Here is a 72,089-nt window from a genome sequence, read left to right as displayed (position 1 = left end):
AAATATTCACGTTATCATACTTTCTGAATTTAATACTCCCAATGACACTTGACATTGGTCCAGTTTTGGTCTCACTTTCGATATTCGACAGTTCTTCTTTGTCATCCTACTTCTATGAGTATGACACAAACTAGAGTCAGGCAACGATTTTGATAGTCCTGCCTATACGAACTAAGCTGTGCATAAGATCCGAGTTGCACAGAGAGCCATGGAGCGCGCCATGCTCGGTATCAAGATTCGAGATCGGGTAAGGAATGTCGAGATCCGTCGTCGCACCAAGGTGCAAGACGTTGGTTTCGTCATTACCAAATTAAAATGGAGTTGGGCGGGACATGTTGCTAGGCAGAGTGATGGTAGGTGGACTAAAATGTTAACGGAATGGTGGCCGCTTACAGACGTAAGAAGCGCTTGGCATCCGTTAGCTCGTTGGGTGGACGACATCCGCAAGGTTGCGGGTCACAACTGGATGAGACTAGCTCAGGACCGGGATACATGGCGTACTAGAAGAGAGGCCTATGCTCAGCAGTGGGCGATAAAGGGCTGACATGATGATACGAACTAAGTCATCATCATCCTCCTTTCATTATCCAGGCATTCGCCACAGCTTGTGAGAGCCTGGGGTCCGCCTTGACAGAGAATCCCAAGATTTGGCGTAGACACTAGTTTTACGAAAACGACTGCCATCATCTGACCTTCCAACCCGAAGGGCGAATATTTTGAATGCAAAAGCCAAGCAAACTTAATTTACATACATACATACATACAATCACGCCTGTATCCCACAAAGGGGTAGGCAGAACATATGAAAGTACTAAAGCTTCAGTGCCACTCCTGGCAAATAAGGGGTTGAAAGAAAACGAAACTGTGACATTGCAACTCATGCGCGGATCCAGGGGGGGGGGGGGGTCATGGGGGTCACGACCCCCCCCTGGAGCCTAGGTTGGCCATACAAATAGACCACGTGACCCCCCCTCTGGGGCCTGGGCCTTTACCACGTGACCCCCCCCCCTGGGCACAAAGCTGGATCCGCGCTTGTTGCAACTTAATTAATTCATCGAATTTTTCAAAATAATATTTGCACCTTCGAGGCTGTCAAATTCGTTTACAACTTATTTTGGACTGACTTTGACATGTAGTTTTTTAACCCCCGACGCAAAAATGACGGGGTGTTATAAGTTTGACGTGTCTGTCTGTGTGTGTGTGTGTGTGTGTCTGTCTGTTTGTCTGTCTGTGTGTGTGTCTGTCTGTTTGTCTGTCTATCTGTCTGTCTGTCTGTGTGTGTGTCTGTCTGTGGCATAGTAGCTCCCGAACGGATGAACCGATTTAGATTTAGTTTTTTTTGTTTGAAAGCTGAGTTAGTCGGTAAGGTCCGACCGAGATCTCGGTCTCGGTCTCGGTCTCGGCATTCTCGGCCGAAAATCGGGCCGAGATCTCGGTCTCGGTTCTCGGCCAAAATGGGCCGAGATTCTCGGCAAAACCGAGACTGCGGTTTTTAGCTTTCAGTTTGTTACATCGCCCGTTTGGTATCCCGATTTTAGTGATTTTGGTAGGGTCTTTATCGATATTTTAAGCCAAAAACAAACAAATATGTACCTAGGTATAATTCATAAAAGAGTGTAAAATATTTACGACAACTTGATGTGTGTGGAAGACAACGACGACGCGAAAAATCAAAGCAGCAGGTTAGAATAATACCTACCTTACATGATAGAAATGGCGAATTACGGAATATCGGACGAAATTTTGAGCTTTGTGGATGCTGTTTTGAGTTGTTTTAGTAAGTATGGGTTTTCCATAGTCATGTTTTTGATATACATACATACAATTTTGGAAATAATCGCTATAAAAAAAATAGTTCGTGTCCTTAACTTTGAATCATGTGCCTAAAAATACGTCAAAATCAATGTAAAGCTTAGTAAAGACTTTCAAGGAAAACCTGGAAAACTACCCGTAGAAAACACGATTCGACAACCTGTTTTATGATTTCTTGCAAAAAGTCACAAAAAATCAAGGTATTATACGCGCGTGTAAAACCTCTGAAATTGCATGCCTCTATAGGCTATGGCGACTGCTTACCACCGGACGAGCCGTATAGTTGTTTTTGTCACTGACGTAGTCTATTTTGCTACGGTAGATAGGTAAGGAGTGCGATAGGTTTGGGTAGTTACGGAACCAAACACTAAGCAGGACCCAACATACTCTTAGTTTCCTGGTTAATAGGCGAATTTCGATTATGAAAACATTTTTTTGTAAAAATGCCATATTTTTTTACTGTTTTACAAATTCTCGGTCTCGGTCTCGGTCTCGGCCGAGAATCAAATTGAATCTCGGTCTCGGTCTCGTTCTCGGCCGAGACAAAAATATCGTTCTCGGTCGGACCTTATTAGTCGGGAGTGTTCTTAGCCATGTTTTATGAAAATCGGTCCACTATGTCGCGGTCGGGGGTTTTTTCAATTTTTTTATGTTTATGACGTACCGATAGCTTTGGGCCGGCGCTACCGCAGTCTAAAATTATTCATCTTTTATTGTTTACTAGCGTTAAGTACATTTTAGTCATTCTGTAATTTTTTTATCCAGGAATATGCCATTTAATTATCTCACGGAAACGACATAATTGACTGGCTCGTCATCGGCTCCTAGATGTGATGTCAGTGTCAAAAATTATAATAAATAATAAATAAATAAATATTATAGGACATTCTTACACAGATTGACTGAGGCACACGGTAAGCTCAAGAAGGCTTGTGTTGTGGGTACTCAGACAACGATATATATAATATATAAATACTTATATACGTAGAAAACATCCATGACTCAGGAACAAATATCTGTGCTCATCACACAAATAAATGCCCATATAATTATGTTTCATTAATTAAAAACGTCATTTTTCACAATAACCGTTTCATATGTATATAGTGCTAAGACTATCGGGTTAATTCTATGGTTACAGTCGAGTTCATGAACATGTTTTTTTTACACCACTTCGGTGGCAAATAGACGACCGGTCTGGCCAAGCGCGTAGTGACCCTGCCTGCTAACCCTCCGATATACACCTCAACTAGTGTTGTGGGGCGAATCAACTTTTTGACCGACATTTTTGGTGTCTCTGGCGTTACTCAAAATGTCTCTGGAGTTACCAAGAAATCGAACTTCTAATAAACAAGGTTTCAGTTTATTGGATTTAACAGTTAGGGTTATGTTTTAATATACAGGGTAAAGTGAAAAATACCAATAAAATTCATTATTTAAGGGTGAAATTTCACAACTATGTTAAGAAAGTGCGAGCAGATTTGAGTCGGTCAAAAAGTTGATTCGCCCGTGTACCAGTGCTGGTAGGTAGGTAAGTGATCTGTGGATTGATACAAAGATCAAATAGATTAATTAATTAATAATTTATACAGAAACACGAATCAAATTTATATCAGAATTCAGTTACTCATTGTTAATAAACTATTGTATCGTATCATATGGTATATAATTATTATGAAAGAAGATGCTTATCCATAAAAATAAATAATTATTTTGTCCGCGGCTTTGCTTGCGTTAAATCCGAAAGTTGCGGAATACTCCATACAAACTTCCACCCCCCATTTCAGGGACATAGGGGGGGGGGGTTAAAAAGAGAACGAAAGTAGCCTAGGTATGTCACTTTCCATCCCTTCAATTACTTAAAAAATCACGCCAATTCGTCGCTCCTTTTTGTCGTGAAAGATGGTCAAAAAAACAGACACACACTTTTCCTTCTATAATATTACTAGCTTTTTCCGGCGGCTTCGCTCACGTTAAATTCGAAAATGGCCGAATGCTCCTTGCAAACTTCCACCCCCCATTTTGTGGAAGTAGGGGGTCAGAGAGAGACAAAAGCAAGCCTATGTCACTCTACATCCCTTCAACTATCTCCACTTAAAAAATCACATCAATACATCGCTCCGTTTTGCGATGAAAGACGGACAAAAAAACAGACACACAATTTCCCTTTTATCCATACTAATATTATAAATGGGAAAGTGTGTGTGTCTGTTTGTTTGTCCGTCCTTCACGGCAAAACGGAGCGACGAATTGTCGTGATTTTTTAAGTGGAGATAGTTGAAGGGGTGGAGAGTGACATAGGCTACTTTTTAGGGTTCCGTAGTCAACTAGGAACCCTTATAGTTTCGCCATGTCTGTCTGTCCGTCCGTCCGTCCGTCCGTCCGTCCGTCCGTCCGTCCGTCCGTCCGCGGATAATCTCAGTAACCGTTAGCACTAGAAAGCTGAAATTTGGTACCAATATGTACATCAATCACGCCAACAAAGTGCAAAAATAAAAAATGGAAAAAAATGTTTTTTTAGGGTACCTACCCTATATGTAAAGTGGGGGCTGATATTTTTTTTCAAACCAACCCCAACGTGTGATATATTGTTGGATAGGTATTTAAAAATGAGTAAGGGTTTACTAGGATCGTTTTTTGATAATATTAATATTTTCGGAAATAATCGCTCCTGAAGGAAAAAAAAGTGCGTCCCCCCCCCCCCCTCTAACTTTTGAACCATATGGTTAAATAACCTAACCACAAAAATAAAATTTTGAAAAAACCCCCGACCGCGACCTAGTGGACCGATTTTCATGAAACATGGCTAAGAACACTCCCGACTAACACAGCTTTCAAATAAAAAAAACTAAATCGAAATCGGTTCATCCGTTCAAGAGCTACGATGCCACAGACAGACACACACACAGACAGACAAACAGACAGACAGACAGACGGACAGACTGACAGACACGTCAAACTTATAACACCCCGTCGTTTTTGCGTCGGGGGTTAAAAATATGAAAAAAATCACAAAAGTAGAACTTTATAAAGAATTTCTAGGAAAATTGTTTTGAACTTGATAGGTTCAGTAGTTTTTGAGGAAAATACGGAAAACTACGGAACCCTACACTGAGCGTGGCCCGACACGCTCTTGGCCGGTTTTTTGTCTGTTTCTAACGCGAGCGAAGCCGCGGGCAAAAGCTAGTAATATTATATATTAAAGTAAAATATGTACATTCGTATGTATTAATCATGTGAATAGGTCAGACACTCGTAGAATAATATAATAAATTAATGTGTTTGTTTTGTTAGGAATATAAACATGCCAAGAAATATTGAGGCGCGCGGCACCAAAAATAAGAAATGTTTTTCTTACTGAAGTTTGCAAGAAAATACCTAAAGTATACTATTATTGTACCATAATAAAAAACATAAAAAATACATAAACAACGTACCTAAATAAAGTTATTCATAATAAGGCGTTTTTTAGGTCATATATCTTATTGTATGTTTTCCAAAAATATTCTACCGCAGAATATGCGAGTAGGTACAGTAGGTATAGACAAAAACTCGAGTACAGAAAAAATAAATAATAGTTATTTGTTATACAGGGTGTAACAAAAATGGTAGTGATCCGTTTAAGGGCGTATTCAGTATCGTATTCTCATCAGGAAAAAGAAGGATAAAAATTTTTTTCGCAAAAATTTTTTTTATCTTTTTATGGAGATTCGACCGATTCGCGCGGCCCGGCTCATACAAAAGTGAAAATTTTTTTAGCGAAAAAAAAATTTTCTTCTACTTTTTCCTGATAACAATACGATACTGAGTTGAGTACGCCCTTAAACGGATCACCACCATTTTTGTTATACTCTGTACAAGGGGGGAAAGTTGTATTTTAACGCCGAGTGTGCCGAGAGTTAAAAACAGGCGACAAGTTTGGTAAATGAAGGGCTCATCGGCCAATAACCAATAAATTGTATTCATAATAAAAAGCTCGTGCCTTCAGAAACCTTGACGCTGGCGGAATCATCGACGAGTCATAATCATAACACTTAGTAAAACCGCCTTCAAAAATAAGCGCGTTACAAAACACGGAGAAACTAAAAAGCCAAAAATAATAAACCTTTCAATTCAGATTTCTTATCGTATTGCAATAAACTTTTAAACATCCAAATTATAAACAATTCAATTATTTTTGTAGTCGGTACCAGACCTGTTCGTCGCCTTGCTATTGCCTGTTTGCCCCACCCAACCATACACAGGCTGGTACCGACTCCAAAAATAATTGAATTGTTTATAATTTGGATGTTTAGCTTATTGCAATACGATAAGAAATCTGAATTGAAAGGTTTATTATTTTTGGCTTTTTAGTTTCTCCGTGTTTTGTAACGCGCTTATTTTTGAAGGCGGTTTTATTTTTTGTTAAAAAGTTTATTTATTTGTTGATTTTTAGTGGTTCCTAGTGATATTATATGTATCAGTCCGAATACATGTACAGTAATGAAAAATTATCCTTTAACTCCTAACCATTGAGGAGTTGACCTTCCATCATCAGCTCAGTTGATTTTTAGTGGTTCCTAGTGATATTATATGTATCAGTCCGAATACATGTACAGTAGTGAAATAATTATCCTTAAACTCCTAACCATTGAGGAGTTGACCTTCCATCATCAGCTCAGCCACATAAAATTATTACCATCAGACGTAAATACTGGTGTACCTTTGAAAAATATACTAAAAACATTACATGTGCCTATAACATTTGAAGAGTTCCCTCGATTTCTCCAGGATCCCATCATCAGACCCTGACTTGGTGCCAATGGTTCGATCAAAAAAAAAATTTTGAAAATCGGTCCACGATTCTCGGAGATATCGAGTAACATACATACAAAAAAAAAAAAAAATAAATAAAAAAAAAAAAACATTCAGTCGAATTGAGAACCTCCTCCTTTTTTGAAGTCGGTTAAAAATGAAATCTATCGTCCAGGATAGATAATTTGGATTTCATGCGTTTTTAGGGTTCAACAACCGCACATGCACATACACTACATACACTTTACACACGCACACGCACACGCACACACACTCACACACATTACATTATGCAAGCCATACCTACATTAATGTACTTTAGTATTGCCTAAGTGCCTACTTCGTAAGCAGCACCGCTTTTTGTTTTTGTTTTTTTTTTGTCTTCATTCCTTATACCTACTAAAGGCCATGCCAGGATAAGCTAAGTGAATCTGCCCCCAGCGAGTTTTGGCTTGAATTTTTTTTTATTGATTCGTCTTTGTATTAGTATCGAGTATGCCAAATTTCAGCTCCCAAAACTTTATAGTTTAGTAATTAAAAAAAAAAAAAACGAAATTTGAACTTTCTTCGATATTTTTTTCTGGGCAGCCGATTTCGACGTGCGTCACGTATATTATGCATGTAAGTAGGACAATTATATGATATTAATTTTGTGTTATGTTTCCATACAAAAACTCAAAAAAAAAATTAAAAAAAAAAACATTTTTTTTTAAGTATTATCATGCAAGCGACACCTCCAGATTTTTCATCAAAGTAAGCCTCTTTAATAAGCTACCAAATGAATATAAATACTTAATTTTATCTGTGGTAGAACAAGGTGTTTTTTTTAATTGAATACATCACAATACATTTTACTCCCATACACGCTCGTTAAAATTGCTGACAAACTCCAGAGAAACGTGTACGTTGGTCATAAACACTGGCCACTAATAAAAATTTAAAAAAAATATATATATATGAATGTTTTTTTATAAAAAAATTGCGAAAAAAAATTCTTATACAATTTCTATGAAAAAAAAAATTTTTTACATGGTGTTTTTCTGATGCTAATCGATTTCATTCCTATTCAGTATCAATAGTTTCTTAGGGCTCAACTTCCGGTAATGTACTAAAAGCCGAAAATTGTAGGAAACTTTCCACATTTACCCCATAGTGTGTATATGTAGATATCTACAAAAATGAAACTATTTTTTACAAACAGTTTTTTTGTTGCCAATCGATTCCATTCTTATCCAGTATCAATACTTGGTTTGCATTAAAAACCCACAAATCAATGGATACATTTTCCATACATTTTGTTATGGGGTAAATGTGGAAAAAGTTTTCTTCAATATGTGGCTCTTTAGTACATTACCGCAAGTTAAGCTCAAAGAAACTTTCGATACTGAATAGGAATGGAATCGATTGGCATCGGAAAAACACCATGTGAAAAAAAAAATGTTTTTCATAGAAATTGTATATGAAAAGTTTTTTGCAATTTGTGACTTTTTTTTATAAAAAAAAACATATTCATATATATTTTTTTTTAATTTTTATTAGTGGTCAGTGTTTATGACCAACGCGCACGTTTCTCTGGAGTTTGTCAGCGATTCGTTTTAACCTTTTAACGAGCGTGTATGGGAGTAAATGTATTGTGATGTATTCAATTAAAAAAAACACCTTGTTCTACCACAGATAAAATTAAGTATTTATATTCATTTGGTAGCTTATTAAAGAGGCTTACTTTGATGAAAAATCTGGAGGTGTCGCTTGCATGATAATACTTAAAAAAAAAAATTTTTTTTTTTAAATTTTTTTTTTGAGTTTTTGTATGGAAACATAACACAAAATTAATATCATATAATTGTCCTACTTACATGCATAATATACGTGACGCACGTCGAAATCGGCTGCCCAGAAAAAAAAAATATCGAAGAAAGTTCAAATTTCGTTTTTTTTTTTTTTAATTACTAAACTATAAAGTTTTGGGAGCTGAAATTTGGCATACTCGATACTAATACAAAGACGAATCAATAAAAAAAAATTCAAGCCAAAACTCGCTGGGGGCAGATTCACTTAGCTTATCCTGGCATGGCCTTTGTATTTTTCTTTTGTTACCACTTAGCTTTTGCATGTTTTTTGTATAGTACTTGTGGACATCTGTTATTGGCTATGTTAATGGTTCCTTGTGTCTTAAATTTATCTTTTGTATTGCTGTTGATGACCCAAATAAATAAAATAAAAATAAAATAAAAAAAGTGGGGTATCGTTAGAAAGAGCTCAAATTGTACATATCAAAACTAACTAACTATTTTGGCTCAGTGATCCAAAGTGAATCTTGGCCTCCGAAACGAGAGATCGCCACCTGTCCCGATCCTGCGCAGCCTCTTGCCAGTCACTGACTTGAAGCCGACGCAGATCCGCCACCACACTGTCCTCCCAGCGGTACCTGGGTCGACCCGCCGGATGGCCACCAGCGGATCGACCCAAGAACATATCAAAACTAATATATATGTATATTATAATATATTTGTAGTGAAGAAAAAAATAATTATGAAAACATATTTTTTTTTTCTTCACTACAAAAAAAATGAAAAAAAATACGGTCCCGTCCCGTCCCCCCCTTATCTCCGAAGTTTATGAACGAAAAATTATGAAAATTTTACAAAACATTGGTTTTATGCCAAATATTACAGGAAAAATAAAATTTTGTCTGTAATTTGGAAACTTTTTTTTAATCACTCTTGATATACATCCATATCATACTTCAAATTAATACCATAGTTTACAATCTCAATACCAGACAAAATCTCTTTCAAATAAAGTAAAAATTGTCGAAATCGGTTAACGTCATAAAGAATTATCCATGAAAAACCAACATACTATACAGATCGCGCAAATTAGTGAATTCACCGAGAGATGGCGTTACACCTATACTTCTAGTCAAGTATTTAAAGTTATATGAGAAACATGGTTATTTTAATTATTGAAAGTTTGTACGGATACGGAACCCTCGGTGGACTAGTTCGCCTCGCACTTGGCCGGTATTTTTTATTATCAATCGACCGAGGTGTGTAATGTGTGGGTAGGGTCTACCAATTTCAATCCTAGGCCTCTGTAGAACCGTGTCTTATTTACAGCGTGCACTATTGGCCATAACGGTCACTTTTGACGTGGACTGTGACAAGGTTCTCCAGTGGCCTAGGATACAAATTAGTTTACAATATGACAGTTCTTTTCTATTCGACTGAGCTGGTAAGCAACGTTTAAATTAGTTTACCATAATATGAATTTCCTATTAGATTTAAAAGAAACCGCCCTAGCAGCATTTCTGCTGCAGTGCAGAGCGACATTTGATGCTGACAGCATTTCTTCTGCATAACTTATACTTAAAAGCTCCAAAAATCTACATAGATTTTGGCGTTCACGACAGCAATGAAGTCGGCAACACTGCTGCAGTACTGTCGACTGCAATAGTGCAGAAAATTATGGTAGATGGTATACCCAAACAGTATTAGGCAAAAGAATATTTTTAGCGCCTTAATATTTCCGGTATCATTAATGACATTCCTAACATCAAAAAGGTGTATTTTCCGCCGAGCCCAACCATGACAACCATCGTTTACATGCAAACTTAATGAAAAAAGCTCCATCGACATAAACACATACCGAACCACCGCCGTTGACATCCTCAGCCATCGGTCACACATTCCACAACACACACACACAAACCCGCGTCCATACCACGTAATACGTCTTTGATCGAATCACATTCGAATTTCGAAAACTACCGTTAAAACGATGTGTTTTTGTTTATATTTGGAACACGAGACGTCTGGTCTCTCTTTAAGTTGGGTATAGACTGATGCGCGCGCCGGTCGGTTGCCATGGCAACGCGGTACGGTGTTATATGGCATTGCCTTCTTTTTTAAGCTTCGGGCGATAAGACTGAAAAAGTCGCGGGAGTTATGTAAACGACATTGAAGGTATTTCAATTTGTGAGGGATTTTTATTGAAACAAGAGACATGTGTAAGTATAGTCATCTACAATGATATTAGGTTACTCTTCGAAAACCGTTCTTATGACTCTACCAGTAAGGTTGTGTGATATTTTTTGGTCTTCACTTTGTAACACAGTTGACATTTCGTAACATGTTTGTAACACAGTTGACATCTCGTAACATGTTTGTAACACAGTTGACATGTTGTTTCTAATATGACAAAACTTATTCTTCATTATTACTTGAGTTTGAATAAACTTTTGTATAGTTTATTGAGTCAAATACATGACAAAATGTTGCATATTATATTTATGATATGACACCCTAAGCATATTTAAATTAAGTAGGGAGTGGTTCTAAAAGTCGAAACCTGAGCATTGCGAATGTTTCAAGATAAACGTTAATCAACTTCAAACTTCAAATTTCATCAAACGAAAAATTGAAGTTATTTCCGGGTCCATTTTCATTCGTTCGGAGGAGAGTAAATAATTTCATTCGTTTCCGGTTTCCATTTTAAGTCAAACTTTTGATTAGGATTAAGAAAATGATTATTTTTACTCTCCATGATGATTAAGATTACAGGAGCGAAAATGCTAAAACGGAAAGGAGTTCCCCTTTCAATTTGGGAATTTTAGTTAAATATAGTAGTGTTAATAAATAAGATTTATCGAAAAAAAAATTGTCCATTGAGAACAACTCAGTTAAAAGATATCGCGAAAAAATCTTTAAAATCGAGGTTCCGCTCTCGACTGTTTCCTCCTTCGCAACTTAATCTTATAATTTGAGAATCTGAATAAAAATGGAATAAGCTGTGTCGGACCGTTTAGTTTTTTGGCTAATTGTTATCAATCTTGAGCATCACACATTTTTTGCGCCATAATGAAAAAGACCGTTTTTGGAAATGTTTAATGGGCTCTAGCATCTTTAGAAATAAGAATATCAAAGAAAATCAAAACGGTGCGACACAGATGTCAACCAATTTAAAAAAACTGATTTTAAAAAGCCTAAATTATATACCCGTAGCTTAAGAGATACGACTATTCAAAAGTATGATGGACCTTCGGCTAGTAACTATTACGGGAAGAGAACGCGCAGTTACCTGACACCCCGAATTTTTAACAATGTTTTCCTTGAAGAATCATGTAGCAATAGTAGTAGTAAAGTAGTCTTTAAAAACAGAGTGAAAAAGTTCCTATTAGATACTCTCATTTAGTTCATTTCAATGTTAAAGTACATAGATACATTTATTGATAAGTAGCCGTAGTATACTATGCTTCTTGGGAGGCGGCGTAAGATGTAAACAACCTACGTGCATACATACCTAATGTAGATTGTAGCATAGTTATATGATTGGATCTGTTAACATGTTACTTGTCCTCCAAATTCAAGTGTTAGTGGTTAGTTTTGTATAACTGATGGTGCATGTTAATAAATAGTTATAAGTTCTTAATATAAAGTGCATAACCTCTCCGTTAAACTTTGGTTTGGCGAAATTGTAGTAGTAAGCATCTTTGTAGTGTTATTAGAAAAAAAAAAAAAAGATAAAAATAATTGTAATCTGTGATGAAGAAATCATTGCTCTATCTTCAAAAAATAGGAGGCAATTAGTCGAGAGCGTGCGGCGTGAGCGTGACGGCAGAACGCGAAGGAGATGGCGGCACGATCTTGACGTCTTTCGAAAAGATTGGCCAAACATTGCTTTAATCCGAAACGCGTGGAAGAAAGGGAGGGAGGCCTTTTCCCAGCAGCGGGATATTATGCTAACAAATAACAAATAAATAATAAATCGTATACAGTACTAACAACGAAATAGTTATTTGTTATACAACGGGGCAAAGTTGTATTTTAACGCCGAGTGTGGAATTGAAAAACGAGCAAGTGAAAGGATTCTATAGTTGAACCACGAGCGAAGCGAGTGGTTCGAGAATAGAATCCTGAACTTGCGAGTTTTTTAACACACGAGAAGTAAAATACATTTGCACCCGAGTGTAACACAAAACTTTTCTCCTCACTATAGCGAGGAAACTACAACGCAAAAAATGCGTTTATCACTGCTTCCAGTAGTTCCACAGGTGGTAAATCATCTTTATTACTAGATTCACCTACTTTTATCAATTTTAAAGCAGTTAATTTGACTTTATTCAAGGTCAAATTACTTTACCCACTAGTGGATAAAATGCGTTTTACCCGCTGGTATTAAAGGACAAAACACGTGTTTCCGAGCTAGTGAGGGGAAAAATTATTGCTTTGACAAATCTGCCACAAATTACTGACAGTTAACCTTTTCCAGATAAACTTAACCTCCGCCTGCTTTTCCCACTCATGTGTATTTGAAACAAATTGGTGGGTTCACTTTATTCAATAAGATTTGTATTGGCTTAAATAGCTGCAAATTAACTGTAACTATATTTTTTAAGTATCCGTATTCAGAAATAGTTATTTGTTATACAAGGGGGCAAAATTGTATTTTAACGCCGAGTGTGGAATTGAAAAACGAGCAAGTGAAAGGATTCTATAGTTGAACCACGAGCGAAGCGAGTGTTTCGAGAATAGAATCCTGAACTTGCGAGTTTTTTAACCCACGAGAAGTAAAATACATTTGCACCCGAGTGTAACACAAAACTTTTCCCCTCACTATAGCGAGGAAACTATAACGCAAAAAATGCGTTTATCACTGCTTCCAGCAGTTCCACAGGTGGTAAATCATCTTTATTACTAGATTCACCTACTTTTATCAATTTTAAAGCAGTTAATTTGACTTTATTCAAGGTCAAATTACTTTACCCACTAGTGGATAAAATGTGTTTTTACCCGCTGGTATTAAAGGACAAAACACGTGTTTCCGAGCTAGTGAGGGGAAAAATTTCAAATGTGTACCTATACTTACGTGATTTTTGAGCTTTAGTCCGATTTCTACAATATAAGTACAGTCAACCGGGGTGGCTTTGAAACGCAGGGGTGACTTTGAAAATTTAGTTTTAAAGTCATACTGTAAGTAAATTGGCGATGTTCTATTATATGGTAGATTTACAAGAATATTTATTGATCGAACTATGTTACATGAACAGTTTCAGTAAATAATGAGTAATGTTAATTTTAAAGCCGTTCAAATACCATCAAAGTAACCCCAAATTTTCCTAAATCCACCCCGGTCGACGGTAAATAAGATTTGTATTGGCTTAAATAGCTGCAAATTAACTGTAACTATATTTTTTAAGTATCCGTATTCAGAAAAATTTCAAATATATATACTTACGTGATTTTTGAGCTTTAGTCCGATTTCTATAAGTACAGTCAACCGGGGTGGCTTTGAAACGCAGGGGTGACTTTGAAAATTTAGTTGTAAATTCATACTGTAAATTGGCGATGTTCTATGGTAGATTTACGAGAATATTTATTGATCGAACTAGTTACATGAACAGTTTCAGTAAATAATGAGTAATGTTAATTTTAAAGCCGTTCAAATACCATCAAAGTAACCCCAAATTTTCCTAAAGCCACCCCGGTCGACGGTAACTGTAATATAATTTCTTGGTATCGCAAAAAAGATCTACTGTGAAGTATAAGCTTGAAAAACGCAAATCTTCTCGCATGTTTTAGATAAACAGGGAAACAGTAAAAACATCGACAAAATCCTGGATGCAAATAAAATGTCAAAGGAATTTATTTTCGTATCTAAGTATTGTCAAACTGTCATTCGTTCGCGAGCATGTTGATAATTTCATTCACTTCCGACTTCCATTATGTCAAAGTTTTCATTAGAATGCAGAGAGAAGGAGGTAAGGCATAGCGAATGTTATTCCGCTTTGTGTGGTAGGGCACAGCACAGCGGATATCATCTCGCTCGAATCTAGAGCAGAGCCCAACTGGGAAAGTACCTCCGCCTTACAGACCGCATCCAAATAGCACTTGACCCTACTCATAATGTTATGTTCCTGCCGGTGAGTAAGGCTGCCACAGCTCAACGTGGGTGCGGTGTGCTGGTGATGAAAGGACCTACGTAACTAATTTGTTCCGCTATTGTCCTTTGGGTCGTCGGCATCCCGAACCTCCTGAAACTTGTACACTCCTTTTTGCTGTGTACTTATACAACACAGCAAAAGGGAGTGTACAAGTTTCCAATGGGTTGGCAACGCGCATGTGACACTCCTTGAGTTGCACGCGTCCATAGGTTACGGTGACCGCTTTCCGTCAGGCGGACCGTATGCTTGTTTGCCACCAAGAAAAAGAAAAAGAAGGGTAAAATAGACGTGGCAACCAGGCAGGCAAGCACGGTCGCGTGATAACGATATAACGTCAGGCCGTCCTTTTCGCATTATTTGTAAGTGCGATAGGGACGCACCCATGCGATAAAGTTTATCCAACTAGTGTGATTTTTTTTGCATTACATTCCCATAAAATGAATGTCGTTTTCAAATCTCAAATAAAATTGTGCAGTAAATTGTATCAGTAAGTTTTTTTTTAAACAACTAATTTCAATAACAGTACCTACAGTAAAAATTAAAACACTAGTTACTCACAAAAAAATAAATTGCGTTTACCTTAATGAAGCCTTTCTGAAATAGTATAGAAACAAAAAACAAAACACGATGTATGTAGGTATTATCTTTTTTTTAAATTGGTGTTCGCTCCAAATTTTAACAACCTCCAAAAAAAAAACAACTTAGATACAGCTATGCGTAAAATACATCAATTTGTACAATAAACATTTCCAATAATGTCATTTTACTCGGATATGAAAAACCAATTTTCTGGTGCTCGTGCTTTTTCATCCTATCAAATATGTCAATAACACGTCGTTGTCAAAATTTTCTTGATAAAATGAAACGATGAGTGAAACGATATATGTCAATGTCAAACCTCTGTGTTTTCGCGATTCGAGCTTCCAAATCCCACTCTTATTTTGATCAATATGATAGACAGCTCTAGTACAGTTAACGTCAAAAGGAAAAGCAGATAGAGAAGGTGGTTAGGTTTTATTTAACCCTTAAATGCATAGTGATGTATAATGTATATATCGACGACCGGTCTGGCTCAGTCGGTAGTGACCCTGCCTGCTGAGCCGCGGTCCTGGGTTCTAATCCCGGTAAGGGCATTTATTTGTGTGATGAGCACAGATATTTGTTCCTGAGTCATGGATATTTTCTATGTATATAAGTATGTATTTATCTATTTAAGTATGTATATCGTCGCTTAGCACCTATAGTACAAGCTTTGCTTAGTTTGGGGCTAAGTTGATCTGTGTAAGGTGTCCCCAATATTAAAAAAAAAAAATTTATTCCTTGAGTCATGGATGTTTTCTATGTACATACATAAGTGTGTACTTATTTATCTATTATACTATGAGTCCACTCCTCCGCTTTAAGGACTGTGTAAAGCGCGATATGGTAGCTTTTAACATAGATTTTAACTCGTGGGAAGACCTAGCAGCAAACCGCGTCGAGTGGAGGGCCAGCCTTTTAAGAGGTCGTGAAACCCATGACAGGTCCTGGTTTCAAAACTTAGCCCGAAAACGGGCAATAAGGTATAACGAGGATCGTGCTCGTGTAGAGATAGAGACTAATTCTAGTTTTATTTGTGACAGATGTGGTAGGTTATGCCGATCACGAATCGGGTTATATAGCCACAAGCGCCGCTGTCTCTAGATCTATTATATATTTAATATATTTGATCCTTATTTCTTTACACAGGCAATACTTACTCATCAAAACAGTTACATTTAGGCGGCGATATACATACCTACTTATAGTATCATCATCATCAACAGGCCTTGTACATCTTTACAGATGATTTAAGCAGCGTCTCCTTAAATCATCTGTAAAGATGTACAAGGCCTGTTGATGATGATGATACTATAAGTAGGTATGTATATCGCCGCCTAAATGTAACTGTTTTGATGAGTAAGTATTGCCTGTGTAAAGAAATAAGGATCAAATATATTTTTGTGACAAAGACTTAATGTAATTTAATAAAATGTCGAGGAAATGTCGCCAGTATCCTTGGTACAAAGCCTCAAGGGCCTATTTTAGACATTAGCTAGCTTTTAAGTTTAGTCTTAGTTTCTTATATAATTATGTAAATATGTTCATGTAAATAAAGTTTAACCCTTAGAGTCACTTTGTATATCATGCTATACAAAACAAATAAAAAAATAAATAGGGTACTGCGCCAATGTTTAAAGAGGAATGAATTTTGTAGTACAATTTATAAAGGTGGGTAGAATTTGCATTAAAATACCTTGACGTGTATTAGTGCTCGATAATAACACAATTAGACGAATTGTGCGACCATGAGAAAATCTTTGCGGAGTCATAAGGTAAATTAACATAATTTAATAAAATTTCTTAGAATTCAACCAAAGAAAGCAGTGCCCTGTATGGGAATGATAATAACCTATCTTTCAATGCAATATTTTTGTGTCGGATACATTGTAGTTACGTTTTATTGTCATATTTCCAACACGGTTTAGTATACTATACGTTGCCAACACTCCTGTGAATGAAGTCTGATTTGTTCCGTATGGCATACTATACGTTGCGACTACGACTCTAAATAACTTTAAAACTGTTTAGAGTAATAAAGACTTATTAATACCTATTTTAATTACAAATCCAGGCAAAACTGCATTTTAATGGCCTCAATACAAAGAGCCCATCATTTTATGGGAATTTGCCTATTCTCGTAGGCTACAAAATGGAAATCAAAATTCCCGGTTTGTAGCCGGTTACGAACTGGGCCAGCGTGGTACCGTTTGGTTACTAATTTTTATAACTGGCTACAGAACGGGAATATAGAATTCCCTGTTTGTAGCTGGTAACGTATTGGGCCCGAGTTAGGTACTGATCGGACTTTCTACCAAATAAAAGCTAAGACGGATACGGTAGATACGGACAGACGAACAGAGCGAAACTATAAGGGTTCCTATAGTCAACCTAGTTGACTACGAAACCCTAAAAAATTACTCAATGTCAGCATTATTTGAATAAATCATGTAGGTATTCATGACGGTAAAAAAAGTCCCATTTTGTAACCATTTTTTTCCGTTTGGAAGCTGGTTACCAACAATGGCTATACGAATCGGTAATGATTTAGTCTCATTTTGTAACCAGTTTCAACACGGGATGCTTTTTCCCGTTTCGAAGCTGGTTACCAAACGTGGTTACAAATAGGTAACGGGAAAGTCCTAATTTGAAGCCAGTTACGATTTGGGATTCTTTTCCCGTTTCCCGGTTACCAATTTTTAGTCACGAAACGGTACTAAAGGACAAACTGTTCGTCATTCATTACAATCGCCACGGGAGGGGTGGATCTCGCAGCTATGCTGATAGCATTGTATAGTACCGAAATTAATTTCCATGCGTTGGTTGTACTTAAATATTTTTTTTTCAAATTATTGATATAGTTACGTGTATCAATAACGCATGGCTTCTGAGACGACGTCACTATAAACTGGCTAATATAAAGAAACAAAATGACCGCCTGAAAAAAATCCGTTATGAACGGTCAGGCAAGTACAAAATGCACGAAATTTGATGTGCATTTGTGCTACGTGAAGACAAGAAACTGCTTTGTTACTTACCATCGCATTGCATAGGAAGTATAGTATTGCTTAGAATAGTATACATATACCCAGGATCGTTTTTTGTTGAGTTGTTGACAACGTATATTATTCTATACGTAGATTATTTAGGTATTTACAAGTTATAGAATTTTTTTTGTATTTTTTACACTTACTTTGTCACTATAATAAATCTAAAAAAAACATTTAAAAACTGCTTTACATAAAAAAAAATGTTGCGACTCTAAGGGTTAAATAAAATAAAATATTATAAACGGAAAAAAATACAGTATCAAACGTAAATATACAAATAAATTAAAATTAAAATTTTGAAATAACCCCAAACCGGGACATAGTGGACCGATTTTCATAAAACATGGCGAAGAACACTCCCGACTAATTCAAACAAAAAAAAAACTAAACCTAAATCGGTTCATCCGTTTGTGAGCTACGATGCCTCCGACAGACACAACATAGCAACAGCAATGTAGCTGTCGCGATCCGAACGTAACCTTAAGCTATTCGCTAAAACAGATTCAATTCAATTCAAAGATAATCAATTAATTTGATGGAATGACACTCTGATTAATTGTCTCAATTCTCAAACAAAAGACTGTCGCCAGGTGACCTACTTCGCACTACTACTAAAAATTACAAAATGCCGTAAATGGGTAGGTACTCAAGTCTCATATAACACAGTCACATAAGCTATTTTTCAAATTACGACACAGAGATCCTTACTTCCCAAACGTCGTAAGAGTATACTAAATGCTTTGTCACATAAGATGCTTTGAAATTCACGACACGTTGTACTAACTTGTTTTAAAAATGTCTTAAGTGTATTTATTGCTTTTTAATTTAAGATCTTTTTTAATTCCTGTAAGATTTGAGTACTTACTTCCTTTAGATCGTATATTGCCATTATAAAAACAGTTCTAATAGTGAGAACTAGAGTAATAAATGGAAACTTATTTTAGTAGAAAATATGATGTTTTGGTATTACAATGAGGTGATTTAGAATTTCATATGTGATAATTAATTAATGAGAATAAACACTTTGCTTATTATGCTACCGGTTATTATTGATTTTGTGTGAGACAGTAGGGAAGCCTTGGTGCTTAATAATCCGTTATTATAATATAATTATATTTCAAATAAGGCACAGTGGGGTAATTTCGACTTTGGGGCAAAATACCCAATAGTAAATTTCCTAATAGTAAAAGTTGAACGCCTAATCTTTTACACGGGCAATTTTTCCGTTTGACGAGAACAATATTTTATTTTTATTTTTCTTTATTGGAGAAAAAAAAACAGATCCAGACCAGATATTTACAGACAAGTTATAAAATCTTACTTATAGCCTACATCCTAACACAATTCCCACTAGGAGGTATGGCAGTAGTTCTAGGGACAGCATTGTGATCGGAACTAATTAACAAACTTATACTAAGACTTAAACTTAACCTTATATTTAACAAAAGCGACATAGATTGTTACCAAAGTATTAATACATCGAAAACGCTCATGCACTAACTAACCAGTGGTCATCAAGGTACAAATATGATAGGAAATAGTATTTTATGCAACTGGTGGTTAAAAGAGGTCAAAAAAGGTGAGTGGCGTGGGTAACAATTTGAGGCGAAGCCGAAAATTGTTAATAAAGACGCCACGAGCATTTTGTTGTCTTAAACACCGTTGCATACAATGTTTTTCTGACCAAGCACTTATTTTGAAAGAAAATTATAAATCAACAAATATCTACTTTCAGTCATCTTAGTTATCTAGTGGACCGCCTACCATTTTGAATATGCAGTTTGAGTGCAAACATTTAAAACTGTCTATGGTATGGTTCTTTGAAGCCTGGCCACTAAGACGAATCGAGCCGAGTTGAATCGAGTTCTCATACATTTGAATGCGATTCGACGCGTCGCCAATGAACGCAGCAGAAAACGAAGGAGTCTCGACTCTGCGAATTGGTTTGTTAAGTTGGTAGCAATGTATTTACTGAACTGTAACAGCTATATCGTGCTACTTCTACTAAATGTTTTCAGGGTATAGACTAGATAGACTTGTCCTGACATCTTTTATGTAGGGTTTTTAAGTTCTATGCACGACCTTGTAACTCACGAATAACAGTACGGGAGTAGAAAAAACAGATTAAAAAGTTAGTTACAAAATATTTTGGAGGCTTAAAACTATAATAATGAGCTTACTAAAGACTGCAGCTCTGTACACAATACTGCTGTAAACTATAATACTATAAAAAAAGAATTAGACAAAAATCAAAACTGGGTAATCACGGTCTACATACACCGTGTTTTTTTTGTTTTCCATTAAATTCGACATGTCGTTAGGTTCGTTATCAAGAACCACACTGTAACACTGTATATTACTTTTAGTTAAATTCGCAAAAAAGTGGCTTCCGCTGTGACAGGGTGGCCTAGGGGTCCATGCCGTTAGCCCGGATTGCTAAAGAGCCGGTTCGAATCCGGCCTTCGCCACTGGTGGTGTCCGTCATTCTTTTCTTTAATACATGACATCTTATTTCGATTTTTAATTTATATATAGTAGTGTGACTACAAAAACATTGATTTATTCCCATAGTTGCGTACCTAGACCTAGTAACTAGTAAATATTTGCGAAAACCCCTACTTTCAATATTAATACTATGACGACGCTAGCAAATTCAGGGAATAGTTGGGTAAATAATCTAACTAATGCGATCAAAGGGAGTATTGATAATAGATAACCGATGGGACAACCTTAACCGCCGCCACACAAACACAAGAACATAGATCATTTGTCTACTAGAATATGTATATTATTTATCTATGAGGAAGTACAGACAATTTTAAAAATATAGGTGTAATAATAATGTAGGAATAGATCTTTGTTCCTGAGTCATGGGTCAGTACTAGCTTATGCCCGCGGCTTCGCTCGCGTTAGAAAGAGACAAAAAGTAGCCTATATCACTCTCCATCCCTTCAACTATCTCCACTTAAAAATTTACGTCAATTCGTCGCTCCGTTTTGCCGTGAAAGACGGACAAACAAACAGGCACACACACTTTCCCATTTATAATACATGTATTAGTCTGGATTTGTATATTATATACATCGCATCGTTGTCTGAGTACCCACAGCACAAGCCTTCATGAGCTTACCGTGGGACTCAGTCAATCTGTGTAAGGATATCCTATAACATTTAATTATTTATTTGTAGGTGTACAAAAGTTACTCAGTAATATATCCCATCAGGCCTCGTAGCCGAATGGCATTTTTGCGAAACAAAACGCAATCGTAACGCCATCGAAATATAGTCGGGCTCTGTCGCGCCAATATCCAAGAGCGATATAGATAGATACCAAAATATATTATCGTGAGCGTTTGTTAATAAAATTCGGCTACGCACACAGCTGTTTTTACGCGGTCCAGAGCACTAGAATAGAAACTGTCATTCAGTTTGCTACAGCGCTGTAGCAAACTGAACGGCGACTGACATCGTGGTTATGTACGCCAATAAAAGCGCGTGTGAGTGAAATGTAAATCTTTTATAAGAAATAAAGACAAACGGAGTCTAGAGGTGGCACTCTATGAAATAAAGCGATTGCTTGGTAAAGTGATATAGATGAGATGGGTTGCGATCACTTGGATGGAGAGCGGGTATCTACATAATGTTAGACGGAAAACGGCAAACACCGGTACGCTTAACACGAGCTTGACCTGACTGACTAACCTGACGTTTCAAAACACTTTAAGGTACAGCTGATCCATTTGTTTTACAATATTTGCATTATTAATTAGAGTGTCCACTGGGCATTTATTTAGGTCCCCCCAATAAGCGTAAGTTAGATAGCACTTTCAACCTAAAACTTTTAGCGTAAACTATTTTACCTTAACCAATCTACCAGACTCTTGGCTTCTCTATTTATAGTTTTTTTTTTGTTTATTAACTATCGTCACATAACTGACAGCGAGTTCATTTTTGTTAACGACTTACACTAAAGTAAAATTCATAATCCTACGGACTAAATTGACAAATGACTGACAGGTAAAATGATACCAGGAACAGCAAAATTAAAATAGGGAAGGGTATATGTCGATAACAATATATCGACAAGTTGTAAAGTACATACAACAGACAAGTTTAAATAAATAATAAAGTGTTTAAATGAAAGAATAGACCTTTAGTCTTGTAGCAGACTACTGTCAGTAAAATCAAGAATAAGTATTGTATATGAGTTTCAAATAAGAGGTACACATTTTGGTTTGTTCTATGTATCTTCGAGGTAGTGGATGGATACCATGCATTTTTACCCACTAGTTTTAAAACATAAAAAGGTTTCCGAGCCTGTAGGTAAAAAATAAAATACCATGTCCGACGATAATAAATTATCTGTCACGCTATGGCAAGTATATCATAGATATCTATATAATTTTCGAATAATATTATTGCTGCTTCGAAATAAAAAAATATCTCTAATTAGCGGTCTACAGACCTTTTGATCTGTCGAAATCACAGAAAAAGTTGGTATATTGATTAGCCGATCAAATTGCCAATTTCATTGTACTGTCTGGGTACACCTTAAATCTACGATATAATAATAATTTTAATATCGATAAGAACGACACTGGCCAAATTGTGGCAAGATTCGTTCACACTTACTTGTCAATTTGGTCCGTAGGATTATGGATTTTAGTTTAATTGGGGGGAAGGGGGGTCCCAAATTCTGAAAATGCCCATATATGGCACGCGTGTTCAGGGGATACATTTGAAACTCAATAGTGTAATGGTAATAATCAAATAATGGATCAGTTACAATTGTCCCCCAGTCAGGATTTTCCCCACTGTACCTTAGATGTCTTAGAATGTCATTAATATTATCATAGAAACCTACCTTCTTAAATTAAGTACTTTACCTATAAAAACACATCAAAATCCGTTGCGCAGTCACTGAACGGAGGCCGATTTTTACTTATTTCCCTAGCGTTACTGGTGGTCTAGCCGAAGTGACAATCGTTAATGCTCCGTAGCAGAGATTTCATAAGGGCTTCCGATTTTGATGCAAAATCGTATGTAGCTAATTGTAAATTGGACCTGACTTGCCTTAATACTCGTATTCCCTTATGCGAAGGCCCTTTTGACTCATGCATTTTACACTGGGCTCGCGATCCATTAATTGTGACTGCAAGTTAAATTACAACAAGACAGTAGGTAGCGTAACTCTGGAAACTTCTTTGCAACACCCTGCTTTACAATTAATCCCGACGTTTCGAACACTTTACAACATTCGTGCTGGTCAACGGGTGACTGAGAAAAAATTACAATTTGTAAAGCTACCCACATACAAGAAATATGAATAAACCATAAATAATACAATAGATTTCAAAGGCTGGTTTACAGTGTTCACATACTGTTAATAAAGCTAGTTATATAATATTAAAAAAAGCAATCAATTAATTAATCTACACAAATTTGACAAACCCAAACTGCGAATGTCCAACATCATAGAACACAAATGCCTCACAGTCTTCGTCGTGCTTGTTTCGTTATCAGATGTAGGTACTACTGGATCCAAAGCCGGTGGTAAAGTAAAGTCATCTTCTCTATTCAGATTCAGATTCAGATTCAATAATTTATTCAATGGTAAACACAGTTAATATACATAAGTATTAAAGTTCAGATACTTCTTGATCTCAATATTCTCAAGGATCTTGATTTATTTATAATGTTTAGTAACAACTTTTTACCGAGGTTCAAAAAACGATGTTATAACAGTGACAATGATAATATTTCCACTTTTAATTAAAAAGGAAAGTTTGAAACAACGTCCTCTTCCCTCTCGGACACCGTGGTATACGGACGTGTCCCCAAACCCGCGCTCGTTTATTTCGCTAGTAAAATAAAATTACAAAATTATCATTGGTTTAAGTTAGCCGTAAAGTGTGCTAACCCTTTTCACAGACCTTAAAATTGCATAAGTGCAAGTGCGACGAGTATATTATTCGTGTGTTTTTACCTGTTACATTGCTGTGTTCAAATATCGGCTACGACAACATCTGTCAGTGCTACGAAAGTGCTACGTGCAGTGCCGCTGTCAAACTAGCGGGCAAGGTCACCGTGCTACTACGAGTCTAGCTACATAATAATTATAACTCCAGTGTATTCGACTAAATACCTATTCCAACTTCTTATCAACACGGCATAATGGAACCAGATAAAATATTCCCATCTCCGAGACCACTGGGAGAAAGTACAAACCGTGACTTGAGTGCAAGCACAGGCAATATTGTCGAGTCCAACAACGCTGCCCTGTTCCGAAAACGTAAGCATTCCGACGATAACCTTTCTAGTCAGATGTCCTCGCTTATGGATATGTTTAGGGAACTTAAATCAGATCAGTCACTCAATTTCAATAAAATAGATGACAATATACATAGCTTGAAGGAGCAGAGCAATCACATTGAAGCTATGCTGACAAATGTGTCCGAAAAATATACCCAGTTAGAATCGAGAGTCGGGACACTTGAAAAAAACGAAGCCGCGACTCAATCCTCTATTTCCGATTTAAATACACAAGTTGAAAACTTACAAAGGAGACTGCTGGAGACTAGCGTGGAAATTCGCAACATTCCCACCGATAACAACGGGCAAGCGGCAGACTACCTAAAAAAAATGCACTCGGCCCTGAATTTGGACTTTGAATCCCACTTTATACGTTCTATTTATCGGGCCAGAGGCAAACCTAACACTCCGAGACCAATAGTAGTTGAGTTTTCAAGTGTGAACCAAAAAATATCATTATTGCAAGCAGTGCGCAGCTATAATAAGGAAAATGCAACAGACAACTTTAATACGTCTTTGATTGGGCTAACTATAAAAAGCACTATCTTTATAGGAGAAAGGCTTACTCCAAATTGCAAAAAGCTACAATACCTAGCGAGGATGGCAGTGCGAAACGGACAGTATAAGGCCTCGTGGACGTCGGCGGGGCGTTTATACGTGCGGAAAGAAGAGGGCCAGCCAGCCATCGAGATAACGGACTCGAATCAACTGGTTAACGAATCCTTATGAATTACCGGGTCTGTGTTGTTATTTGTAGCGTTCGGCTTGAAATACCTACGTCTCAAATGTCATACTCATACGATAGTATTACTAATTATAGATTTGTGTCAGTATATTAGCATTATTTTTGTAATTCTTAACTTAAGTTACTTATTTTTAACACACATTCAAAACTATAACATCATACACTACTACACTTACACACACCTGTTCACAATCAGACAAATTTTAAAGCAAAAATCCCTATATCAAAATAAAGTAAGAAAGCAAAATAAAACAGAAATATTCCGTCAGGGATTAACAGCGTTATTATGGTCAAACCGTGACAATACTCTTATCATATCCGTTATATTTAAACCAATATTGCACCTTATTACCTCCACATTAAGTAGAAAATAGTATGTCCTTGGATGTTTTATCTGCGGATATCGATGAGAGTGTTGTTATTGGTGACTCACATTTACTAAATGACCCTACGCAGTGCACTACATTTTTGAACGGACAAACAAACCAAGGCCGCCTTACGGTCATTACACAGAATATAAGGAGCATAAATTATAACTTCAATAGCTTAGAAATACTATTATCTAGATTTCACTTTAAATTTGACATTATTATATTAACAGAATGTTGGTTGTCTGCGGATTCTGTTATACCTATTATGCCTCATTATCAAAGTTATTCTACACAAAAGTGCCTTAATCAAAATGGTGGGGTTGTGGCCTACATTAGAGAAGGACTCGACGCGCAGGTATCAGAACCGGACCTAGACGAGGCTAACTGTCTTCTCATCATGCTTAGACAGTTTTTGATTCTAGGGATATATAGACCGCCCTGTTTTAGGAATACTAATCCTTTTATCACTAGCCTAGATCTCTTGTTACAGACAGTACCCAGGTACCCAAATATAATAGCCATAGGTGACCTCAACATTGATATAAAACCACGGACAAACGACCAAAGAAGTTGTGACTACTTGAATACTGCGGCGGTCCATGGTCTTATACCACAGAATATATAATAGTACAAGTACAGAAGGCCCACTGCTTTGATGTTCACGAAATGCCGCCTTTTAAATGCCTACAAAATCCTAACAAAGAAACGAGCCGCACGTGCGCAGCGTCGGACGATAGGGTTGCCTATGGATTAAAACTAATTAATACTCAGATAAAATGTTATACTATTATATTCCAGTCTTGGGTACTTTCTGGGTATATATACAGTATTTATATATTTTTGTGTAAGCCCCAACATCACAAGCCTTATTGAACTTTTCTGTGGGACTTAATCAATAGTAAATCTGTGTAAGATTGTCCTATTTTAATCATGATGTCTATTTAACTAAGCATTATTAACCATTCACACGTGGACATCGCATATAAAACTTTAAAAAAAACTTGCGACGTAAACTAACAATAGAAAGTGTGAACGTGCGTTCTATGAAATCGCGCGCCACCCCTGATTAGGCCGCGAACTCGCGGCCTCCAGCATGTACTTGTAGCGCGGCGATAGAAACGCGGAGTGAGCCGCCCTTGCTTATACCAAGTCACTACCTACCGACGCGCCTTGACAATTGTTTAGATCATTGTCTCATTAAATCTCGGCTCAACGTACTAACCTTTGTTTGTGAAACCACAGTCACCGATCACTCATGTGTATTCACAGCTATTTCGGATGCAGGGGCTCCTACACTTAACACTCATAGGATAAAATCTAAAATAATGTATAAAACCGCTTCGGAAAAAATATTAACCATGGACTGGGATCAAGTCATGGCGTGCTCCGATGCTAACATAGCAACTGATTTATTTCTGTCATCGATAAAAACTGTTTTGGATGAACATACGGTTACTCACATTGTGTCCAATAGAAGAAAGACCCATAAGCCATGGATTACTCCTGGTCTCCTCCGTTGCATTAAGTTTCGAGATCGACTTCATACTAAACTTAGAAAACAACCTCACAATCAAATCTTACTACTCTCATATAAAAGGTATCGTAATACGTGCAATCGTATTCTAGACAATGTTAAACGTAGTTATGAACGGGACCAAATAAACAAAAATAAAAATAACTTAAAGAAAACTTGGGAAGTAATAAAAGATATATGCCACATAAGTAAACAAAAATCTCAACCTCTTGATATCTTGAAAATACAACGCAATGCTCAGGAATCAGTTAATTTTATTAATAATTATTTCGTTACTGTCGGAAAAAATCTTGCTGAGAAAATGCTGTCAAACCTTAATAATTCACCGTCTACCAATAATTACTATATGAGCCCCATGAACTCAATTGTCTTGCTTCCAACTGATGCGACGGAAATCAAAGCACTTATATTATCCCTAAAGAATAGCAATTCTACAGGATGGGACGGAATTTCGTCTTCGTTCCTTAAGCTCTGCGTGGATTCCATATCTCAGCCCATAGCTCATATCTGCAACCTGGCTCTGACAACTGGTGTCTTCCCTGATGCACTTAAGAGTTCTATTGTGATTCCCATTTACAAATCGGGTGACAAGAGCAGTATTAATAATTATCGCCCAATTTCTCTTCTCCCTACGCTAGCAAAGATTCTAGAAAAGGTTATGAACAAACGTCTGTTGCACTATCTAGAATCAAACAGGTTTATTTCACAAAATCAGTATGGCTTCCGGAAGCACATCTCCACTACAGATGCTATAAATCACGTTGTTGGTCTAATATCCCGTAAACTAGACTCTAATACTAAATGCTTGGGAGTCTTCTTAGACTTAGCCAAAGCATTTGATACTGTCCATATCCCAACACTTCTAAACAAAATGGAACATCTTGGTGTCAGAGGAATTCCTTTACGATTATTTAATAGTTACCTCAGCGGAAGAACACAGACTGTCAGGGTGGGTGAATATATGAGTGATGTGCAACCTCTAACTTTTGGAGTGCCGCAAGGAAGCGTGCTAGGTCCTACCCTCTTTCTTATCTTTATCGACGGGTTGTGCCAACTACAATTACACAATGCGGACATTATCACTTTTGCCGATGACACTGTTCTAATCTTTCATGGATCTTCATGGGACGAGGTTAAAATCAATACAGAATTAGGCTTAGCTAAAGTGATGGAGTGGCTCAAATTCAATACTCTATCTCTGAACCTTGATAAAACTAAATATATTACTTTTAGTATAAGGAATTCCACTCAACCAGATAATACTTTCGGTATCAAGGCGCACTCGTGTGCTTACCCTTTCACATCGCCTTGTGGTTGCTATAGATTAGAATCAGCAAGTGAAACAAAGTACCTAGGACTTATTATTGATCAAAACCTAAATTGGATATCTCAGATCAACTTACTCTCAACACGAGTAATAAAACTAATATACATTTTTAAAAATATTAAGCACCTAGGAGAACCGTTGGTAAAAAGTGTTTATTTCGCTTTGTGTCAATCCATACTTACATATGGCATTGAAGCGTGGGGTGCAGCCAAGAAATCTCATCTGATAAAAGTTGAGCGCGCCCAGCGTGCGATTATCAAGGTTTCCACTTCTAAAAAAGAAGTTATCCTACAGCTCTTATTTATAAGGAATTTAATGCACTTACTGTCAGACAGCTATTCATTGCGGCGCTGGTTTGTAGACAGCACAGGGATATTTCTGGTGTAAGAACTCTCCAAAGACGACGAGATCGAGTTTTTAGTATTCCACCTTGTAAAACGAAGTTCGGACACAACTTTCAATTCTTCTTGGGGCCCTTCTTGTATAACCGCTTAGCTAAACATATTGACCTGCAGAAGTACACCAGCAGAGGTTGCAAAAATGCTGTAACTACGTATCTCAAACAACTGAATTATGATGATACTGAATTATTACTCCAGATTTTATCATGACTTCATGACTGGCAACGCTTAATTGTTCAAAAAACCGACTGTTATTTAGCTGGTGAAGTTTGTTCCTGTTGTGCACTGTTTTATACTGTTAACTGTTTATGCTTTTTCTTACTGTTTATTCTGTCGACTGTCGGGATTTCCATGTGCTTTTATACATATACACTCTCTCTCACACACACACACACACACACACACACGCGCGCGCACGCGCGCACGCACGCACGCACGGACACACACACACAAACACACACACACACACACACACACACACACACACACACACACACACACACACACACACACACACACACACGCGCGCGCGCACTTTTTTTTTTTCTGCAAGTAAAACTATTTTTGTTTTTCCTTTTAATAACTATGCAGCTAGCCTGCTTTCATTCCTTATAAGGGTTTTGGTACTGTATAAAATCAATTTCTTACACGAAGTCACTAAAACTGACATAATGGACCGCGGGCAGAAAGGGAGGAGGTACCTTGCCGTAATACAGTATTATACTAGTACGGAGGGTAGCTTGCTTTCGCTATACTTTCTACGTCCATTCATAGAAATAAGTAGTTATATCTATATAAATATAGCGATGTAATATACCAATTTTCATGTCATACGTTATACTTTTATGTAAAAGTAAGCAATAAAGATATTGATTGATTGATTGATTGAACGTCAACTTTGCAGTATTGACAATCTTCTTTAGGCTGAGTAACATATTGATCGATCTACCTTCAAGGGACATTTGACCACTACTTGACATATCCAGACCTTTATACTCATCATCTATAAATTCATGGAATGTTTATAATTTAATAGACAACCTAGATTTGATGGATGTGGGAGGAAGTTGATTGATTTCAATGAAAATTATATTGAACGCTGGGAAAAGGCTTCCTGGCCCCGTAGCCGAATGGCATGTCTCCGACGCCAAACGAAAGCGATACGCCGCTGGCTCTGTCGCGCCAATACGCAAGCGCGATAGAGATAGATATCTACTAGCGCTTCGTTTCGTGAGCGTTTCGTGAGCGATTGTGCCATTCGGCTAGCCACCCTGGAATACATATTTACTAGGAATTTCTTACATTTTTATCTTCATTGACAGAAGAAGATACAAGTTTTTTCAAGGTAGTGACGATATATTGATTTGAGAGAGACCACAATGTTGCCATTTTTTTAGTTTTTTTTTTTTGTGACACTTTCCGTCTTTATCATTATAAAGTCTATTAAAAAGTGCACTTCACAAAGAAGTTATAACGTTCCACCGTTTAATACGGAACATTCAGTTTTTAGAGTTCTGTACGCAAAATATCAAAAACAGTAGAATAATTTGTCAATAAATTAATTGATAATTTTAAATTAATTGATAATTTTTGACGACCGGTCTGGCCTAGGGCGTAGTGCCTGCTAAGCCGCGGTCCTGGGTGGATTCGAATCCCGGTAAGGGCATTTATTTTTGTGATGAGCACAGATATTTGTTCCTGAGTCATGGATGTTTTCTATGTATATAAGTATTAGTATATTATATATATCGTTGTCTGAGTACTCGCAACACAGGCCTTCTTGAGCTTACCGTGGGACTCAGTCAATCTGTGTAAGAATGTCCTATAATATTTATTTATTTATTTTATTTTATTTATTTACTTTATTTTATATATTTATTTCTCCGTGCAATTTCGCAGTTTATTGTACTTATGTAGTTTTCGCTCACTTGAATAAAGAGCAGTTCCCGGCAACTTTGTACATAGCCACGTCAGCAAATTTTAATTGATCCTATTTTGTTACCAACATTTAGTAATATAAGTCGACTTTCGTAAAATATAGATTAATTGTTATAATTAAGAAAATATAAATACTAGAGAACCTTAATGACGAAATAAATCTTACTAAAATCTCAATTCATCAAAAAAATCTTGGTAACAAAATAGGAATAATAAAAACAAATTTAACTTTTTCCTTAATATTTGTACAAACTTTTCGAGAACTGCTGTAATACGAAGTTGGTTTAATTTAGATGTCTCTCAAGATTTGCAACGGACATTTGATGTAGATTGGTATAGCCGACCAAGAGTTAGCTGGCTGGCCAATATTTTACTCAACGCAATTTACATTGAAATCCAAGGTGGCAATACGGCCAGCCTTCTGGGCACACTGCCCAGTGGCAGCGACTTGGGAAAAGTTTTTTATTTATAATTTACTTTCATCTAATTTATTTATACTTATTTCTAAGTTTATAGTTGCACAATACTATTAGATTTTTAACAAAATATATCGCAACCAACGGACATTCAAACATTACATTACTCAAGTTAAATATAACCTTACAAAAAGTATTTATAAGTACCGAACCGTAAAAGATCGGTGCCTACTCCCACTTGACAACTTTTTTGTCACTCGTCATTGCCACTGCGCAGCCTCAGTCACGGGGTGACGTCAATTCGTCACGGCTCGTCGTTAAAAAACTATTAATACTGTTGGACATTATCTGTCAATTAGGTGATTTAGGTATAACTGACAGAATTGTGACAGTTAAAACAAGTAGATGAAACAGCAATTTCTTATTAAAAATACGGGCTTTTCTATCATGATTCATAAAAGGAAATACCTTAGTGATTTCCAAGTAGCAGTCGCATTTTACGTCGCAATTTTTTAGGGTTCCGTACCTCAATACAAAACAAATACAAATAAAGACAAAATGAACCCTTGTAGGATCACTCGTTGACGTTTGACATTATATATTTTACTAGTAAGCCCTAGTATTATACATACTTATGTTTTATACAAACATTATTATTCTCAGTATTTATTTTCTATCTTAGGCTAGGCTGTTTATAATATGGATATAAAAGTAAAATACAAAAACACATACAAAACAATATAAAAAAACATATAAACACATTATAAAAAACCTAACCTAGGGTGCCGCCAGCAGCGGGGCAGGGCCCAAGCTGCCGGTGGTTAGGGCTGCAGAGAGAGGAACCGTCGGAATATCCGCGCCGTGTCCAAGATCACCGCCTTCTGCATCTGGCCCTTGATCCAGCCACCTAGCGAGAGTCTCTTAAGATGTTGGTCGAGACTCTTCGCTATGAGACCGTTCGCTGAAACGACTATCGGAACAATGATCGTTGAATCAACATCCCACATGGCGGTTATCTCGTGAGCCAAGTCTAGGTACATAACATTATTGATGTAATTTTTATTTTATAACTTATGTATTTTCGTTTTATTGTTTTGTTATGAATGACATATTATTGATATCCTTATGTGATGATTATTGTTATTTTTATTAATTATTTTCTTATTATTATGTTGTGACGATATTTTGTGAATTTGTGCTATTTTAAAATAACATTTAATTTTCATTAAGAATTAAATATAATCTAATCTTATCTAATCAACCAACCATCCGGTTGTTTGCCAGTCTCAGTGGTCAACATTTTTGATCGTATTTTAATATTGAGTTGAAAGTATCGATAATAGGTCTACTCAAGTCTGTAAGATAATTTAATGATAATGATGAAGACAAATACATTTAGAAAATAAGTATGTATGAAAAGAACTGAATCTGTAATCGCATAAATCATTTTATAAAGGGGAGATATGCTCAGAAGTGGGACTCCCAAAAAGTTTAAAGCAAACTTTTTTCCTAAGTATTTAAAGGGGCCCATTGCCGATCACTCCATCGAGTGACAACCGCCTGTCAGGAGTAATATAATGTAGGAAACCCCCGATTTGGACCGATTTCCATAAAACATGGCTAAGAACACTAATTCAGCTTTCAAAGAAAAAAGAAACTAAATCTAAATCGGCCCATCCGTTCAGGAGCTACGATGACACAGACGGGTACACATACAGATAGAGAGACACGTCAAACTTAGAACACCCCGTCGTTCTTGCGTCGGGGGTTAAAAAGTGATACAAGCACCGAAGAACAGACAGGATCTTCGGTAGACACTTTATTTGCCAAGACATAGGCTTCATAGACCTTGAACTTATTAAGGATATAACGAACTCAGACAAAGAATTAAAAGGACATCCTGCAAGCCTCAAACCTTACTCACGTTTCTGACTCATTCATATTATATAGCCCACACAGTAAATGTGCCAAATAGTAACATTCGCGCCGCGAAGAGAAACAGCCTAATTTATTGTGTTATTGATAAAAAGTGCGGGTTTTTACTTTTTATCGCAATTGTACGTAATTGGTTTTAGTCAAATCGGTGGCTTTGTGGTCAGTGCACGTGAACATGTTTTTTAAATTGTTTTTGTTGGTGGTGAGTTCTTGTTTAATTTATTTTGGGTGATAGTTTTCATGCGGTGATTTTTTGGTGGATGATAATTCCTGTGCTTTTTACCCTTTTAAAAAACTGTTATATTTTATGAAATTACGTTTTGTGCACTGTGAAATAAGTTCATAGAATTAGATTGATGAATTATCGATGGTATCGCTAGATTTAGTGATTAAATTGATTTTTATGTAGCCATAAACAAAATGCGTCATGTCACTCATGTCCGTATACGCGAAGTTCTGCCTTGCTTGCTGCGTATTTCTATCAAGAAACAAAACGAGATTCCATAATATTTTGTATGTTGTCCAAAATATACAAATCCATAGAATTGTTGGTCGTTTAAAAATACGCTGTTTACATTTTTTCATTTCTCATTACCTACTATTTTACTGGGATTGTGTATGTGTAGGTTATTGCCTAAATGTGTTATTTTCCAAATAAACGCGCGACACTGTATAAAGCCATAAGCCATTAGCGTAGGTGTTGATATATGTAGGTGTTGATATATGTAGGTGTTGATATATGTAGGTGTTGATATATGTATTTCTACATATCGTCCCATTAATGCAAATACCGACTAAGTGACTTTTTGACGAAATCGAGTTTTTAGCACCTATAGAATAAGGTTTTCAAGGGCTACAATATGTTAAAACCCATGTATTGATACGACGCTGCATTCAAAAGATAGCTTTCGCATAAAGTTACTTAATGGTCAATTTGTTGCATTATAAACTGCCAGAATGTGATATGAATATTTAATATAAACTTTTATGCTTTATCCGCCAAGTAGAACCTTTTAATGGTGTATAGTGTTTTTTTGCATTTAAACATTTTGTTAAAGTAGCCATCTTATGTTCTACAAAAAAGTTTAATGTGTACATATTTGATTCTTGCAAATAAAACTATCAACAAAATTCTTTATTTTAAGTCAGGCTAAATACACCAAATGTCTTTAAGATGTTTTTCCAGAAGATGTTTGTTTACAAACATCAGCAATGTCATTCTACCAAAAAGTTGTATAGGGACTATAATTGGTTTTGCATGTGATGTGACGAAGGAAAGGATAACGGTCTATTACTGCAAATACCGACTATGTGTAAATAGGCGATTTTGAGATAATGCGGTTTTAAAGTTTGAAGGCACGTTTTATATAAAAACATGAAGAAATGTACGTTATGTGTATGGCATTTTAAAACCTATATTTTTTTGTTTACTACTTTGTCGTATATATATTCAGAATGTGTTTAGTTGGCGATCAAATACGATTTAATGAAACAGTCGAATACCTACTTAGTTGGTTTTTCCTGTAGAAATAAATGTTTGCATATTTCTCTTCTTTATACATATAAACCATTGTTTGTCTTAAATTAAGCTTCGTTTTTCATATGATGTTCTCTTGATTAGCAAAAAGTGCGTTCTCACCTCCTCCTTTTTTTGAAATCGGTTAAAAATACAATAACACAAACGGTTTAAGCTGAAGGAATCCAATTTATACGAGTAGACTTCAGATGTCACAACTGTGTACTACTTCACCAACTGCAGTATTAACGTCGTGGCTTGCGTGGGCGACGGTCGCGCGATGGTCGCGCGACGGCGATGCGATGCATACGAAATCAAACCTTATCGATATGGAAGTAGACGATGCGATGAGACGCGACGGCGACGGTCGCGCGACCGTCGCCCACGCAAGACACGGCGTAAGTGATTAAAACCACCCATAGTACTCTTTAGGTATGAAATCTCTGTCACAAAGGCTGCATAAAGCCTTGAGGACACTTAGGTGGAGTCGAACAGCGTCGAATCGAGCCCTGCATACATTTACAATGAACGATGAATCCGATTCGACGCGTCGCTAATGGACGTAGTTTCATAAGAAATGCAGAAGGCAAATTAATGAGATTCGACTCGGCCAGCTTAGTGGGCACCAGGCTTAAGTCATGTCGAAATCTAGATTTAGCACAAGGCAAGGAAATCAACGCCACAAATTGAACTCCAGTTCAATAGAACCACCTCAAACCTCTTAACGTATCATACCATATTTCTATCTTGGTCTAAAGCTCGATAAACAACTAGCTAACTTTGACAAAGGTATCATAATTAAATAGTACCATGAGTGCTTCCAATCACTTAATACCTAGTTAGTCTAGCATTGTCAGCCGTGTTACGGATGTGTTTGTATCGAATTCCACCAGCGATGAAGATTTTGTTTAATAACTTTTTATCACTCTTGCGCAGTAAGTGTGCAACACGCAGGCGTATCAGAAGTAAAAGAAAAAACTTTTGTTTAAAGTGTTTAAATTTGTATTTTGGACTACCATAAATACTTTTTTATCTTTTTATTGCAAGTGTGATGAAAAACAATGCGTGTAACTGGGGGCGTAAGAATATTGCAAACATGATTGCTTTAAATCGCCCCAGAAACCTATGTAATTACCGTTACACATTACTTTTTCTTACTTATTACCTCATCTACGCCTATATTTTAGTGACTTTGGCGTAAATGATTACTACAAAACTTTAAATAAACTATTAATTCAGGTTATTGAGCGTACAAAAACTATTTACCTATATTAAATGTAAAAGTGTAGATAGTGAAATTTTGGACATAAATTATGGCGGACTTCAGATTGCCCAGACAGTGAACTAGTATGTAGTAAGTACCTATGCATATTATGCTATTACCCAAAAACGCATTAACCGATTTGTAAAATTCTTTTTGTTATTTCAAGAGAATGCTATTGCGTTACTTCTTGTTAAATTTTACTGAAATCGGTTAAAGTATTTTGTGAAAAATCTCCTAAAACCGATTGAAGAGGATTTTTTTCAAATTTTTTTTTTGAGAATAACCCTTCAAAACCTCAAGTAAAGTATTATTAATGGTTAGTAATGTTAAAAAACTTTTTGTTACGAATGTACCACTTTAATTAACAATGATAAGTGAAGTTTTGTAACATAAAATTAGAGCAGCTATATTTCCTGCAGCTAAAACCGCCTATGTCATTGAGAATATTTAATAGATTTTGAAATAAGTTCAAAACTTTTGTATATTTTTTTTTTGCATTATCTCAAAATCACTTTTTTGCACATAGTCGGTATTTGCAGTAATGGGACGATATATCAACACCTAAACTCGACTAAAACTCGTACAGTAGTATCTTGTAAGGTACAGCGGGGCAAATGTAACTGGTCCATTTTTTCCATGTTTTACAATGTTTGCATTAATTAATAGAGTGTCCACCGGTTATATATGGTAGGCGTATTCAGTGGATACATATAGAACTCAACATCGTAAAATTGGAAACAATGGATCAGTTAATTACAATTGCCCCCCAGTCGAGATTGGTCCGCTGTACCTTAGTTTTATTTCCAGTCTGTTACCACTACGAGTGTGTGCTAAAATAGACACACTATCTTTAGGTCTGTTGTATCTTTTTCAACCTGTTTATTTCTTTAAATGTATATTAAATGTTGCTTTTGTTAACAGAATGAGCCAGATGTGAAATATGTTAAAATAGGTCCATTTATGTTACGAGATTCTAATGAATAATTGTCCAATCTCGTAATCCCACCCTCCAATCTCGTAATCTCGTAATCCAGCCCACCACAGTTAGTTTTCCAATTTTCAATTTGAACCTTATTCTATAGGTAATAAATTCGTAATATTTTCGTTTCTTTTAAAAATCAATGTAACAATGGAAATTCTACTTTATTCAGTTCTTGAAAGGTTCACATTAGATTGCAATAACTACTTACGAGGTTACAAGTGATGTACTTACTTATTATATAATAAAATTTCACAAACTCTTTTTCTTTATTTTCAGACTTTTTTGACAAAAGTATCACCGTCAAAGGTTGTCGCCGAACAAGATTACTACAAATATGACGAATACGACGATTACCAATACGACGATCCCTCATTACATAAAGTGGAAACCAAATCAACAAACAAACCAACACTTAAAGCTGAAACAACTCCATACAAATATACAAAAGGAGAACCAACTGAGAGTGCAACAATAAAATGGCTGAAAAATCTTGTAAATGAAGATTTTGAAACTAATGACTCGTTATCGAAGTCTAATGAAGCAGCAGACAATGAAGAAGAAATAACATACATACTTACAGACAGACCTTCTGTAGAAGAAGATAAACCTAGTTATGAAGTTACTGAAATTGTTGACGACATACCAAACACTGTTACTTTCAAACCTATAGTGACTAATTTCACAATCAAAGTACCATTGAATAACGCAACTACTGTTACTTCCAATGCAAATAGTATTAAAGACACTAATGAAAATAAGATTAACAAGGGTAATGTCCCAAGAAAGACTTCAATTAATATTTTCCATGTAAACGCTGAAATTGAGGATGATAAAGATAAGAAACCAGTAATTCAAAATATAAATATCCATAAAATACCTTTTGGTATTTTCAAAGTGAAAGATGATACACCTAAAATTAAAGAAGACGTGTTTAATCATATATATAGCACTGAATTGTATGACGAACCACATAAAGGTCATTACTTCCCGAATATATTCGCTGCGCCAGGGAACTTTCTTCGAAGATTAAGAGATAAAGGAGCCGCTTTATATCATAAGTTTTTTTAAGCTTGTAAATGGATGGTGAGTTTAAATAAATTAACAAATGTATACGTTTTGTTTCATTCACAAAGAGTCTCAAATTATAGTCAGTCCACCAAATCTGGCACTAGATAAAAGGCGGCAAATTTGAAACATGTAAGGTTCATCGGCCAATAGGCGAGACGACTAAAAAAAACGAATTAGTCCGTCAGTTAGATTATCACAGAATTTTAGACACGTATTTTTTCTTTTTTCTCGTAAACGAAAAATGACGACGGTACAATGCGTTGAAGTTTCGCGTGACGTCACGCCTAGGTACAATTTTTACTTAGAAGTGACGTCACAGGCCCCCACGCCGGAACTTTGATGCTCTATATCTTTGTATTTTTTTAGAAAAAGCGAAAAATATGTGTTCAGTATTTTTGGACGATTTAACTGACGGACTAAACAGAATGCCATTTTTTTATGTAGTCGTCATCCCTATTATATTCATAAATGACGTGCTTTCCTAAACCTTGACGTTGGTGGAATCATCCACGAGGTTTAAGGTTTAATGTACATAGAATTTATTTCGGGCCATTTCTTATTAAGTAGTCCAAGATTTGGTTGACCGCCTATGAATAGTGTAAAATTATAATTTTTCAAATAAATAATAAAATAAATAAATATTTAGACACCTTACACAGATCAACGTAGCCAAAAACTAAGCAAAGTTATGGGTACTAAGCGACGATATAGATAATGTAGATATACATACCTATATATATAGATAAATACATACTTATATACATAACATAGAAAACATCCATTACTTAGGAACAAATATCTGTGCTCATCACACAAATAAATGCCCTTAACGGAATTCAAACCGCAGGTCAGTAGGCAGGGTAACTACCGACTGAGCCTGACTGGTCGTCTTAGGGCCAACAAAAATGGAGGGTTAACCCACCATTTTATATGGTATTTTACAGTTGACAGACATACTAACCCTGAGTTTAGTAGTTGGTGCAAGGGGGCCTAATAATATATATAAGACCTATACATATATAAGTAATATATATGATATAAAGTTTGATTTACACGATTAAGTTTTTGAATCTTATGATTTTTGAAGTGACAAAAAAGTTGGAAAATACGCCACCGACAATAGAGTAATTATTAACTAACTCAATGTAGATGATGATGAAAAACTAAGCAGGGCTAAGATGGACGGCTGTCAATCATTTGAAAAGAAAAAGAAATGAAAAGAAAATAAAACACAGTGAAAAAACACTACCATGATACGGCCACTGGTCTCCGCTTTCAAAATTTTATTTCATTTTTAATACTTTTACAATTATTATCATTTCCAAATAACTTAATAGTATGTCACATATTCCTACGCCCCCATTTCAAGCGCGCATTAACAAAAGCAAATAAGAGGCCGCACACAAGTAAATTCGGAGGCAATTTCTCCCGCTGTTGACCTGACCGGAATATTAATGTCGGAAAATATGTTTACACATTTCTATTGATTTCTTCATGATGCGAGAAGCTTTGTTTCATTTTGGAATTTTAAACAAGTAAAATACATATAAGCAACTATTATTTTTACTATTAGAAGCTTTTAATATACTCACTAAAGTAATAAAGATAAAGAAAAAATTGCAATCTTGAAATTAGACCTCTGCATCGATACTCCAGCGCTTTGCCATCTGACCTGCCATGCAACTCGTGACTTGGTGGAGGTATTGGTGGCTGAGATGACAGAGCGTTGGACTATCGATCCAGAGGTCGTAAATTCTTGTTCAAAGCACACTTTAAATTTTTTTCTTAGCCGAGCGGCATCGATTGCAGAGGTATCTGCTTGACAAAATAATGTAATGATAACGATAGTACCTATACATATTTTCAAGTTTAGCAATGTATTACTATGCGTAGAACATCAATTAAATCTATACGGTCCAGCTCTACCCCTACACAACTACTTCGGGAAATAACAACTTACTAAATTACTATTTAATGTTAAATTTAGGGTAAGCATTATTTAGAATTATAGCAACTTAAGAACGGCATTTTGTAAAAAATATTGCATGATTTGGCGAGAAACTTTAAAAATGTAAAATGTATGTTATCTTTAAATAAATAAATAAAAAAAAACATGAGTCTAAAGAAATTAAACAAATATTCAATTAAATCTTCCAAAATAACCAAAAATTTTACATAAAACAAATAAAATGGATTACAAGAATTCAAAACTGGGCAGGTCACAGAAGGTTGTTAGAAGGTATTTCATTATGTATTTTTGGAATTGTACACGATAAAGAAACCTCACGAACAAGATCATTATAACTAATGTTTTTAAATCACTTTGGAATTAATTAAGGAACGCGTATGGATAAGATTTTATATTTACAATTCTGACTGGTCGATGAACGCGATTGTCCTGATTGGGGAACTATACAGAGCTGTAAAACTTCAAAATTTCATACGTATTCAAAATATGTCATAGGTATTCTAATGTAAAATACCCTATAATGGACGGTGATGCCATTATGGACAAAAAACACAAATCCTTAAAAATAAGTATCTAAAATTAGTTTCCAAAAACTGACGGCAATGTACCATAAACTAGAGTTGCAGAGCTGTTTAATTTTGAAGTTTCAATTAATTCGGTTATTTCTGAAGGGTTTCGCGGCAAGGAAAAATTCACCAGTTTACTGAAAAAAATATTAAGACGAATTCTTAGTAATGTTGCTAAGAGAGCTGAGTTCATGTATAAAATAATTAAAAAAAAATACTCGGTGTATACTTAAATGAGTTTTACTTACTGCACTAAGCATAAGATATAAGGTATAAAACATACTAGTTTGTCGCTCCAAAGATATAAAGAAATAGCGTTATTTTGCGAGTGTCCATTACTGGAACCGGTAAACTGCGTACCTCCTATGATGGACAAGGAACAATTTACAAAACCAAAATTTACAAGAAACAATCCTAAGTTAAAATAACCCAAACTAATTTTATTTATGGTATATAAAATTGGCTCATTGAGTATCAGTTGGCTTTAAAAGTAAAATTTTAAACTTATTTCACTGTCCATAATGGGGGATCCATTACTGGAGAACTGCCGTCCATTATTGGAGAAAAAACACCTAGTTTTAATTTGTTAACTATGAAGAAACCAATAGGAGTATCTATTCTGCAATACGCTTGAAATGTAAAAGAAGGATAGGACATTCAAGACACACGCTTAGCGGTATAATTTTTACATGTATCAGTGAAATATCAAAAACAAATGATTTTTTTTCTTAAACTGTCCATGATTGGGTCCGTTACCTTAGAGGTATAAAATTTCCTTTTGTTTGGTAAAATGCCCGGGATACAAAAGATAACAATGTTCCATGGCTGGGGGCCGATTTTTGAGTCTCACTGTCACTAAAATACCGGTTGAAAACGGTGAATTGCCTATTATTTTCAGTGACAATTTTCTGAATTCGAACGCCGTGAGACTCAAAAATCGGCCCCCTGATCCTGAAATAGTTTTCCGTGTATTTAGTACTAATCCCTTACATTCTCTTAACGGCGTGGAAACTCTATATTTTACCTCACTTCTGTTAAGTTCTCAGTCTCATCCTCATCATCTCTAAAAGCTTCTGCCATAAAATTATATCAAAGTTTACGTACGGAACACTCTAAAAAAAAATCTGGCATAATTTTTTTATCAGTGGTATAATAGTTACCGAGTGAGCCGATATTTACTGCGCCTACTCCAACGCCGTGTCTTGCGTGGTTGACGGTCGCGCGACCGTCGCCGTCGCGTCTCATCGCATCGTCTACTTCCATATCGATAAGGTTTGATTTCGTACGCGTCGCATCGCCGTCGCGCGACGATCGCGCGACCGTCGCCCACGCAAGCCACGGCGTTAGTTTACAAAAATATTATTATATTATTAAACTCTTTGTCAAATTTTAAGGTAATTAACAAGAGAAAAAATATTAAAAAAAATAGCTTTAGTTTTTATTTCGATGGTAATCACAGAACCCAGTGTGATTGTTGTTGAGGTAAGTAAATTCGTTCCTAAAAAAAAATTTTTTTCAAGAAAAAGCCACAACAACTTGCCTGTAATCCCTTTGGTGGTATTAACCACTCTCGATCACCTTTCTCCTAACGGGGGGTCAGTATCCTCGGAGGCTGCAGTGCCGCGGCGCCTTCGGACCGACGCGCGCGCATACAAGATCCATCCGATACGGTAAGTCCTCATACTAACTCTAAATTATTTATTTGTAAACATAGCTCCACGACAGGTCTCGCCTTCTTTTCTGTGTTAAAAAAAAATAATAAAAATTCGGACAATATTAAGATTGTGTCGACAATAGGGCAGTTGAACCTTAGATCTAGAACGTACCGTAATGTGTCAAACAAAAACAAAGTACTTAGATATCAAACTAATTCGGACAATACTTGAAATTATCATCCAAATTATTATTGTGTAATATGCGACTGGCCTAGTCGGTAGTGACCCCGCCTGCTAAAACGCGGTCCTGGTTTCAAATCCCGGTAAGGGCATTTATTTGTGTGATGAGCACAGATATTTGTTCCTGAGTCATGGATGTTTTCTATGTCATATAAGTATGTATATTTGCCTCTTTATATATGTATGTATGTATTGTTACATAAGACAAGTTAGGACATAGAAATACAATATAGTTGTACAAAGGCGAACAATATACAAGCTTTGTTTAGTTTGGGTCTAGGTTGCCTAATCTATGTAAGGTGTCGCCCAATATAAAAAAAAATTCAAGCACTTCATTCATTTGTAAACGTAGGTAATGTTGGTACAAAATTACATGAGACCGCCATTCGCCGATAGGCATACAAAAAAAAATTTGAAATTGTAAATATTGTACATTGTACCTCGTACTATTTTGTTGGACATTGTTGCTTATTTGCGGTGGGGTAAAAAATGGCTTCTGAGTGGTAGAAATACGACGTAAATGGACAAAATTTACATATTGTCAGAATTTGGATGATATTTTATTTTTGTTGGACACATTACGGAACGCTCTAGATCTAAGGTTTTGCCCTTTGGAATTATGTCGTTATGTTTATTTTTTATTACATACCTACTCAAAAACACATTAATTTATTATTGTACATAATTTGATGATGTTGTGTTTTATGATTTGTATTATAAAAATATTGAGTTAAACGTTGAAATCTAAAACACCGAAACGTCAAAAAAGTTCAAAGTACCTAAGTACTTTTTATTTGACCGACATGATTACGAGTTTACAGTATGATCTAAGTATATTTGAAATAACTATTAATAGTTATTTCAAATATACTTAGATCATACTGTAAACTCGTAATAATAACTATTAATAGTTATTTCAAATTGTATATAGGACTTTTTCAAGGAATAACCATCGATACTGACCTACATTTTTGATTGTCGCTTGATAAAAAAGGCACAAGGACAGGTACCTAATTCAATGTTTTTCAGAAAAGATAAAAATATTAAAATTGCCCCGTGTGGTGCCGGGTTAAGAATTTCACCACCCCTTTCTTCCCGTGGGTATCGTAGAAGTCGACTGTGGGATATGGGTTAAATTGTGGCGTAGGCGAGAGGCTGGGAACCTGTCACTGCAATGTCACAATTTGGATTTCTTTCAACCCCTGTTTTGCCAAGAGTGACACTGAAACTTAGTAGTACATGTGCTACCTACCCCTTTATGGGATACCTAGGCGTTATTATATGTATGTATAATTAGGTATGTAATATTAGTAATAATTTAATACTAGATTATACTAGGTACTTGTACAGCAACACAATGACATTCAGGCAAATTTTTTCAAGTTTTCAAAATTTAACTTTAAATGACAATACATAATTTATGAAATCGGTCTATTATGTCGGTGTTTTTTTTTTCAACATTTAAATTTTTTAGTTAGGTGATTACATACAAACACTCTCATCTCAACTGTTTTTTCCCTAGTTTTTTGAAGCAAAAGTACTTAATATTTCAAGCTTAAAGTTTTAAGTACAGAATGCATTACAAATGCTAATATTTTTACTTATTTTCGTGTAGTTTTTGATACAAATTGTCACCTAGCGTATCGCGCGATAAAAAATGATAAAACATCAGGACGTCCCTATCGCACTTTAACCATGTGCAACTGCCTAGACTAAGCCTCAGATAGCCCTTTAAGCGAAACTTAAATCTAAACCTCATCTACTTTCTCCCAGTCACCCACGCAGCCCAAATATCTAGGTCTCAAACTAAGCCCTTTCTAACCAACCAGTTAGCATTCTAGGCTGACCTATATCCAACAATGTGGAGCCAGATATAGAAACCGTTATTGGCGACCTAGGTTTCGATCTGGTGCATATTTTATGCATTTCGGATTTAATTGCAGTGTGCAACGGGGTATTTAGCTGAGTAAAATCGGAACTATTACAATTATTTATATTGTACGACAACTAGTTATTAATGTAGTCAACCAATTGGTACCCAAGGCCACTGTAGAACTATGTCACAGTGACGTTATAAATCAGATTGTAAGAAATCTCTTACTGCTTGTCATTTTGACATGGTTGTAGAGTGGCCTAAGTGCGTTTTCACATTATCCGATCCGATATCGGATGTCGGAAGGATTTCAATGGAAAAAATCCAAGATGGCGCCTGTAATGTATGGGATATCGGTCCGACATCCGATATCGGATCGGATAATGTGAAAACGCACTAAGGGCTCCAATTGGTTGACTGTAAATATGGCAATGATTTATAAGGTACTAGCATTTTCCCGCGGCTTCGCTCGCGTTAATTTCGAAAATTACGCAATGCTCCATACAAACTCCCACCCCCCATTTTAGGGAAGTGGGACGTTAGAAAGAGAAAAAAGTAGCCAACTAGTATGTCACTCTCCATCTTTTCAACTATCTCCACTTAGAAAATCACGTCAATTCGTCGCTCCGTTTTCCGTGAAAGACGGACAAACAAACAGACACACACTTTTCCATTTATAATATTAGTAATAATACAAGACTATACCTAGGTACTCGTACAGCCACACAATGACAACTGGCAAATTATTTCAAGTTTCCAAGATTTAACTTTAAATGACAATACAAAATCAATAACAAATATTTGGGCCATTTTTTTCAAAGTTGTCCTCCCCACTTTTTTTGGATTTGGAATTTTTTATGTGTTTTCCACTCAGAATCGCAAGCTCTTTCAATCCTAATAGGAGAAAAAAGTGTCCCAAGGTTTTTTTCCCATTCCGTTACCATTTTTTCATACATTTTGTATGGCGGTAACGGAATGGAAGGTTCGAAAAATGTATGCAAATCTTGGGACATTTTTTTTCTCCTATCAGGATCGAAAGAGCTCTCGATTCTGAGTATGAATCGCGTAAAAAATACCCATGTTACAAAAAAAGTGGGGTGGACAACTTTGAAAAAAATGGCATTTATCAAAATTAAAAGTAAAATAACATTTTCATCTTCTGCAACTTTATAAAGTTTCACAAAATAATTTACCCAAAACTCTCCAATTTTCAACTTTACCAAACTTGTACAAAATCAATAAGTACCTACCTCAAATGCTCTCCATCATTAGTTATTAATCAGTTACCTAAGGTCGTTCACCTCGGGGTGAACGGACTTGAGTTATAAACAAAAGCTGTCCGACCTGTATGTGACGTCACAAATGTGTATTTGGGTAAAATGTTAGGCTTTTTTAGGGTTTTAGCGTAAACATGTTAAAAAGGGACTGAAATATTTGCAATTTAGGAGGAAATCAAGTTCGTAAGTTATACAAAACAGCAAAAAAAATTTGGTCAGAGTGTATTGACATGGGATTTTTGACATTGACTGTAGCGAGTTTAACACGCTAATGTGATAAAGACTATCGCGTCGCTGCGTCCTATTCGCACTTAAAACGATACTGGAGGGGTCAATTCTCCATACAAACGCTCTCGACTATTTCCTACCTGGGTTTTGAAGCTAGAGCAACGATTTCTTCAACACAGATTAATTATTATTTTTTTATCTGTGTAGGTAAGTTTTTATTTTTTTTTATATTCTTATTTTTAAAGACGCCAGAGATCATCGAAAATTTCAGAGATCATTAAAAACGGCCTTATTGATTATTGCGCAAAAAAGGTGTAGCATTCAAAATTGGTAACAATTAGCCAAAAAACAGAACGGTCTCACACAGATTATTTTTTTTGTTATTCAGATTCTCAAATTTCGTTACGATTGATTAAGTTTTAAAGGAGGAAACAGTCGAGAGCGAAACCTCGAATTTAAATATTTTTACTAAAATTCCCAAATTGAAAGGGGGCTCCTTTCCATTTTAGCATTTTCGCTCCTGTAGCGTCTTAAAGAAGGTACAGAAAAGTTATATTCAAATAGCCTTCTAGACCCGTAGGTATTCTTATAATACAAACGGTCCCTATTACCTGTAGAAATGTACGTAAGTAAGAAAACTAATCTAAATTAAAAGGGTATCTTATCACTTACCAGAGCATTTCCTTCTTGATCCGTTCCTCATTCCGTGTGATTGGAACCTTTTTTTTTATTTATCGTATGGCATTTATACGTCTTACTGGATTTCAATTACATAATGGTTTTTCTTGGCATTTTAATAGGGCAAATTGTGTTTGGATCCAGTAAGCACTGCGAGGTCCTGAAGGACAGTGCAGTTGCCAAGTACGTTGCTCTGTTAGCACCACCCGGGGATCACGTGTAGGGTTATCTAAGGTAATTCCTACGGACGTGGAGCAACAGCGACCCCCAATTTTTTCCCAAACTTATGTTTTTCTCCATTTTCCGATCACAGGCTTCTCTTTTTACACAACACTGTATCCATTTTAACCATTTCACACAAAACTCAGGGCTCAGTCGTCTTAGCCGAAAGACAATCGTTGACACTAGACCGATCAAAACACAGTCTGGCTCTGTCGCGCCAATACGGAAGAGCGATGGAGATAGCTGGGCCATTTTTTTTTCAAAGCTGTCCACCCCACTTTTTTTGTAATACGGGTATGTTTTACGCGATTAATACGCAGAATCGCGAGGTCTGTCGATCCTGGTAGGAGAAAAAAAATATCCCAAGATTTCCGTACATGTTTTCGGACCTTCCATTCCGTTACCGCCATACAAAATGTATGAAAAAATGGTAACGGAATGGAAAAAAACCTTGGGACACTTTTTTCTCCTATTAGTCTAGAATTGAAAGAGCTTGCGATTCTGAGTGGAAACCACATAAAAATTTCCAAATCCAAAATAAAGTGGAGTGGACAACTTTGAAAAAAATGGCCCAGCTATGATACCGATATGATCGTGAGCGTTTCTACACTTGCCTACGCAATCTGATGTAAATTTTCGTCCACACAGTTTGCTCAAGTTCGCAGTGTCGCAAAACTTCACGTAAGCATCAAAAGTTTAAGACGAAGTGTGTAACAACGAACAAGAGTCGAGTTTCATGAACTAAAAGTAGAACAAACGTCGCCAAAGTTCATGTAATTATAACAATATTAATTCCATACACATATCACGACATATGTAGGATTTATAATATAGAAAAAGAAATAAATACTTTTAGTATTACTGCGAGAAATTGACACGGAAAAAACTGACGTATAGTTTTTTTTTACTGGCCAGTGCGCTGACTGCGCCGTGAAGGTTTGATAACTTCGATACATTTGCAATCTGTTAGCGGCTATACTAAAAGAAGTTGATAGAATATTCTAATTAAATTAATTAATATTTGCAGCGATGGTAGCCTAGAGGTAAGACCGTGCAACTTCCCATCGGGAGGACGGAACCACGACTCGTCCCAATGAGTTTTTCGGAACTAATGTGGCAAATGTCATTTAATATTTTGACATTAGGGTTTCAAACCTAACTCTAATATCGATAAATAAATAATAAATAAAATAAATAAATATTATAGGATATTCTTACACAGATCGACTGAGTCCCCCGGTAAGCTCAAGAAGACTTGTGTTGTGGGTACTCAGACAACGATATATTTAATATACAAATACTTATATAGAACAGGAACAAATATCTGTTCTCATCACACAAATAAATGCCCTTACCGGGATTCGAACCCGGGACCGCGGCCAGCTACCCGCTAGGCCAGACCGGTCGTCAATGAAGGAAAACATCGTCAGGGAAACCGGAACAAATCCCAATAAGGCCTTACCCTTCGGTTTGGAAGATCATGGCAGTCGCTTTCGTAATAACAAAGAATCTACGCAAAATTTTGGGATTAGTAGTTAAAGCGGACCCCATCAGGCTCCCCCACAAGCCGTGGCGAATGCCGGAAAAACGCAAGGAGGATGATGAGAATAGCTAATTAATTCTCTATACCTTAGTGCGCCTGTGTGGTGACACTGGTGACGGGTTAAGAATTTCACCACCCCCTGTCTTCCCGTGGGTGTCGCAGAAGGCGACTGTGGGATATGGGTTAAATTGTGGCGTAGGCGAGAGGCTGGCAACCTGTCACTGCAATGTCACAGTTTCATTTTCTTTCAACCCCTTACTTGCCAAGAGTGGCACTGAAGCTTTAGTAGTTTCATGTGCTCTGCCTACCCCTTTATGGGATACAGGCGTGATTGTATGTATGTATGTATACCTTAGTAAAACTTTATCGGTAAATCCATCCATACTAATATTATAAATGGGAAAGTGTGTGTGTATGTTTGTTTGTCCGTCTTTCACGGCCAAACGGAGCGACCGACGAATTGACGTGATGGAGAGTGACATAGGCTACTTTTTGTCTCTTTCTAACTCATGCGAAGCCGCGGGCAAAAGCTAGTCTATGCTTTCTATCATTTCTATGCATTCTGTTCCAGTAGAACTTAAAAACAAGATGTTATGTTTTTATTATATCTTGATACTTGGTAGATTGGCCATTGCAGAAAAATAACTGAAACAAATATAATAGGTATAATTTATGCCTTTGATCTAAAGTTGCGACCACACCGCTGCTTAAAAAACGGCGACGGTACGGAATGGCAGTGATGCATCGTATCCGTACCGTTTTTACCGCATGCTCCCCACACCGCTACTCAAAAAACGGCGACAGTACGGAAACGCACAACGTGCCCCATACGAAAGTCACTGCGTTTCCGTATCGTCTGCGTATTTTGAGCAGCGGTGTGGGGAGCATACAGTAAAAACTGTACGGATTGGTTTGATGCGTCACTGCGATTCCGTACCGTCGCCGTTTTTTTTTAAGCAGCGGTGTGGTCGCACTTGTCGTTAATCAGTAAAACCAGAAACCTTTAATCCAAAAAAAAACCTATTTTAAAATGTATTCGTGTTTTTTTTTTCAGATTGCAACAATGATTCGTCACGTGACACTTCTGGCCATATGTGCCCAGGTCATCACTTTCAATGCGGTAAGTCAAAATCATTTTTACAATCATGAGCTATTGTCTTTTACCCATTCCGTTTGCCATTCTTTCATACATTTTGTATGGCGGTAACGGAATGGAAGGTTCGAAAAAATGTATGCAAATCTTGGGACATTTTTTTTCTCCTATCAGGATCGAAAGAGCTCGCGATTCTGAGTATTAGGCCCTCCGCTCACGAGGCTACTCTCAAGCGACTTTCGTCTCATACGCGTATGATACGCGTCGCTCGTGAGTAGCCTGCATACAAATTAACGTCGCTCCGCACACGACGAGACGCGTCTACGACCCGTATGCTACCAGTCGCACGCGACTGTCATTGCTGGTCGCACGCTACTCGAGTCGCATGCACGTTGCAAACAAAAATGGCGGTGGATCAAAAGTTTAATATTCGATTTGTCCAAGAAGTGGAAAATTATCCGTGTTTGTATAATTATAAGCTGCCAGAATATATGAGAAAAGATGTGGTGGAAAAGGCGTGGAATGATATTGGCAAAAAAATTAATATGACAGGTCAGTATAGGTATTATATTTTGTTTTTATGAAATGAAGGGTTTATTTACCTACTATTATTACATTAACCTACTACAAACTATGAAGGGGTGAGTGATAAATAACGTCACGATTCAAAATTCATCGTGTTTCATCATCTTGTACGCACGAATTTTGCACTGCAAATGATAAAAATCGTCTCAGTTGCGTAGCACTGTGTGCGGAAACGAGTAGCATACCAGTATGCAACCATGAATTGCATTGCAATCGCGTCGCTTGAGAGTAGCCTCGTGAGCGGAGGGCCTTAATCGCGTAAAAATACCCATGTTACAAAAAAGTGGGGTGGGACAACTTTGAAAAAAAAAATGGCCCAGACACAATATCTACTACAATATTACCCAAACAGCACTCGAAATTAACAAAACTCGTATTAGCATAGATAACAGCTGTTTCGACACCGAGAGAGTGATCTCAAAGCCATTGTAGGTGACGAAATGAATGAATATTCATTTTGCGGTAACTTTCATGCGGGAAGATGGTGCGGTTGCGAAAAACGCTGTCAGAAGATATGCGGGCTACTGCGGGTGTACGTGATTGTAAATAGGTATAATAAAGTTGACACTTTATAACTAGAGAGCGGATTTTAGGTAGTAAATATTAATATCGATATGATTCGCGTAATTTATTATTTTTACCACACACACAAAAAAGTAAAATAAAACCCTTTTTGATGCTTTTGTGAATATTTGGCAAAGATTATGATGATAATAAATTAAAAAAATGTTCGTTAATTTTTTAAATAGTTTATTTATTTAAGTTCCCCTTCTTTATATTTCGTCTGCGCATTGCACACTTCTATTAGGTACGACTCAAAGAAAAGAAAAATGAAAATAACTCGCTTCCTGTACACAAACTCCTTTATTTAGAATAAAATACTTTTATTAGTATTTTGTTGCAAAAATAACATTAATTTAATCTAATTATTCAGCGAAGTTTGCGGTGTGCGATGTATAATAACAATAGATTGTAAGACCTTATTATAACCATATGACATGTATTTAAAAATTGCACAAGTCATATCCATATTAAAAATCGCTACCTGAAATTCGCTCTTTATTTATAACCACAGATATTTTCAATCGAGGCTTTCGAAAAAACACATCGTGTTGGTGTCTTATATCGTACCAATGAGTTTTCCTGAACTGATTTTTGAACTAAAAAAACTAGTACCTATTTGTTTCATTACATAAAAGAAAAAATAACGGTCCTGACCAAAATCTATAAATATTTCATTTATGATTATGAAATGAACTAAGTATGTCCGACGTTCGTTTGTCATCATCTTCCTCCTCCTTGCGTTATCCCGGCATTTGCCGACGTTCGTTTGTAAGACTATTTAATATACGAATACAACAGTTGATAAAAACAAAAAAAAAAACATTAATAAAATAATTTAAAATATGTGAAACTGAGGACTGTGGTTGACTGGTAGAGAATGCCTCATGGCATTAAGTTCGCCTTTTGTCCATTAAGTTTGTCTTTTGTGCAATAAAGTTTAAATAAATAAATAAATAAACATGTCAAAACTAAAATAAAATGTAAACATTAGGAAATTACCCAACAAATACGTTTTTAAAAAATCATGAATGTTATCTTTCTGACAGGTTAGTAATATTTATATATATGAGTACCTATGTATTATATAACCTATCGTTATTTATGTAAAAATAGTATGTAATTGTATGTACGTTAATATATTATATGTCTAAGCTTTTGATTGATATTTCAAAATTGGTCTCTTAATGAACCGCCTACAATCTTCTCTGCTTTGCACAAAGGTTGACTGGTAGAGAATGCCTCATGGCATTAAGTTCGCCTTTTGTACATTAAGTTATTCTTTTGTGCAATAAAGTTAAAATAAATAAATAAATATAAATAAAGAACAAAAAAAAGACAGGAATAATACACACACACAATACTAAGGAATTTAAGTCACAAGTCAATGTTGCCTTGCATTTTTAAAACGCGTTTTTAATCCCAATCGCACTAGCTGTTATAATTTACCCCAAACCCTGAATAGGGGCAGAACAACCCTGTAACCATACTTGATGAAAGGGTGGCTTTTGTCCCAAACAGAATTAATTAACGGCTTTGAAAGCTGGTAAAAGTTCACTAATGTATGAGTCTCTACAGTACATTTTTGACGTTTTCGAATACTCGATAAATGTCACAGATAACCTCAAAATTAAAATTTTGAAAAAACCCCCGACCGCGACATAGTGGATCGACTTTCATGAAACATAGCTAATAAAAACAAAAAAAAAACTAAATCTAAATCGGTTCATCCATTCGGGAGCTACGATGCCACAGACAGACAGACACGTCAAACATATAACAACACGGTTTTGCGTCGTCGGGGGTTAAAAATGATAATGGTTATACATAAAAATATGAAGAACTCCAAGCGGTTACCTAGAGTCAGTCCAAGCAAAGAGGATCGAGTATTAAAGAGCGTTACTGTCAAAGCAAAATGTGTAATCACAGTGCATAGACTGCCATCTCTCCACACAGGCTTAAAACTTTTGAACCTCAGTTTTGACAATTTGGCCCATATTCTGAGCTTGATATGTTTTAAAATGTCAAATTTTAATATTAGCGCCATCTAGCTGAGCCTACCCCAAAGGTGTAACGCCATCTAGGTCACCACTGCTTTATCTATATGGTACTGAGGTACGTTTTTTTCTTAGACTTTATCCGTCTAGATGGAGTTATATAGGTCTTTGGTCCAAGTAAGCAACGATTTTGACAGCCAAAGGGTGCAAATATTTTAAACGTCAAACTTCGCTGTTTTTTTTTAATACCACGTCGGTGGCAAACAGGTATACGGCCCGCCTGATGGAAAGCGGTCACCTTAACCTATGGACGCCTGCAACTCAAGGGGTGTCACATGCGCGTTGCCGACCCATTAGAAACTTGTACACTCCTTTTTTGAAGAACCCCATATTGTTCCCAAGGATGCTCGCGACATTTCACATTTTTAACCCTCGACGCAAAAACGACGGGGTGTTATAAGTTTGACGTGTCTGTCTGTTTGTCTGTGTGTGTGTCTGTCTGTGGCATCATAGATCCCGAACGGATGAACCGATTTGGGTTTAGTTTTTTTGTCTGAAAGCTGAGTTAGTCGGGAGTGTTCTTAGCCATGTTTCATGAAAATCGGTCTACTATGTCGCGGTCGGGGGTTATTTCAAAATTTTAATTTACTTTACCTATTTAGTACTCCCCGGTTTAGTCGAAATGACAAAAGACTAGACGCCGATTGAAACGCAATGTTGCCACGTGACTGGTGGTCGAGGGTCTTGGGCAGGTATAGAGAGAAAACCGTTGTTGCTTGATTCAGATCTTTTTCAAAATTGGAAGTACTTACTCTAGTTTTAAGGGATTTGCATGACGTTATTACTATTGATAATACCGCCACCTATAGGCGGTATTGGGAACTACATAACTCTCTTAATGACCTATATCGACTGGAAACATGCGATCCTTGAGGTAAGCCACCTAGGATTCGGATTAGTATGTAAAAGTAATCATAGATGGCGCTGTCAACAGATGACAAGTTGACACGCAGTCTGGCTCCGTCGCGCCATTACGGAAGAGCGACAGAGATAGCTAGCTACGATAACGATATTATCGTAAGCGTTTGTGCATTTGGCTACGTACCCTGATCTGTCAGTCAATCAATCAATCAATCAATTATTTATTCATGATAACTACAAAATACACAAGTAAGAAAACAGAAACAGCAAATAAAAGAAATTAAACATATAAGTTACCACAAAATGGTCCCGACTCAGCATAAAATGCTAACCCGAGGGTCAGCGCTGGTCTTCCGTCGGGACCATTTTGTTGGTCACGAACGCAGCTGTACGACGCGGACCTGTGACACAGTCACTCCCACTGACACTGACCTACTTCAAACTCGATAGCGAGATCACCTCGGAAAGATTCCAAAAAGCAATTTGTCTTAATTACAAGCCTAACGACAGTTGCAATTAAGGGCTCCGACAAAATGGAGACTTATCATTAAGGGATTACTCGGAGATGCGCACTGACAGCTAGTTTAGAAGAAATTTGGCCTGATTTTATAAGTCGTTGAACTTTAGAGATCTTATTTTAATAATCATTTTATCATCGCCCGGTAATGCCTTTCATGATTTATTTTTTCGAATGACTTAATTCGATATAATTGAACAGCAATCCAGGCAGGCAAGTATGGTCGCGCGATAAATGATAAAACATCTGGCATCATCCCTATCGTACTTGCAAATGTGCGATAGGGACGGCCTGATGTTTTATCATTTATCGCGCGACCATGCTTGCCTGTTTGATAGTCGCAGGTTCGAGTCCTTACCGGAGCGGAGGTGCGATTTTTAACATTTTTCCTTCAATTAAAAAAATCGCTCGTAGACGTTTCTGCATGATAAAACATAAGCGTATATGTATATTACTTAGTACATAATTTATTATATGCGTCATGATGTTTGGGGTGCCTTTACATAACAGTACATTACGATACAAGTGCGGAAAAGAGGAAGTTCGTAACGAGTGACGATAAATTAAAACACGACCGAAACAGTTAAAAATATGGGACAAATTGTCAAAAGCAAAACAGAGTTTCGAAGTTTTAGAATAGAATAGAATAAAGGGCCTGGCCGGACTGCCATGGTAAAATCGCCCCTGGCTAAATATGAAATATTGATATGCAGGATTATTCGTATTGTTATTACATGTACTACTACTGGATATTATGCCTCAAACTGTTTCCGTTTACGAAAAAAATTAAAAAAAATTTTGTTTTTTATTTTTTTCTTTAAAACGCGTATCCGATTGACTTGTTCTTTGGATATTTTATAGATATATTAGGGACCCATCAATTAAAAAAAAATAACTTCCTGACTTTTTGTTAAGTACATTTTTTTTTAAATTTATGTTTTAAATTTTTTTTTTACCACATACGAGTTAGCGACACCTACTAAATTTTCATATAATAATCGCCATTTTATACTCTATTACATATATTTTTATCAAAAATATTAGTTTGGATCAACAATGTCAAAATAAGTTATTTATATATTACTAGTATTACCCTTTAGTACGTTGCTCCTGGAAAGTGATGTATGAAAATTTTGGCATAATTAATGGAAGATTTTTTTAAATTGGGATATGTAGATTAGAGGCCGAAGTTATTTTTCATCAACCCTCCCCACCCCTCCCCCTCTGCGTCACCCCTCTACCCCCCCTTAAAGAGTCGAAAATGCGATTTTTCTCGATTTCTGACCAAACCGATGGAGATACAGAAAAAGCGTGTAGTAACGAAGTAATCCTTAATGATTTTACTACAAATCTCTCATAAACACTTTAGTGCTAGCACTTATAGTTTTCGCGCAATCCATCACGAAAGTTGCTCCTTTCTGCAATTTTCTTTAATGAATTATTAAGTTTTCTCCTTAAATGCTTACGAAATCGTCGGTTTGATAGTACTAAAATATTATAAACTCAGAATGAATTTCAGGGGAAAAAAATTACTACCATGGGCGGGACTTGAACTCACGGCCTCTAGATTGATAGATATGATAGATAAATGACGCTAGGGGTACCATTGATTCATATAGTAGAAAGCTGAAAGATTCGCTAGAAACTAGGGATGAGCTTTTGGTGGCTCAGTTGGTAGAGCCCTCGAGTTTCTATCCGGAAGCCGTGAGTTCAAGTCCCATCCATGGTAGTGATTTATCCCCTTAATTTTATTATAGTCATGAGTTTACAATATTTTAGTCGTATCAAACAAATTTCGTAAGCATTTTGGGAGAACACTTTAATATTCTTTAAAGAAAATTGCAGAATTAGCAACTTTTGTGACGGATTGCGCGAAAACTATAAGTGCTAGCACTAAAGTGTTTATGAGAGATTTGTAGTCAATTCATTAAGGATTACTTCGTTCCTACACGCTTTTTCTGTATCTCCATCGGTTTTGTCAGAAATCGAGAAAAATCGCATTTTCGACTCTTTAAGGGGGGGTAGAGGGGTGACGCAGAGGGGGGAGGGGTGGGGAGGGTTGATGAAAAATAACTTCGGCCTATAATCTACATATCCCAATTTAAAAAAAATCTTCCATTAATTATGCCAAAATTTTCATACATCACTTTCCAGGAGCAACGTACTAAAGGGTAATACTAGTAATATATAAATAACTTATTTTGACATTGTTGATCCAAACTAATATTTTTGATAAAAATATATGTAATAGAGTATAAAATGGCGATTATTATATGAAAATATAGTAGGTGTCGCTAACTCGTATGTGGTAGAAAAAAAATATTTAAAACATAAATTAAAAAAAAAATGTACTTAACAAAAAGTCAGGAAATTAATTTTTTTTTAATTGATGTATCCCTAATATATCTATAAAATATCCAAAGAACAAGTCAATCGAATACGCGGTTTTAAAGAAAAAAATAAAAAACAAAATTTCTTTTTTTTAATTTTTTTCGTAAACGGAAACAGTTTGAGGCATAATATCCAGTAGTAGTACATGTAGTAACAATACGAATAATCCTGCATATCAATATTTCATATTTAGCCAGGGGCGATTTTACCATGGCAGTCCGGCCAGGCCCTTTATTTGTAAACACACAAAAGAGAGAAATATAACATTTTAAGCCTGTGCCTAGATACGGCAGACTTTGCACTGTGACTACCACAGATGTCATATAATAGATCAAGCAAACGTATCTACTTAGCGTGTCAAATGAACAGTCAAATCCACTGAGTTGTCCGTCTTTAATCGCAGCTTGCAACTTTCGGGCGTTTTTGTAAGTTGAAGTCAACAAAAACATTAAAAATGCCTCGTGATATTTAATTGCAACAACACAAAAATTATGAACACTCAAGGGCTTGAGACATATTTAAATTCACAGGCAAGTACTGTAACAACTTCAGTACAAAATCTGACACGCTCGGCCCCTATACAAATTATAGATGAACTTATTTTTTCTAGTTTTGTTTTGATTTAAACATTTATTTGTTTGTAAACCCCTAGGTAACAATGTTGATACAAAACTTCTGTCAGAGCGCTATGCTTCCCGATAAAGTGCATATAAAGTACAATTTTGAAATTGGGTATAATCATACCAATTACTTTAAATTTCTATATTAACATGCAAACATTAAAAAAAAATAAACAACAAGATACTCAATCCCATTTGGTCATACTTAGATGTAAATCATATCACATTTTATTCTTCCAGGTGCAAACAGCGAAGCAGCAAGTCGCCCTCTCGGACTCATATCTCCCAGTCGCCATGCAAGTGATCGCGCACCTCACCGACCAGATGGCGTTCGAGTCACGCGACGAGCCGACCAAGACGACCACTCGACCGACGAAGGCGACCAATCGGCCGACGAAGGCGACCAGCCGCCCGACCGGCCGACCGATGACGACGGGTCGACCGACAGAAAGACCAGACGCGGTGTATGTCAATACGTATCAGTTCAAGAGGCCGGGTAAAGCTAGGTGATGGTCTTTTGCTTTCTTCTTTCAATACTTTACTTTTCTTCTCTTTAAAATAAAAATATGGAAACGGATTAAAACGCTTATATAATGAATTTACAATTCATCGCGACGCTTCGAACACTTTGCAGTTCAACTAGAAGAAGAAGAAGAAGAAGAAGAAAATACGTTTAACTAGGAACCCTTATAGTTTCGCCATGTCTGTCTGTCCGTCCGTCCGTCCGTCCGTCCGTCCGTCCGTCCGTCCGTCCGTCCGTCCGTCCGTCCGTCCGCGGATAATCTCAGTAACCGTTAGCACTAGAAAGCTGAAATTTGGTCCCAATATGTATATCAATCACGCCAACAAAGTGCAAAAATAAAAAATGGAAAAAAATATTTTATTAGGGTACCCCCCTACATGTAAAGTGGGGGCTGATATTTTTTTTCATTCCAACCCCAACGTGTGATATATTGTTAAATAGGTATTTAAAAATAAATAAGGATTTACTAAGATTGTTTTTTGATAATATTAATATTTTCGGAAATAATCGCTCCTAAAGTTGACCCCCCTCTAACTTTTGAACCATAAGTTTAAAAAATATAAAAAAAATCACAAAAGTAGAACTTTGTAAAAACTTTCTAGGAAAATTGTTTTGAACTTGATAGGTTCAGTAGTTTTTGAGAAAAATATGGAAAACTTCGGAACCCTACACTGAGCGTGGCCCGACACGCTCTTGGCCGGTTTTTTGTTACGAGTCTAAGTAACCAGAATGCACTCTTGTAATAGTTTTTAATCGATTGTCGATTTTTTTAATAGCAAAAATAGATCTTTTGTTTCGTCAAAATATAATATCCCTCTCAATCTAAATGACATTTGACAATGGAATTATAGCCGCCGACCAAACAGTCGACCAGTAGACTGACAAAGGCGACCAGTCGCCCAACTGGTCGACTGATGACCGTAGAATAACCGAACGCGGTTGCTTTTATCTAGACTAATGATTTTAACTGTCGACCAACCTGAAGACCACGACAAAACTGACCAGTCGGTGTATGTAAATACCTTCGTTTCAGTCGGACCTCCTCTCCCCGGGATATCCCTCCAGGACATCCCGGCGTCAAGATAAATGTTGTGGATATAGTAGAGGCTTTTCTCTAAACTCCCAAAGACTCAATTAAAAAAAAATCAGACCTTTAAGTGCCTAAGTAATGGTCCTTTGCTACCTTTCTTCTTTTTCACTTTTTTACTTTCACAGAAAAGGTTCTTCGAGTACTTTCTTTACCTCTATCTATATTAAGCTTAAAGTATTTATTGATATTATACTTCTTAATAAATCACTACATAGTATAAAACAAAGTCGCTTTCTCTGTCCCTATGTCCCTATGTATGCTTAAATCTTTAAAACTACGCAACGGATTTTGATGCGGTTTTTTTTAATAGATAGAGTGATTCCAGAGGAGGGTTTACATGTAGGTATAGTACCCGTGCGACGCCGGGGCGGGTCGCTAGTACTAAATAAAGCGTTTAGCGTTTCGGCACTAGGCACTTCATGGGCATAAAAGTATTATTTACCTATAAATACTTAAACTAGCTCGCTTTATAATGTTTTTGCCTGCATAATATCTTACGAACTTACTAAGATTGTAACCCAGTTAACAAACTACGAAATACAAAGTTGGCAGCTCTTCATCGTATTCACCCTTCGGCTGCCCTACGCAGAAATCAAGTATCTCAAAATTTTCCAAAAAATGGTTTTTTACATCATTCGATTCATTTTTTCAAAATACGTCTTTCAGTATTTTTTTGAAATTTTTATAATGTATATTTTTCAAAATACAGAACTTTAAAAAATTCAAGTATCTTTTTTTAACGGGGTATTCTACGCTAAAGTCAAGTATCTACCCTATTTCTATCTTGAAATCGAGTATCTTACGAAAGATACTTGCAATTCATATTAGATGGCTAAGTTACTTGACTTCAGAGTTGAAATATTGATACTGATTGCGAAGTTACTTGACTTCAGCGTAGAAATATTGATATTTATTGATAAGTTACTTGACTTTAGCGTAGAACTATTGATATTGATTATGAAGTTACTTGACTCCGGCGTCTATCATTATGTTATGATGTCAAAAGCTTGTAATTGCTTATACATGTATTAACTTGGGTTTTCAGGTAGAAATTGCCTTAGTATTAAAACAACCAGATGTAAACAGTAAAAGCACGAGGATCTTGTCTTATTTAATATGAAACTTATTTTATCCAAAATACGAAAATACATATAACGATCATACTTACATAATTATTGCATGTTGGTTAGTTGATCAATAGGCTACTTGCCTCCTAATCAAATCAGCTTCGTTTTAAGAACTGTCAAAACGAATTTGAACGGCTTGCTAATATGGAATTTATATGAAATTGAATTGAGTGACGTCACGGTCAACTCAGTTACTTTATATATTTCTACCTGACTTATTAAGTAGAAATTGGATTTAAAAATAACTGCTGTCCATGTTTTCTCATACTTATTTGCTCATAATGCTTTATTTCGTACATGGTACAAAATATTTTACTTTAACTACAGTTCCCTATTATTATAATTAAGGAAGACTATATGTAACTTTCATTATTTTTTTCTGTCTTCGAGTATTTAGGCACCTACCTACTGTACTTAATTAATATTGTGCGTTCCACGGGAAATCCCTTTCGAGGATTTTTTTATTATTTAAATAGTCTCCTACAACGTGAGTAATTGATTAAGTTTAATGAGTATTTTTGAACTCTTCGTGACAGAAAAACCTCTTAAACCCATAATCTTAAGACAACTTGCATTCAAACAAAACTAGAGCTTCTTTTCCGTGGATTACTCCAATATTGCATTTATATTAAAACCTAATTTACACAAGCATGACATACACTACATTGAAGGCATCTATCTAAAATGTATACATTGTAAACATATACTAGCGGTCCGCCCCAGCTGCGCACGGGGGCTATCATAAAAATGGTTATAGTAATTTATCCTGAAAAGATAAACATATGCTATTACGGACTTTTTTGTATGTCTATGAAAGATACACAATTTCGCCATACATTGTTTTAATATATCTCAAACAGTTTGGGCAGCGTTTTCGATTAAAGCTCTCAGCCAGCAGAATTTTGACCGACTTGATTAGCAAAAATTGACGTATTTCAACCAATTCAAACAAGATCTCAACAAATTATATACCAAAACCTTTCCCAAGAATCATTATATTCATTGGTGAAAACCACATGAAAATCCGTTCTGTAGTTTGTGTTTTAGATACAGTTAAAAATAACAAGCATACCAAAACTAAATGAAAACAGTTCAAGATACTTGCTTTCTTGTAGAAAAGCTTTAAAATTTTCTTATCGCATTCTACGCAGAAAGCTGTTTTTGTATTTTAAAATGATTGTGTTAATAATTTTGAAAAAATAATTATAGTACACTATTAATGATATCTAGTATAATAAAGTTCGACTGTTTTAAAGGCTATCAATTAATTAATAAGCATATAATCAGGAAAAATAAAAAAAAATCGTTTTTTCGCTCTACTGTAAAATTTGACAAAACCCAGATACTTGATTTCTGCTTAGGGCAGCCGCCTTTCCCTTTGTAACTAAATTTTAATGGGCAATGACAGAGACCAGTTGGAAATTAAGACTGCTTAATAGAAAAAAATTGAAAAAGTGGCATTATCATGAAGTTAAAATGCCAATAGGCAATACTCTACTATGATACTATGTATCTAAAGGGTAGCCAATGAAAATTTCAAAATATATTTTGGCATTTTTATTGTGATCGTGTCTTATTATTTGTACTTGTGTTATATGTTAAAGAAAAACACCCCAGCTAATAAAAAATAAATAAGTAGGTACTCATGGTCAATTTCAATATAGCAGATAGAATTCCTAAAAAGAATTGATTTAATTTTATTTATTTAAATAATAAGATTTTAAATGAATAAAGATAATACTACACCTAATGGTTCGTATACACGCGTATTAATTTACTAGGATTACTTATGGCCATATTTTTATTTTCATGTCTGTTTTACTTTTTCTTCCAAATGTGGGAATGTTTGTACTTTACCTACTCAGAATCATGAGCTCTTTCGATTCCGCAGTTCGCAGATTCGACAGTTACAATTTTTCATACAACTTGTTTGATCGTAACTTAGAGGAAGACAAAAAATGTATGGAAAATTTGGGACATTTTTTGTCTCCTAGTAGAATCGAAAGAGCATTTTTTGTCTCCTAGTAGAATCGAGAAAAAAATTCAAGAAATAAAAAAAGTGAAATCGACAAAAAATTAAAATATGCCCATAAATCGTTTTATAGACTGATTGTTAAATGAATATTATAACATTTTATTTATACCACATCATTTTGTGTGATTTTTGTCTATTTATAATATTTCATCACAATTCACAATAGGTCACTTGACTAATACATATTGTGTTCGGTAAAATTATTGCAATGTTATTTAACATTTGAAGTAATTATCACTAACTGGTCTCTCCAGCCAACTTTCTTACTTCTCAACTATTTCCATAAAGTTAAAACTTTGATGCAAATGACTCAATAACAAAAGGTAAGATATTAATATGAGTTTGTTGTTATTTAATGTCTTTTGTAAATAAAATAAGAGCTAGCCAGTTTGAAACTTTAATTTACGTTTTCTGTATTTATTAATTCATAAGGCTGTGGCTGTCCTTTTAGGAATTTACAAAGAGCTTTGATTTGATGACTTTAAGACGCATAAAGTGACGAGTTTTTACGCAAAGTTTTAGTATTCAAAACATGATATCTAAATCTAGACGTTGTAATATCATCAGTATGAATTGGCACCTATTTGGCAAATGTATCTGGCAGGCTTTTTCTACTCGTATGTGGAAGAAATGAATGATTTATTCAGAGACCATATTCTTAAATCCGCAACGCAGGCTTCGTCAGGTGAGTACACACTTCGCTATTAGCTACAAGCTTCGTCAAAAAAAACACAACAATGGAAAATCCACAACATGCACCGTCAATAAACACAACAATGGAAAATCCCACGCAACATGCACTACGTCAATAAACTAGACTTAAAAGTACATACTTTAAAAAAGCACACACGATCTTAGCACACACCAAAAATATATCATGTACAACTCAAAAACACCCTGCAAGTCGCCACCAACAGGCAGCGTGCCCAAAAGTTTTATATATCCGCAGTTTGAAGAAAAATTACTGCAAAATTACCTACTACTAACGCAGTAGTAGAAATTTTTTGTTCTCTATCGTGAGTTCTTTAAAAAATGTACTTTTTTTTAAAGATACAGTGAGTCCGTGTTCTTTTCGTCCTCGAATATTTATGTTACCGTATTAAATATTTGTTGTACGTCCTTATTGGATCAGATGAAGTGTTGTGCATAAATGTTGTATATCCATCGTTCTTGCTAAATACTATAGATATTCATATTAAGCTTCTTATTTTTTCTAGCCTATAATTGTGTCCCACTGCTGGGCAAAAGGCCTCCCCTTTCTTCCGCCACCAATCACGTTTTGCCGCCTGCTCCGGCCAGTCGCTGCAAAATGCGTCGAGATCATCCCGCCATCTTTTCTTTGGCCTACCTCTGCCTCGATTTTCCTTAAATGTTGAAATTCAAAACATAAATTGTTCTTTATGTTTTGAATTTCAACATTTAAAAAAATCTGTTTTCGTGCTTCCCAATTCAAAATATTGCAGTTCCTTTGTTAAACTTTTTGGGTTTAATGTTCGACTGCAATGCAGTTGCAGCAATATTTCACATCGAAGTTGAAACTAAAGCAAGTCGTTAAGTAGAAAAATTAATTTAAAAGTTTACTGAAATATGGTTTCCAATTTTGTCCATTGGTACAGAAACTTACGAGTAACTAAGATTTTTTTAGTTTTCCGTGCCACTGTTGGCAAATAGAAATGTTTTTAAAATAAATATCATATGTAATTTTAAAATAATGTTGGATTTAGTTGCAAATTTGATTGTGTTCTACACTATTTTTTTTTAGATTTAAGCCCATCTTAGAAGTGTTAAATACCGATAGACTACAATGCCAATAATCATCAAAACAATATCATACTGTTGTGTTCCTGTCGGTGAGTAAGGCTGCCAGAGCTCAACGAGGGTGCGGTGTGCTGAACTAACTTGTTCCGTTTATTGTCCTTTGAGTCGTCGGCAACCCGAACCCTCCTTGGAACTTGTACACTCCTTTTTGCTGTGTACTTAACACAGCAAAAGGGAATGTACAAGCGGGTGGCAACGCGCATGTGACACTGTTTGAGTTGCAGGCGTCCATAGGTTACGGTGACCGCTTTACATCAGGCGGGCCGTATACTTGTTTGCCACCGACGTAGTATAAAAAAAAAAAAACAAGAATTTAATGCAATAAACCACGAAAAACAGACACAACTTGAGGAATTAAAATATGGCGGGCGATGCTCTGTTAAATCCGCTAGAGGTGCGACCATAACCATTTGCAATAACGATCGTATGGCTGCACACATCATCGGTTATTAATACTAATAGTTGATCTGCAAGCAAGTTTCGCTCTCGAGGTAATCCCAAGTATAGACTCGCATGCGAGATCGTAACTCCTGCAAGTGGGGTTTGATGGCATCTTTCTTAATGCTCACTCAAGGACGCCTTAATCCCTAACGCTACTCAAATGTAAAACACACTACTTTGACCTTTAGAAAACCAAGATTTTACTAAAAGTATTTTTTCCTATTTTCAGGCAACAAACAACACCATACCACAGACCCGGTCTCTACGCCCCCATAGCGCCTCCCAAGCCCGACGACCGAACCTACCTTCTCCCCCCTAACCAGAACGCCCCCTACACCGTCATCCAGCCACAGAAAACCAACACGAACGAGCCCCTTCTCTCCATACATCAAGAAGAAGTGAAGCCCCTCATTGAACCGAGTCCAGAGTCGCATCTTCTACCACCGCATTTTGAGGCTGATGTCGATAAAATTTCTCGCTCAGATAGTCTAATGCTTGATGATTGGGAAGAGAATCTTCAGTATTTATCTCCAAGTGTGAGGGAGATGATAAAATTAGCGAATGATCCTGATGATGAGAGGCTGATTGAGGATGTGAGAGCTGGTCCTCAGGGGAATAAAGGGGGGTCGAAGCTAAGTGCGTCCAATTTGAGGTTGTTGCTGCTGTATGATCTGTTAAGCAGGGAGGCGAAGAGGCAAAGGCTTTCGGATTACTATGTGAGTATAGATTTTCATATAATTTATTTATATAACGATAGCTACAGCTTGCAAATTATAAATGCAGACATCAACCGCAATGAAAGAATCAAGAGTGATCGACTCTGGCCAACGTGAGACTCACCTTCATCTTTGGAGCGGCATCCAATGCGTTGCCACGTTGGCCAGATTCGATCACTGTTGATTGTTTCATTGCGATTGATGTCTGTATTTATAATTTGCGTATGGTAAAGTGGTACGTTCCACAATAAAAAAGGGAAAAAGCTATATGTTTATAATTAAACATATGGATATATTAATATAGCTACAGCTGTATGCGGCTTAACAAATTATTATTATTTTTATTATTATTTAAAGCCTATACCGTGTCCCACTGCTGGGCAAAGGCCTCCCCCTTCGATTTCCACTCGTCCCGGTTATGAGCGATCTCCGGCCAGTCGCTGAGATACACGTCCAGGTCGTCCCGCCATCTCCGCCTGGGCCTGCCAGATCCCCGCCCGTCTTGCGGCACCCATACGGTGGCTATTTTAGCCCACCTCTGTGGGTGCATACGGCAGACATGGCCTGCCCAGTCCCATTTCAGTTTGGCGGTCTTAACCCCAACATCTGTAATGCGTGTTTTTGAGCGCAGCGTGGAGTTGCGGATTCGGTCAATCCGTTTTACTAATAGGATGCTGCGCTCCATAGCTCTTTGGCAAACCTTCAATTTGGTCTTTTGCGCCTCGGTGAGTGACCACGTTTGAGCACCGTAGGTTAGGATGGGCAGGATGCACATGTCAACGAGTTTCCGTTTCAAGGTCAGAGGAAGGTCGCCCTTCATCAGTTCCTTCATCAGTTCCTTCATGGACCGAACGGCTTGAACTCATAGAAAAATTTCAAAGATTAATGTGGCATTGAATCTCGATATTTCTGACTCGATCTTCAAGCTTGACATTTTATTGAGGCCATTATTTAGTCTACAATATATTATACTCTCTTAAGTTGTCATTAGGTCGCACTATCTTAATGTACATATTATCTAAACAGGTATTTACTATTGCCTCAAAGGTAACCAGCGTCAAAGCCAACAATGTACCCGCAGGGAAATCAAGCATTCCCCACAGTGCAACTTTGCATTGGATGCAAACGCTCATGTTCCTATTGCTTCAATTAATTATATACAAGGTTCTTGGGATCATCCCAAAGAAATAAGAATAAGAGCTGTCTTAAATTTAAGCATAATCAGTCAAGCCATTTCCGTCGCTAAAAAACAGAAAATAAAAAAATCTGTGCGCAAATTTTTATCGGACCATAAAAAACTTAATATCGCTCCTTTTTCTAGTGACTTGTTCTAGTAACTTGTTTGACCGGTAAATATGTACTTACTACTAGGGGTAGCACATGATTATCGCGAGAGTATGCCGCCGCAAGATAGATGGCACGTCTTTGTCTCATTGTATTAATGACATAAGGACGGGTAGTCTATCTACGGGACCATATTTGCGCCGTTTTTTGCCCCCCTCCCTCCCTGGGTGGCCAAGAACCCCCCCCCCCCCCTGAAGTTTTCACGTAGTATTTATAAATGAAGTTTTAAATCATTTTTTGCAAAAAGTTGCTAATAAATATTCGTGTGTCTACCAAATTTAATATTTGATTTTAGTGACGCGTGTGTGTGACAAGAAATTAGACCCCCCTCCCCCTCTGTGACCAAGCGTAGTATTTTGACGACCCACCCAAACGTGTCACGTAGTTTGGGTACGTTCCCTTAGTTGAAACAGAAGAAACATTATCTAGTCCCCATGGCATTACTTTCTATCTCAAAATCTTCATTATTTCCAGGATCCGCTATATCCATAAACATAATAAAAACCTAATTTCATGCTTGTCCGAGTCCACTGGGAGTCGCAGAATATCTACTACACTCTACAGCAATAAAATCAGATCACATTATTATGAAAGTTTTTTTTGCAAAGTTTTTAGTTGAACCTGAGTTTAGAACAATATTAGATGGATACGAATTTGAATACTTATTTGCTGATAAGGATGTGAGAAGTATTTTTGAAATATACATTGGATGTCTATAGTACCTACATTACGATACAAGTGCGAAAAAGAAGTTCGAAACGGGTGGTGATAAATTAAAACACAACCGAAGGGTCTTTTAAATCGACACGGGTTACGAATTTCCTTTTCGCACGTGAATTAGGTTCCCCCCACATCTAGCGTCTCGCGAGCGTAGCGTCGGGCCAACAGTATGAAAAAAAACGCCGCGTCGACGTCGCGCCGACGCAGCGTCAAGCTTTGCCATACAATTAGTTGGCCCGACGCTACGCTCGCGAGGCGCTAGATGTGGGTCCCTTACTGTTTTATTATATTACGAATATAATATACTCTTTAAATCTTTTTCCTGTAATTTTTTTTCTGAAAATTTGAAGAACATCCAACTGTGAAAGGCTTCGTAACTGGACACCGCATCGTCGAGTTACGTTCGCTATAAAACAGGGCATCTTGTACAAAATGCTCGATAAAAGGTTTAGTGGCTGCGGACTTTTATAAGGGCACAGTTCCATTGTTCGAAACTATGAAGGTTTGACCCCTCTAGAGAACGCTCTTTGGAAATTTGAAACTTGGATTAGACTTATATTGACCGGGATATAGACCGTGATTACTTTTTGATTTTGACGATATTTCGACGCAGTTGCTGTCTTCAGTTTCCCGTGATCATGATGCATGCAACTGCGTCGAAATATCGGGGCCTTATTAATAAAAATCAAAAAGGATTCACGGTCTATATTCCGGTCAATATGTCTACTGAAACTAAACGTGAATCATTCAAACGTCATAATTAATCCAAATCGACTTTCATTTGATTGGTAGCTTTTGAAGTTTACTGTCAGAGAAACCTGGCGTGTAAGTATTGCCGCCTGGCGAAAAAACTATTCAGAAAACATTTGGATAAGTACCTATTTCCGTCAAATCGTCGGGATTAGTGCAATACCGCGTATCTAACAAAACATATAGAGTTCAACACGGGAACAATTTACAAGGAAATTGGAACTTATTAAATTTGTTAGTTACGCGGTATTGCACTATCCCCGAGGAAATACAAATATGATAATCTTTGTCTTATTCGTGACAATTTTGTCTGCTTGCATATCATCGGCTAGATTAGGTACTCTAGTGGGAAATCGTATGAATCATATTTTTTCATTCTCACATTGTATGTACATAAAATAATTAAATTTTGTCCGTCTAAAATTTGTCCCAAAACATTTTGATATTGGGAAAAGTTTGATTGTTTTACTTAAACAGGATGGTAAACATTTACTGTATCCAGTAAATAATGACTGAGTCTGTAGCCCTAATCCTGAATATCCTGATTTCATCTCATAAGAACACGACACAAATTTTAAATTATGAAAAATACCCCGATATAGAAAACCGATTTCCATCAAACATGGCTAAGAACACTCCCGACTAATTCAGTTTTCAAACAAAAAAAAAGTAAATATGTAGGTTCATCCGTTCGGGAGCTACATTGCCACAGACAGACAGACAGACACGTCAAACTTATAACACCCCGTCGTTTTTGCGTCGGGGATTAAAAAACTCTGCATTAGTGCGTTGTGGAAACGTGCATTCTTAACGTGGACGTGATAAAAGTTTAACAACAACGCCGTAAAGCGGTTTCATTCCGCCAAGAAATGGGACGCAACTAAAATCAGCGCTAATATTAGTTAACAACTACGGACGTCTCTCTGTTTATCTTTGTTCTATATAATAATGTCGTATTAAGAAACCATTGCTTGTAAGAGAGTATTGAAAGAAAAAAGAATATACTGCCGTGAAATATTATCAGTAAGTACTTATGTAAATTTAATTGCAACAGTTATTATAGTATGAATTTTCTAAGATGAATTTTTGGGTTGTGCCGTAATCTGTTAAACAAAAGCGTTTGTTTCTATTATTCTCAGCGGCTAGCTCCCGTTTCCACAGCAGGTCCTAAAGTCTCAGTGTAGTTAAAAGCAACTATCATGATAACAATAAGGTTCAAATCCATAAAAAGCCCTTTCGGAGATAACACGTTTTGTCATCTTCAAAAAAAGTTACCTGCATACTGTAAACTGTTTCATAAATTTGAACCTTATTGTTATCATGATAGTTGCTTTTTAACTACACTGAGACTTTAGCACGTGCTGTGGAAACGGGAGCTAGCCGCTGTGAATAATAGAAACAAAGGCTTTTGTTTAACAGATTACGGCAAAACCCAAAAATTCATCTCAGAAAATTCATACCAAATACTATACAAATTGATATTTTTAACCCCCGACGCAAAAACGACGAGGTGTTATAAGTTTTTGTCTGTGTCTGTCTGTGGCATCGTAGCTCCTGAACGGATGAACCGATTTAGTTTTTTTTTTGTTTGAAAGCTGAGTTAGTCGGGAGTGTTCTTAGCCATGTTTCATAAAAATCGGTCCACTATGTCGGGGTTTTTTTTTCAAAATGTTTATCTTGTGGTTAGGTTAGTTATCTTAGTAGTAGAATACCCGAGATATAAAAAAGATGCGACCTGTTTTGTAGGGAAATGTTAAATAAAACTGTCGTCAGAATTTCATGACATGGAGAAATGCATACATACTACAATCACGCTTGTAAAGAGGTCCCTAATATGAAGTGCAAAATCTTCTTGCAGAAAATGTCCTCTTGGAAAGGAAAGCAAAAAAATAATCTTCTTTAAGCTCTCCAACTTCCATATATCTTTTAAATAAGGTCAGTAGGGTTAAGTGTATCATAAGGTGAAGTGTGTCTGACCTTCAGATTTGACTTTTTTACTCATTGTCATAGGTGTTTTTGCTACTCACGATTAGTGGTAAACTTGTGATCTCTCAATAAACACTGATCATTGGTTAAACAGGTCAAATATGAAAGCCAGACACACTTCTCCCTGTGACACACTTATCCGTATTGATCTTAAATACTTAAATTCTGAAAATTCTCCAACAAAAAAAATGAAAAAAAAAAATTATACGCTCATTTATTACACTGTGAGTTATAACTGTTAATATTATGTCGTGAAAGATCATGGATATGACGTTCATAGGTTTTTGAGGACAAATTTTATGTTGTGTGCCGAATTTTATGAGCGTACCTTACGACCCATTTACTTATTAATATCCATTATAAGAAACGTGATTTGGGTTTATCGATACTTATATAAGTTATGGTCTAAGCAGGTAGAAGGTTGTTAAGCTTGCGACTGAAAAGATACATTACCTATTATAAACTTAAAAAGCAACAGCGGAATACAACTTGTAGAGATTATCCGAGATTATCGCTATGAATGTTACTTTCGGTGTACTACAAGGCAAGATCCTAGGTCCGTTAATGTTCTTTACCTACAATGTAGATTTGATTCTATTTTTTATTTGTAAATAGCACAAATTCACATAAATATCACTTGCCTCTTACAAATTTATCCAATAGTCACTTTTTTACCGATCTGAAATCTTTGATTACCTATTTAATATTGCGTTTTTTGCTTGTTTTAACTTAAATCTTCATATTTCAATTGATACTCCCAGTCTATATACTTACCTAATCATTTTTATTCTATAACCTAAACTTTATTTCTAGGGTTTCTCCCCTGACGTCCTTCAAACCCTCTCCGAGTCAGCGAGCGGCGGTGCGCGTGCGCAGCTCCGTCTAGCTTTATCCAAGATGGTGGAACGCAAGGACTGTCAGCACGAATACGCGAACAACAGGGCGCGGGAGATGGTCGAGGAGTTAGGGAGGGACGAATCGAAGCTGTCCAGCGAGATACGGTATCTACAGCCGCTGGTGTATAACAGGCTTTAGATTACGTTTAGTAACTTTAAGAAACTTTACAAAAAAAAATGTAAAACGAAGAAATTCCGGAAGTCGCAAAAATAAATGATGTCTAATACTGAGCCTGGTATAAAGCAGATCTAAGGAAACGCAGGTTAATATTAGTAGTTTCTGAATTTGCATATTTAAGAAGAAAAATAGACCATAAAGTAACCAAAATCGATTCTACACTGAAATGGGGAATTCTCAAAGCTTCCAAATAATTGTATTGTTTCAATTAGCCCCGATGGTAGGTATCTCGTTCAACATCCTTCAAACTGTGTCAAACAGCTTCGGTTAGCTTTATCCAAGATGGTGGGACGCAAGGACTGTCAACACGAATACGCGAACAAGAGGGCACGGGTGATGGTAGCTAGTAGCGGTAGATGGAGCTAGGGAGGGACGAATCGAAGCTGTCCAGCGAGATACGGTATCTACAGCCGCTGGTGTAGTTGGCTTTAGATCAGAGGTTTAGTAAATTTAAGAAACTTTTACAAAAAGAAACGAAGAAGTTCAGGAAGTCACAGACATAAATGATCACCAGAGCCCGGAAAATCCATAGCAAAACAAAAGACTGTCGCAATCAAACTAGGGTGAGAAACATTTTTTTATCGATATCGATAGTTCTAAATATGAGAAGAAAATGGCCCACCAAATGAAAAAAAAAAAAATTTATAAATAATTATACAGGTACAGATGAAATTTCTTCCTCGAAATCCACGTCAGTACACACAGCAGCACTTGACATCTTATTGGGTTTGTTATAGTAATAGGAGTATATAATCATTAATTTTTCAACAATCTCTGGGAGAAGACTGTTTCGTTTATCACTGTAAACCCATTTATGTATACTAAATGAACGTTCGACTTCACTCGACGTCAAGGGAGCAAATTTATAAAACTCATTGTAATTGGTATGATGGTCGGGTCGGGTAAGATTTTCGGATATTTCTCGTAAATGGTCATAATCAGGATTTCGGTCCAGTACGGCTTCAAATTTGCGTATCACCGGTAAAAGTTTACTCCAGTTTACGTAACAACGAACAGTGTCCAGAATGAGGAATGATTCCGTAATAGACAAAGTTGAACATTGTAACTGTTCTAATAATTATAAAATAACGTACGTACGTAATAACATATCGGTATGATTTTTTTTAGACAAAACTTACTCGATATCGATAAAAAAATGTTTCTCACCCTAGTTTGATTGCGACAGTCTTTTGTTTTGCTATGGATTTTCCGGGCTCTGATGATCACCGGTCAGTTTGACGACCGGTCTGGCGCAGTCGGTAGTGACCCTGCCTGCTACGCCGCGGTCCCGGGTTCGAATCCCGGTAAGGACATTTATTTGTATGATGAGCACAGATATTTGTTCCTGAGTCATGGATGTTTGTATGTGCATGTATGTATATAAGTATTTATATATTATATGTATCGTTGTCCGAGTACCCACAACACAAGCCTTCTTGAGCTTACCGTGGGCCTCAGTCAATCTGTGTAAGAATGTCCTGTCCTATAAAATGATGTCTAATACTGAGCCTATTATAAAGCAGATTTTCGTTAATCACAGGAA

The 72,089-nt window shown here is 36.4% G+C and overlaps 2 protein-coding genes across 3 annotated transcripts; both read left to right on the top strand.

The window, feature by feature from the left end:
- Positions 1 to 33,182: 33,182 nt before the first annotated feature.
- On the top strand, positions 33,183 to 38,030 carry LOC125236607. Its single transcript, XM_048143469.1, has 2 exons — positions 33,183 to 33,358; positions 37,195 to 38,030. The coding sequence occupies exons 1-2, from the start codon at positions 33,332 to 33,334 to the stop codon at positions 37,984 to 37,986; spliced, it is 819 nt and encodes a 272-aa protein (XP_047999426.1). The 5' UTR covers positions 33,183 to 33,331; the 3' UTR covers positions 37,987 to 38,030.
- Positions 38,031 to 42,082: 4,052 nt separating this feature from the next.
- LOC125236335 lies at positions 42,083 to 70,700 on the top strand. Of its 2 annotated transcripts, none has more exons than XM_048143095.1 (5): positions 42,083 to 42,191; positions 49,292 to 49,357; positions 57,163 to 57,386; positions 64,186 to 64,672; positions 70,286 to 70,700. In XM_048143095.1, exons 2-5 carry the CDS (start codon positions 49,301 to 49,303, stop codon positions 70,505 to 70,507), a joined length of 990 nt encoding a protein of 329 aa, XP_047999052.1. In that variant the 5' UTR covers positions 42,083 to 42,191; positions 49,292 to 49,300; the 3' UTR covers positions 70,508 to 70,700. The 2 variants fall into 2 exon arrangements, with proteins under 2 accessions (XP_047999052.1, XP_047999051.1); XM_048143094.1 differs by having other exon boundaries at positions 57,163 to 57,428.
- The last annotated feature ends 1,389 nt before the right edge of the window (positions 70,701 to 72,089 follow it).

This window comes from Leguminivora glycinivorella, chromosome 19 (genome assembly GCF_023078275.1).
Source record: "Leguminivora glycinivorella isolate SPB_JAAS2020 chromosome 19, LegGlyc_1.1, whole genome shotgun sequence".
Classification (NCBI taxonomy): Eukaryota; Metazoa; Arthropoda; class Insecta; order Lepidoptera; family Tortricidae; genus Leguminivora; species Leguminivora glycinivorella.
This window is presented reverse-complemented; position numbering and strand designations above follow the sequence as displayed.

Bases quoted from the DNA above. Each gene is read 5' to 3' on its own strand.
- LOC125236607 (XM_048143469.1), top strand. From the start codon at position 33,332: ATGTTTTTTAAATTGTTTTTGTTGGTG. The intron at 33,359-37,194 runs GTGAGTTCTTGT...CTTTATTTTCAG, and splicing joins TTAAATTGTTTTTGTTGGTG to ACTTTTTTGACAAAAGTATC.
- LOC125236335 (XM_048143094.1), top strand. From the start codon at position 49,301: ATGATTCGTCACGTGACACTTCTGGCCATATGTGCCCAGGTCATCACT. The intron at 49,358-57,162 runs GTAAGTCAAAAT...TTATTCTTCCAG, and splicing joins AGGTCATCACTTTCAATGCG to GTGCAAACAGCGAAGCAGCA. The intron at 64,673-70,285 runs GTGAGTATAGAT...CTTTATTTCTAG, and splicing joins AAAGGCTTTCGGATTACTAT to GGTTTCTCCCCTGACGTCCT.